Source organism: Corvus cornix, chromosome 1A, assembly GCF_000738735.6.
Source record: "Corvus cornix cornix isolate S_Up_H32 chromosome 1A, ASM73873v5, whole genome shotgun sequence".
In the NCBI taxonomy this organism is placed as follows: domain Eukaryota; kingdom Metazoa; phylum Chordata; class Aves; order Passeriformes; family Corvidae; genus Corvus; species Corvus cornix.
Window position 1 is genome coordinate 50673683 of NC_047057.1, and position 66504 is coordinate 50740186.

At 54.2% G+C, this 66504-nt stretch overlaps 5 protein-coding genes across 11 annotated transcripts; 1 reads left to right on the forward strand and 4 right to left on the reverse strand.

Moving 5' to 3' along the window:
• Nucleotides 1-10131: 10131 nt before the first annotated feature.
• LOC104696513 (pyridoxal phosphatase) lies at nt 10132-12560 on the reverse strand. Its single transcript, XM_039571576.1, has 2 exons — nt 11941-12560; nt 10132-11688 (listed from the first exon to the last, which is right to left on the reverse strand). The coding sequence occupies exons 1-2, from the start codon at nt 12518-12520 to the stop codon at nt 11363-11365; spliced, it is 906 nt and encodes a 301-aa protein (XP_039427510.1). The 5' UTR covers nt 12521-12560; the 3' UTR covers nt 10132-11362.
• Nucleotides 12561-13486: 926 nt separating this feature from the next.
• SH3BP1 (SH3 domain binding protein 1) lies at nt 13487-24355 on the reverse strand. 4 transcript variants are annotated; one of them, XM_010410560.4, is made up of 18 exons: nt 23334-24353; nt 21520-21562; nt 19974-20078; nt 19509-19585; nt 19116-19227; nt 18942-19018; nt 18429-18564; nt 17747-17815; nt 17263-17353; nt 16828-16970; nt 16619-16730; nt 16442-16523; nt 16083-16163; nt 15859-15975; nt 15309-15400; nt 15001-15130; nt 14720-14835; nt 13487-14273 (listed from the first exon to the last, which is right to left on the reverse strand). In XM_010410560.4, exons 1-18 carry the CDS (start codon nt 23393-23395, stop codon nt 13942-13944), a joined length of 1977 nt encoding a protein of 658 aa, XP_010408862.1. In that variant the 5' UTR covers nt 23396-24353; the 3' UTR covers nt 13487-13941. The 4 variants fall into 4 exon arrangements, with proteins under 4 accessions (XP_010408862.1, XP_019148190.1, XP_019148192.1 ...); XM_019292645.3 differs by lacking the exon at nt 16083-16163 and having other exon boundaries at nt 23334-24354; XM_019292647.3 differs by lacking the exons at nt 19509-19585; nt 21520-21562 and having other exon boundaries at nt 23334-24355.
• A 1093-nt stretch (nt 24356-25448) lies between these two features.
• On the reverse strand, nt 25449-35893 carry GGA1 (golgi associated, gamma adaptin ear containing, ARF binding protein 1). The gene is made up of 17 exons (XM_039571129.1): nt 35761-35893; nt 35289-35373; nt 34908-34983; nt 34195-34293; nt 32869-32992; nt 32281-32381; nt 31133-31213; nt 30598-30735; nt 30387-30468; nt 30084-30191; nt 29641-29796; nt 28825-28889; nt 28505-28686; nt 28109-28392; nt 27729-27898; nt 27381-27491; nt 25449-27208 (listed from the first exon to the last, which is right to left on the reverse strand). Exons 1-17 carry the CDS (start codon nt 35789-35791, stop codon nt 27098-27100), a joined length of 2004 nt encoding a protein of 667 aa, XP_039427063.1. The 5' UTR covers nt 35792-35893; the 3' UTR covers nt 25449-27097.
• Nucleotides 35894-48608: 12715 nt separating this feature from the next.
• Nucleotides 48609-54772, forward strand: LGALS2 (galectin 2). Of its 3 annotated transcripts, XM_010410556.4 has the most exons (5): nt 48609-48694; nt 48793-48896; nt 52986-53068; nt 53280-53439; nt 54582-54772. In XM_010410556.4, the coding sequence occupies exons 2-5, from the start codon at nt 48891-48893 to the stop codon at nt 54726-54728; spliced, it is 396 nt and encodes a 131-aa protein (XP_010408858.1). In that variant the 5' UTR covers nt 48609-48694; nt 48793-48890; the 3' UTR covers nt 54729-54772. The 3 variants fall into 3 exon arrangements, with proteins under 3 accessions (XP_010408858.1, XP_019148188.1, XP_019148189.1); XM_019292643.2 differs by lacking the exons at nt 48609-48694; nt 48793-48896 and adding an exon at nt 52434-52536; XM_019292644.3 differs by lacking the exons at nt 48609-48694; nt 48793-48896 and adding an exon at nt 52502-52593.
• Nucleotides 54773-55664: 892 nt separating this feature from the next.
• On the reverse strand, nt 55665-63856 carry CDC42EP1 (CDC42 effector protein 1). Of its 2 annotated transcripts, none has more exons than XM_039571215.1 (3): nt 63549-63856; nt 59129-60013; nt 55665-58126 (listed from the first exon to the last, which is right to left on the reverse strand). In XM_039571215.1, exons 2-3 carry the CDS (start codon nt 59571-59573, stop codon nt 57333-57335), a joined length of 1239 nt encoding a protein of 412 aa, XP_039427149.1. In that variant the 5' UTR covers nt 59574-60013; nt 63549-63856; the 3' UTR covers nt 55665-57332. The 2 variants fall into 2 exon arrangements, with proteins under 2 accessions (XP_039427149.1, XP_039427151.1); XM_039571217.1 differs by lacking the exon at nt 63549-63856 and adding an exon at nt 60966-61104.
• Between the last annotated feature and the right edge of the window lie 2648 nt (nt 63857-66504).

Below are 66504 nucleotides of genomic sequence, written 5' to 3' on the forward strand. Positions count from 1 at the left end.
CCTGCTGAGCAAGTCCGTGAGGACCTGTGCCCACGAGCAGGGATGAGCGGTGCAGGGAGAGCAGTGGCTGGGAGAAGGACCCATCACGTCTGGTGGGGCTGGGCTGCTGAGAGACAGCCATACAAGTGGACAGAATTGCTTCTCCAGCCATGAAGATTTGGGTCTGAGGAGGGTGGTCAAAAATACAATCAGCCTGTCAAAATCTACCAAGGCATTCAGTCCTCCCTAGCTGGCAACCCACCCACTTGGCACAGGCTCCCACCCCATCTTCCCTGGGGCCTGGTTCCCTCTCAGAATGGCCCAGCCAGTCTCTTAGCTTGGGTGCCACAGAGGAAACAGGGCTCTGTTTCCCCTCTCCTCCTCCTCCTCCTCCTGCGGTGCTGACGGCTGCGGTGGGATGACTGCCTGCCATGCTCAACACTCCCAGCTGGTGGGCGAGGGTACTCATGAACTTGCTTGGCAGGTAAAACCTTCCCTCTCTGGGAAGTCTCTCCCTGCATTTTATGACTGCTTACCTCTGAGCCAAGGATGCCTTTTTGGCAGCTCCAGGAGTGGGCCTGGCTGGGTGCGGAGAGCTGTTTTTCTCTGGGATTTTATTACTTGCTTCGTTTCTCAGGGTGTCTCAGTTGGCCTTCCTTCAAGCTCACCGTTGCTTCATCACTATCTACTCTTTTCCTTCCACCAGCCCTGCACAGACCCCACACAAGGCAGAGAAACCACAGGCAGCACCTGGCACCTTCCAGAAATCTCTCTGGCCAAAACACCCACTGCTGAGCCTTGCTACAAGCTCTGTGCAGACTGAGCCATTCAACATCCTTTTGATGTGTCTGGTGGGCTGGGGAGGAGATGGGGCTCGTGCAGGACCTCTGCTGCTGCTGCAATCCCATCTCCTCCTGGTCCCTGGCTCTGCTCAGAGCAGCCCTGAGGGAGAAAACCCAACCCCTCCACATACATACCCATCCCTGAGGATCACAGGGTTGCTGAGGCTTGGTCAGGCTAGCCTCAGAAATGCTGGGCTCAACTTCTTGAAAGCGTGTAATGTGAGTGAAGAGCATGATTGACCAAAGCTAATGTGCTGCTGCCGCCTGAGGAACACTCTCAAGGACTGACCCTAGATGCTGACCAGCTCCTCCTCAAGTTGCCATTCCCCCTTTGTAAAACTTGTTTTCCCACTGCAGAAAGGTTAGGCTGTGCCTAGCACATGGCTGCGTCTTAGCTCAGCTGGGGGGCTGATGGTTTTACCCCTCAGAGAGAAACTGAGATGCTGGGCTCTGCGCTGCTGTTCCCAAACAGAAGTGGGAATATGCTTGGCCATGCTGCGAGCTGACCATCCCTCTTTCAGGTGGGAGGGTAACTGTTGGCTCAGAGTAATACTGTCCATGGGGAAACTGGGCACTTTCTGAGAAAGGCAGGCTCTGGATAAATAATGTGCCAGGAGCACTCTAGGCAGGGAGTGCGAGCTGCTGGAGATTGGAGGGTCGAGTTTGCTGGGCATGTTCTCTCCCTTTTTCAGGGGAGACTCACACATGCTTCTGAAAAGTTTGCTTCCTTTGGGTTTTTTGGCCTGGGACAGGTCTGCCAGAGGCAGAATGACACCCCTATGTGTTTGCAGGGCCTCCCTCTGTGCTGAGTGTCCAAGGAAGGGTGGCACAGCCCAGCCATGCAGAGCCCCAGAACTGTGCCAGGGTACAGGTACCTGCAGTGGGCAGGGAAGGATGAATCCCAGGAGAAACCAGAAAACAGGATATGTATTACATTTCACAGCTGAGCTTATACATCTTTTTAGACTTTCTGTGGTATTTCTATAGACAGTATACTCTTTGGTCCCTCCAAGAGGCTGAAACATGAAATGCACTGCTTTGTTTCCTCCTCTCCTTTTTAAATGCGATGCTGTTCAGTCTTCTGGGTTGTGCTCGCGTGATTCCAGAAACAGCATGACATCTGCTAAAGGGAATCATCCAGCACTGTCATACCATGGATCAGATCTCAGCAGCACCAGCAGAGCTGATGGGAATGCAGGCTTAAGCATGTAGCACGAGAGACAGAGCTGGCCTGGTCAGGGGCAGAGAGGATGGTGGGTGAGCAGGCAGTGCTTTGGGATGAGAACAGGGATCCTGAGGCTTCTCAAGGCAACTCCTCCCTGGGGGATTACCATACAGCTCTGGATCCCTCCCATAATCTGCCAAAACAATTTTGACTGTACATTTTACAGAGTGCTGGCACACCAGCTGTTATCACAGAAAAACTGGGTGCCTGGATGAAAACCTGCCTCCTACCCGCGCCTTGCACAGGTGGCTTCCCTGGCTCCCACTGCTGGTGGCATTTCAACACCACTCTGGCTGCAGGTAGACCCAGTCCCTGTCCTCCTCAGTCTGCAACCAGGACAAACACCGACAGGCCCCAGCTCCCCAGCAAGCCTTTGCCCAGCTGGCAGGTTTCAGCTCTGCCTGATGAAGAGCAATGAGCTCCCTCTCTGCATTGCACCAGGGTGCCAAGCCCAGCTTCACTGCTGGCTGTGCCTGTGGGACTTCTGACCGCAGCCCTGGCTCTCCCAGGGCTGGGACTGCTGGGCAGGCCATGGTGGCAACCTCAGTGGTGTGGTGGCTGCCCTGCTCTGGCTGAGCGTCTGTGGCCTTCTTCTGTTGAAACATCACCCCTCGAAGGCAAACCTGCCAGGTACCAGTGAATGAGCTAGGATGAAGGTGAAGGCTGCCATTACATCATCAAGTTTGCATTCGTGCAGCTTCCCAGCATCCTGCAACCACAGTCCCAGGTGCTCTCCTTCCCCCTGCCTGGCCAGCCCTGCACAGCTGCAGAGGAGAAGGGGCACTGTTCTGTGCAGTTGGGCTGCTCACCCAGCCTGGATCAATAACTGCTCTCCATGTGATTCTGGAAATGGGCACTGCACACGGGTTTGGGATTGCTGTACCCCTCGGAAGGGGTTGCAGATGGCTGTGGATGTTTCTCCCATCCTGCTCCTCTAGACTTCAGGTCTGATTCATAGAGATCTAAGTACCTGAAAGTGCTGCAAAGAGGTTTACAGCAGTGCCTGAACAGGTTACATCCTTCCTCACTTGGACTTGGAAAGGCAAAAGCAATGTGCTACAGATCTGGAAAATAGAAGATGAGACCCTTGTAGTGATGCAGCTGAGGGAGCAATGAGTAAAGCAGGAAGCAGGGCATCTGGTATTCGTCAGGAGTGGATAAAGGGTAGTGCATAAGACAGTTTTTGAAGGGAGGATAATGTGCAAACTGGAAAACATACATCTATAGCAACTAAACTATAGAGCACTGGTGGAGGGCATGGCCCCCTGGAAGCATGACAGAAAATGCCTGGCACAGAAGGAGCTGATTAAGCATACACAAAAGAGAGCTGTGACTTGGATGCAGACTGCAGGGCTGTTGGCCACACTGTGTGCCATTTGCTCTCCAGGACACAGCTGTGTGCTTGCCAGCAACCAGGCTCTCCTGAGCAGAGACGCTTGCGTGACCAAGCTGCTGCCGACTGGAGCTGTGGGGTGAAATAAGAATGAGCTGTGATGAGAAACAGCTCTGGAGCAGGGAGCTGCAGCTGCAGGGTGGCTGGGTGCACCCAAGGAGGCAGTGGTAGTTAGGGCCCCTGCAGTGTCAACAATGTCTAGCAAAAGAAGCTGGCACCCAAAGTACAGCCAAAATTGTCTGTGGTTATAAATCCAGCTTTTCGGCTCTTAGGAAGGGATCTTGTTTAACAACTCAGAGGAATGCAAGACTCGAATGTGTAGAGGAACAGGATTTCACACTCTTTCCCCAACTAGCTGCCATTTATCAACCCATATTTCTATGAGTGTATGACACCCCATACCATCCTATTCTGCTCTCCAACCTTCAGCTGTTCACCCCTGCCTGGCAAGTCTCCTCTCTTGTCGTGAAAGCATCAGACAGATGTGAAAATAACTGCGGTTTTTGCAGCACCAGCTTACATTGGGTTTACAGATCTATGAAGAAACTCTGATGTGGAACCTCCCACTCCTTTCCTCCTATTGAGACAGACAGACAGACAGTAGGCTCAGGCAACAGCAAAAGTGAGGTCTTGCTGGAAAGCAATTTCAGCTGCACTTCTTTCTGATCAGTTGTATTTTTGTCTCTTACCATGCCCAGCACAGAGGCCTCTAGGTATGATCCAGCTGTGTGCTAAAGGACAGGGTAACAAGTGGTCTTGGTGGGTAGCTGGTGGCAGGGATGCACGACTCACACCCTGTTATACAAAGAACAGTCAGGCAGTGGAGTCCCCGGTAGTTGTAACAGAAAGGTAAAAGGAAAAAGAACCTTTGATGTGAATATTATGAAATGGAAGAAAAATCTGGTGTCAATTAACTCCAGCCAGCATAACAGGAACACAATACAGGAGCCTCCTATGTCTAGATTTATTTTCAGCCTGAAGAACAATAGTCCAGGGGACGGGAGGATGAGATCCCTAGACTGATGCCTAACCAGAGTTATCTAATTTTCTTGTTGCACCTGGCATAGCATCCAAGTTCAGGAGACAAGGAGCATATAAGGATGATCCTTTGCAGGTGTCTTACTCTTCTGCATTGCAGAACATTTCCAGGAAAAGAGGAGGAAATACGGGCATTAGACAAGATGCCTCCATGTTCTGAGCTTGGAGGCTTGCTGCCAGAAGCCCCAGGGTAATTAATTCACGTCCTCCTTTTCCAGGTAGTTGTATCTCTTTCTAAGTCACTACAGGAATCAGACAGGTTTTCCTGATGCTGTTTGTGTCCCATTGCTGGACATGCTGTCCTGGAAAACTTATAACACACCCAAAGGAGTAATGACAGAGATCTGAATTGCATCAGCAAGCAGTACTATGGGGTCTGCCTCAGATCCTGTGACTTAAAGGGTGTGCCAGCCAGGACCATGTGCTACTTGCAACCACCAGCCACCCCGACCCCTGGATTGACCTGAGGATGAGATATGCTCCTCTAGAAGGACTGTTCTGCTGCTGCTGGCTCATCAGCAAGTGACAAGTGACCAAGAGGAAGACTACTTCTGTAGGAAGCTCTTCTGAGAATCCTTAATACCAGGCTGCCCCAACACAAAACTGACGAGAAAGCAGCTCAAAAAACTGAACCAACAGGCAGATTTCCAGCAACATTGGCTCAAGGGCATTCAGAGCTGCTTATGGCCACACAGGAGTCAAACACAGTGTGGGATTGCTCAATGGCATAGGTCCTTTCAGCCCTTAAATTGTTGTGGGAAGGCAGCTAATGAGACTCTGATGAATTGCAAGGCAGTGAGCATCATGAAACAACCTAAACACAAGCCTACACTCTCCACTGGAGGAGTATGGCCACCCTGTCTCATGAGCTGTGTCAGTCTCCAGGTAGCCAAGATTGTGGCAGGCACATGGTCCTCTAGTTGTACTGGAGTGCTGAACAGCAGCATATTGTCATTCTTCACACATCCACCCCCAGCCTTGGCAAGTGCACAAATGGGGACTGGCACTGCTCTGTGCCACTCTCAGGCTCTGCCCAAACCCAGCTGAATCAACAGCCTCCAAGCACTAGGCCAGAGAAGGACACCAAGTCAGGAACACCTCTGTTTCATGAAGGGAACCTTGCCAGGGCCACAATCATGTTGTCCCAGCAGATGGGAAATCTCTAATCTACAGCCCACAAAGACTGTTTCCTCTGGCTGCTATGCTGTGGGGATAAACTACCTAACTTGCACGTAGGCAGCTGTAGTATGACAGTGGAGTGCACCTGGAGGAAACAGAAACATGGATCTGAGTTGTTTCCGCCTGCTTGAAATGGGTCAAGTATGGAAGCAATTCCTGCCATAAATTTTACCCAGGTACCACTTTCTGTCCAGCTTCTGTGGAAGCCAGGCTAGAGGTTCAGCAAGGGCAGAAAGGCTGGCACAGGACTTTTGAGTGACGTGATGGACAACCATGTCTATTTAAAGGACAGGTTTCTCACCCACAACGCGTGAAGAGAGCATCTCAGTGCTCAGCAATATCCTATACAGCCTGGAAACTGCTAGTTGCTGGAGCTGCACATCTAGCAGGCTAAATCACAGGGCAGAACAACCTGGATCGTCACAGGCAGCTGCCCTGTGACCTGGGAATGTTTCTGGCGTCATGTCTCCCTTGTCTCTGTGCTGGAGGCTTACAGAGCTGGCAGTGCTTTGCTGCACTGGTGTACTGAAGCTACAAAGACTAGTATAACCCTAAAAGCTGGTGGAGTCCTTAACAGTTTTTAATTGTCCTCAGCAAGTTCAGCTGTTCAGTATCTCCCAGGGAGTATAAGGAACACCAAAACAGCTTGTCTGCCAGGGGCAATGCATTATCCACACACAATTCCCTGGCAGAGTCCAACAACAGCAGCAGTTCCTAGATGTGCATAGCCACGTAATTCTTCTGGGCTGCCTGGTGAGTTTTCTGGGGTCAGAGTCCATAGAGCAAATGAGGCAGCAGTAAGAAAGGAAAAAAAAAGGATAATGATAGAGGGATGGCAAAGGGGCACCTGAAAACCCACGTTATGGTGCGGAGGGGACAATGCCTTGAGTAAAGAGTGAGGAGAGGGAAGCTGTGCTGCAGAGGAGGGACTTCTACCCACACTACTGCTGGAGAAAGAGTAAATGCTGGCTGGTTCACCAGGACAGGCAGTAACAGGCTGCTGCTCCTCACCTTCTCCTCCTCCTCCTTCTCCTCCTCCCTGCTCCAGCTGCTGCAGGACAGGGTGGCGCCAGGGCTGCCTGCCTTGGCAGAGGGGTGCTCTCACATCAGGTTGGGCAAGTATCGAGCAAGTTCCTAGGATCATGATCCTTTCTTGGCTCTGGAGGCACTTTCCCATGCAAAAAACCCTGCTCTGTCCTGCCAGTCTCAACACCTTCCAAATTCTCCCAGTTCTATTACCATGTCATGTGGCTGAACATTAACTTCCCAGCCAGGATGATCTCTAGTTCCTCATGTTAAAGGCATCTACTCACCGAGTAATAGCTTTGGGGCCATCTGTTGTCTTCCTGAAGTGTCAGTCCCTTGACCAACTTGACAACCTTCCATGATGAAATGGCTGGCTTGGTTGATGAGCGGAAAGCAGTGGACATATACCCTGACTTTACTAAGGCCTTTGGCATTGTCTCCCACAAAATTCCCCTAGAGAAGATAATGGAAGAATGGGCTGGCTGAGGAAACAGCGAAGTGGACTGGAAACTGTGTGAACAGCTGGGCCCAAGGAATGCTGATCAGTGGCATAAAGTCTAGCTGGAGGCTAGTAATTAGGGATGTCCCCCAGGGGTCAATACTGGCTCTGATTCTGTTTAGCATCTTCATTAATGAACAGTAAGATGAGGCAGAGTGTACCCTCTGCAAGTTTGCTGGTGACACAAAACTGGGAGGAGCAGCTGACACACCAGAGGGTTGTGGTCCTATCCAGAGGGACCCTGACAGGCTGGAGAAATGGGCCGGCAGGAGCCTCAAGAAGTTCAATGAGAAGTGCGAAGTCCTGCACGTGGAAAAGAATGACCCTGGGGACCGGTAAATATTGGGGACCACCCAGCTGGAAAGCAGCATGACAGAAAAGGACCTGGGTCCAGTGCTGGGTCCTGTTCTGGGCTCCCTAGTACTAGAGAGTCAGAGACATACTGGAGAAAGTCCAGGGAAGAGGCAGGAAGATGACTAAGGGACTGAAGCCTTGCCCAAAGCAGGCAATGCTCAGCAGGTTGCAGCTGACATCATCCAGCCAGCGGTTGCCACAGTAACTGCACTTATGGATGAAGGATAGGAGTTTTCTGGTGTAATGGAATGACTGCCACCTGTCTGGGTGTTGTCTCTGTTGCACGGCAGGAAAGGGCAATGCAGTGTTCTGAGGATGAGAAAATAAACACCTTTTCCTACACTACACCAAGTGGGGCTTCCCATCTGCTCCACCCTCCTATGTGCTGCCACAGCTCTACACTTCACAGCCCTGTCCTCCCTGGCAACTGCACTGCTTCCCTAAACACTCAACCCAAGAAGAAAAGCTGCGTTAGACAAGAAGAAATCAGCTGACTTAGGCAAGAACCATTGCTTTTTTTCAGTTTCAACAGCAGATATTATCTGCAGCCCTACCAGACCTATCCCAGAGGGAACCAAGGCCTGAACCCCATGAGGATCACAGACCCCTTATTGTCAGCAACTGAATGGATGTCTGACAGGCTTGAATAGAGAATTCATCACCCCCAGGGGTACTCCCAGCCTAGTTACCTAACCAGATCTGCTCACACACACATTCATTACATGCAGGATAGTAGCAGGGGGAAGCCACACAAAACTAAAGCCTGGCAGACCTGATGGACTCCTACCATGCTACTCCATCCCCGTTCAAAGCAGGAGCAGCTGCACTGACATTTACAGGACAGAAGTCACCCCTGCCTGGTGCCCTCACCTACATGATGAGCCAAGGGAAGGACAAGTAAACCTATTCCCCTTCTGCCCCAAGTCCACCTCTGCTTCACAGCAAAGCCTTCATGGAGAGACGCACCAGATGAAAAGAAGCTGCATGGTCACAAGAGATAGGGATCAGCCATCACATCTGCTGAGCTGTTTTCAGCAGCAGTCACATGGAAAAAAACCTACTCTGCAGGCTCACCATTTGGAATCCAAAGGACACAACTCCAAAGTATCTTTGGAGAGGGCCCAAACACAGGCTGGAACATTCTGAGCAGCTACCAGATTTCGTCTGTTTCCAGTGTGCCAGCCTGGGAGACCACAGACTCCAGCATCCCATCTGCTGTCTGGGAGAACCGGAAAGAACAGAGCAGACAAGCATTCACCCTGAAAGCACCCTAGAAAAAAGGGGGTATGTCCTGGGGATGTTCTCACTGTGCACCCTCTCCTCTGTACACCCACGTGCAACCAACTCAGCCCAGGAAATTTGCAGCCGTGCAGAGCATTCCCAGCTGTGGCCTTAAAGTCACAACAACACCGCCTCAAATTTCAGCCTGGTACAAGAACTGAGAGCCCTGAAAAATAAACCAGAGTCTGGGTATCTCTAGATTGGCACCCCAAGTTAGCAGACACATCAGGTCTCAATCTTGCTCTACTTAATGATGCAAGTGTTGGTCAAGTGCTCATTAAGGGACTACCAGTTCTCTGGCAGCCTAATTGGAGCTGGGACAGACAAAAGAGAGAAGCGGGCATATACAAAGGGGACTGATGAAGATGGCAGGGAGTCTTCAGAAAGCTCTTTGGATCTTCTTTTATTTTGGAAGTCTGTTTCCTAGGTTATTTTAGACAGAAAAAACAAAGAAGGAAAAGGCACTCAGCACCTGGAATTATCCTAGGGACAGTAAGTTGCATCCAGTTCTCCCACATGAGCTGACACCACACTACCTTACACAGAGCATAGTTATTGAATGTTAAATGCTGATCTCTCAAGCGGGAGATGTGAAGCTTGGTTGCCATCAACAGCAGCTAAAGGGGTCTGGCAGACAAAGGGGAGGATTGGCTCCTGTGTGAGGAATGGAGGCAAAGTACATTTGAGTCATTTGCAACTTTTCTTACCCAATCCGTTTCCTCCCTCTGGGCTGGGACTACAGACAAACCCAGGACATGGCAAGCTATAGTCCGGTGAAGGTCACGCCAGGGGTACGGTGACAGCCACCTCCCTGTCACTTAAAGCATAGCGTAGTCAAGAAGGGTAACAGCAAAACCTCGCCTCGGCAGTTCTCAGCCCCCTCCAAGCTCTATGCACATGACAGAGACAGCACCTCACCCCTACCCTAGCAGGGCCACATGGATCACTGGGGTCTACCTGGCTAGCAGAGGGCAGCACAAGAAGTCACTGTTCCCCAGCAATGCATCCCCATGCTGTGAAACGCAAAGGCAGCTGGCAAGGGTTGCATTGCTCACTGTTCCGAGTGACCTGGCTGGACCCTGTGTCCTACACCACAGCCCTGCCGGCCACCTCCACCCTCCACCCTGGTTCTGAGGCACCAGTGATGCAGCAGCAAGCAGCAGCTCAAAGACACTATCCAGCAGTATCCACTTGTCTCGTCTACCCAGCAGCACCCCCTTGAGTGAGGAAAGGTCCTGCCATGTCCTCACCTTCGAGGGTGTAAAAGTACCTAGGGCAGTTTCATCTTGATGGGACCATGAGTGAAAAAAGGAGGTCGTTTCCAGCCTATGCTCACACTTTATTATATACAGACACACAGTGAGTGTAAGAACATCAACACGGGACATGGACAGTAAGGGATGCCCAAAGGCACTGCCTTCTGTCCCCTTGGTGCAACCAGTCAGCATAATTTATACAAATAATACAATATTTGAACAATAAATAAGTTTGATAAATTAGATCAAGAAATTAAAAAAACATAGAAAGACAAAGCAGCAAGGAATGATTTTGAGGACTGTGACACATTCACAGCAGTGACAACACCATCACCATCTCACCTGCACACCAGCAGCTGGAGCACAGACCCCCATCAGCACTTTTCTCTCACTGTACTATGACAAAATCCAACTGAGAAGGGGGAACCAGGGAGAGTCATACAGTTCATTAGTGCTGTGTTGTCATGGTCTAGAAGCCCTCTCTCCTTCACAAGCCCCTTCAGAAAGGGTGCTTGAAAACAAGGTACAACTGCAGACCCACTGTGCACAGTCGCAGCTTGTCTGTTTGGCACGGAAAAAAACCCTCAAACCAGTCTCTTCTGTCCTTCAGATGGACACACTGGCACAGTTATTAACTGGGTCGGGGCAGGGGGGTAGTAGGGGAAACATCTCTAAGGAATAGGGGAGAGAAGAGATGAGGCAATGCTCTCTTTCACTTGTTGGAGGCAGAGATGCTCTCATTCATGATTCCAGAGCTCTGGCACACTCCTTCCACATGCCCTGGCACTGATAGAGACCAGGTGGGTGACAATGCCAGCCAATCCCGTGGCAAGGAGGGGGTTACCACAAGGACTAAAGGGATGCAGCTCGGAAGTCAAGAGCTACAAGTCAAAGGACAGCAGTAAAAGGCCGCCGCTGGTTATTCAAGGGAAAAATAGTACTAAAACAGCCGGTCCCTAACCCTTGCAGGGGGAGAGGCTAACAGGACACTGATTGACCTCCCCACTGCCCCCCCTAGCAGCCTCAAAGCCTCCAGCTCACTCCCAAAGATGCTGGCAGCTGGCAATGAGGGGGAGAAGGACTCTGTCCATCATGGATAGCTCTCAGCAGAAAGGAGACAACTTGAAACCTGTCCCCTCCTGCCAATCCCCTTCCCATTTTGCCCCCAAAGAAGGACGTTGGATGTGAAGAAACCAGGAATTGAGGGAATAGGGCAGTGAGAGAGAAATGGGAACAGATGGAGATCTGGGATGGGGAACCTGACCCCTCGGCCCTCACATGTACAAATTGTTACTCATCCAGGCCTGGTATCAAGTCTGCAATACTGTCCACATAGTAATTGGGCACCAGATCCTTGGCAGCGGCGCTGTCGCTGGCCATGTAGGCCTGCGCCTCTTCCAGGCGGGAAACGCCTGTCAGGGTGAGGATGGTAGCAAGGCCGCAGTTCTTGCCGAAGAGGATGTCTGTCTCCAGACGGTCTCCCACCATGAGGGTGCGGGACGGGTCGACACCGAAACGCTCCACGATGCAATCAAACATGTACGTGTTGGGCTTCCCCACCACCAGTGCCTTGCGGCCCGAAGCCGTTTCCACTGCGGCCGTGAGGCTGCCAGTCCCTGCAGGGAGGGAAGGAGGAGGAAAAGAAGTAGCCGCGGGAAGCTCAGCACCCCGGGTCCCTCCAGAGGATGGGCAAGCGGGATGCTGGCAGCACTGCTTCGGGAGCTGGCAGGGACGTGCCAGGGCATCCCTGCTCGTCCTGCCGCTCAGGGAACCGCCTCGCCCGCACCTGGGACAGCGAACCCCACCCGAGGCCACCCCCGCCACCAGCCCCTTCCCCCGGGGCGGCGCGGGACGGGGCGCGGGCTCACCGGGGGTGCGCTGGCCGTCGCTGAGCGGGTGCCAGGGGTCGGGGTCGGTGGCCACCAGCAGGCACTGCGGGTCGCGCAGGTAGCCGCAGGCCTGCGCCAGCTTGGCGAAGGTGAACTGGTCGTCGTAGCCCACCAGGACGGCGCGCACCGGCTCGCCGGGTGCCGGCTCGCCCTCGCCCGCCAGGCGCAGCCCGGCGTCGCGCACCTCGCCGCGCAGCCCCTCGCCGCCCAGCACGAAGACGCGGCCGGCCCCGCTACCGTTCCCGCCGCCGCCGCCGAGGAGGCGCTGGCGGAGGAAGAGAGCGGAGCAGAGCGCGGAGCTGAAGACGTGCTCGGCGCGCACGCCGCGGAAGCCGAGACGGCTGAAGCGCCGCTCCAGCTCGGCCACCGAGCGGCGGCTGTTATTGCTGACGAAAAGGGCGGCCTTGCCGCTGCGCCGCAGCCGCTCCAGCAGCTCGGGGGCGCCGGGCACGGCGCGTTCGCCCGCCCACAGGACGCCGTCGCAGTCGAAGAGCAGCCCCTGCGCCGGGCCCAGCACCTCCCGCAACCCCGCGCCGCTCAGCCGCCGGCAGCTCGCCATGCCGCCGCCGCCGCCGCCGCCGCCGCCGCAGCCCGCCGGCCGCCCCGCCCCGCCCCGCCGCGCAGCCAATCACCGCCCCCCGCCGCGCCCCGCCCCGCCGCGCAGCCAATCACGGCCCCCAGCCCCCCGCCGCCACCAATGGGAGACCCTGACGCTCCCCAGGGGCAGGGCGGGGCCGAGGGCCGGCCCCCGAAGCGACAGCGGCCGGGAGGGGGCGGGGACAGGGCCGGGCGCGCTGCCCATTGGCTGGGACCGCCGTGCCCGGCCACCGCCCCCCGCCGTGCCCGCGCAGCCGCAGAGCGCCCCCTGCCGGCCGGCGGGGCCTGTGGGCGGCGCGGTCGCCATTACGGGCCGGCCCCGCGTCTCCGCCGACTGTGGGCGCCCGCCGCGCTCCCGCCTCCTTTCCTCCCCGCTGCGGCCCCGGGGGCAGCACTCTCCAGCACTTCAGGCTGCCAAGTGTACCCTGCTCTCACCGGCCTGCGACTTTGACACCAGCTTCTCAAATATTGGCAAAATATCACAGAACCAGTTAGGCTGGAAAAGCCTTCTAACATCATCGAGCCCAACCTAAGACCGAACACCACCATGTCAACTAGACCATGGCAGTGCGTGCCACATCCAGTCTTTCCTTAAACAGCTCCAGGAACGGTGACTCCAGGGCAAAACCTCCCTGGGCAGCCCATTCCAATGTCTAATCACTTTCTGTGAAAAATTCCTCCTACTGTCCCACCTCAACCTCCCCTGGTGCAGCTTGTGACTATGTCCTGTTGTCACTGCCACTGGTTGCCTGGGAGAAGAGGTCAATCCCCACCTGGCTACAGCCTCCTTTCAGGGAGTTGTAGAGAGTGATCAGGTCACCCCTGAGCCTCCTTTTCTCCAGGCCAAACAACCCCAGCTCCCTCAGCCACTCCTAATAGAACATGCACTCCAAACATATATATATACACACATACATCTGTATTTATATACATATCTGTATTTATATATATATATGCATTTATATATATACTTGTATTTATATATATCCATCTGTGTGTTTCGGGGGCAATGGGTTTTAAGGCAAAATGGGGCTGGAATCATGTCTGAGCATCTGCAAATGGCCCCAGGGGGCCAAGCTGCCCGCGCTGGCCCGAAAGCTGCAGTCAGTGTCTGTGCCTGCAGTGGGGGATCTGGGCAGGGATCTGGGCCCTCACTGGTGGCTGGGCCCCGGCAGGGATGTGGCGGTGTGGGGAGGTGGAGATGGGAGAGCAAGAGAAGGCAGGCAAAACATACCCGGTGGTGTGAGCCAAGGGAACAAGGTGGGGGACCAAGAGATGCTGTCCCTCAGGCCGCCCTGGCATTTCCACAGCGCCTGCTGGATCCCAGAGAGGTGCTAGATCCCATCTCCCCGACCTGTGATTCCCCCACGCCCCTCACCCTGTTCAGTTCACTGTGGGCTCTCTTTCTGGGGCTGATGTGGCTAGGGGGCTTCCTCCTGCAGGCAGTGGCTGCCCCTCCTCTGTGGTTCCCGGCTCACAGTCCATGGCAGCTGCTGTGTCAGCCTCACCAGTGGAAGGCTTGGGGGATGGTGGGGCATCGCGGCTGAGGCGGGGTGCTGGCTGCGGAGGGAGCGGTGGTGGGACGGAGGGGGCTCGGCTGGGCACCATCCGTCGTGGCAGGGCTTTGGGGCTGGCTGCCTGGGCAGGAGCTGTGCTCCGGGGCTGTGTCACAGATGGTGGTGGCATTGTGGGTCGGGCTGGAGCCGGGCGTTTGCCTGAAAAGAAAGCTGAGGTGGGCTGGGGTTCTCTCCACTGGGGTCTCTCCAAAGGGCAGAGGGGGCTGCAGTGCCAGCCATGGGTCAGGAAGGGGGGCTGCAGACAGGTGGATGGACAAATTGCGCCTTGCCCAGCTCATGTACTGAAGAGACGAGCACATCAGCTTTTCTGGGGGCTTTTCCCTCTTGCTTTCACTAAGGGCCATGAGCTTTGACACCACTTTACTGGAGGTGTTCAACCCAACACTGGAGGACATACTGTGTCTATCCTACAGTCCCATCTTGGCTGGATCCTGGCCATGCTGCCCTGGCCAGAGGCCTTTCCCCTCATTTGGTGACAGGAACATCCCCAGTGCCCACTTTTGTGAGGAACAGCAGGATGATGACTACAGCACAGGAGGTGCCATTGGGGGGTGTAATTTCCCAAGCATCTGGGGCACCCTAACCTTTGTGGGTGGTGGTGTCAGTCATCGTTGGAGCTGGTGGCCCCACAGCTTCAGGAGATGGCCTGGGCAGTGCTGGTGACACCGGCTGGTACCTGGCCTCAGGGTCCCTGGATGTGCTGTGCAGAGAATGGGGCAGGTCAGGCTTTGGTTGGCCATGGAGGTCCTGGCCATGAGGCACCTTGCAGCTACCTGTGAGGGTACAGCCCTGGTGTGGGGCAGGATGGAGGGAGGACATGGGGAGAGCTGGGACAGCCAGAGCCTCTAGCTCCCATCAGACTTACGCCTCTCCATCCAAAAGGGTGGGGGTGCTGGTGGGAGGGGTTGCAGGGGTCGGCTCTTCCACTGGGGCAGCCTTGCAAAGTCCGGTGTTTGTGGGCGACATGAACATGCCTGAGACATTGAAATCTACCTCTGGGTGAAGAGAAGGGAGATCCTGTGAGGAAGCACTTGCCACCCAGAGCAATGACCCCACAGCAAGGAGCCAGAGCAGCCTTCTGCTTGTCTCCTCCTGGAGATGGAGAAATGTTCCTTTCCCTTCCTCTCCCCATCACCCTCTGCTGCAGCCCACCAAGTGATGCCCTGGCCCTACCTCCAGGGAAGAGAGTGTCCACGTTCTGGATGAGGGCTTCCACCACAGCCTGGATGGAGGAGACCGAGGCCAAGTCCAGTTGCATGGGGTCTCTGAGAGACAGGGGTGGGGAAGGCATCAGAAAAGGGGTTTGGGGGCATTAACCTCAAATGGGTTTTTGTGTTCATTCTGCAGGGGTCAGGGTCTGAAGGGAAGGCAGCCCAGCCAAGGGCCATGGCAGCATGGGTGATGGGCCTTTTTCCCTGTCCTGGGAACCCTGGTTTGGTGTTGGAGGCCAGTGGTGTTGGAAGCCACACATGTCACAAGTGCTTTGGGTCTCAGCCCCCTCCTCTACTACTTTGCAGAGTGGCTAAGAGGATATGAGCTCGGTGAGGGGACATGCAACTCGGGGAGCATGGGGACAAGGGACAGGACTTGAGGATGGAAGAGGTGTAGGTGCTTTAGACCAGCCTCAAGGCTGCTGGATCAGCCTTTGCCATTGGCATTTGCCTTCAGGACACCCCACCTGGGGCTAGGGAGCTGCCTCTCACCCCTTCAAATCAGATCTTACCCTGTGCTCTGCTGTGACCACAGCAGGTTTGGGCCCAGCACAATGGCAATGTTGCTGGGGGTCATTTTATTCACCTCCTGGTGTTCAGCCAGCTTGGCTAAAAACTTGATCAGATACCTGTGGGGTGAAAGGAGGGCAAGGGTTTAGTAGGTAGGGATTTGAGGAGGGAATGGCTACCCCTGGTGATTGCTTGGGGCTGAAGAAGCCCCGTTCCGACAAAACACCTCAGATTGTTGTAGCTGTCCTGGGGCAGGCGGCTGCAGGTGTCTCGCAGGCTCTGTACACGGCTATCAATGTCCTTTAAGCTGTAAGAGAGAAGGGGGAGCAGAGAGCTCGGCCTGTTCCCTGTGGCAGAGAGGGACACAGTGGGCAAGTGCTGGCTGCCCCGTGGGGGCCATAGCCCTGGAGATGGAGATGTCCTGCTTTACTGTGCTGTGAAGGCAGGCATCCATGGAGGCACTGTGTTTGTATCTCCCCAAATGAGACCAAGCACCCCTGCTCCAAGTGCCAGGAAAGATGGAGGGGGTTGACTGGGGGCTTTTTGAGATGTGCCAGGGATTTCCACCCCAGTGCCTGGACCCACCTGGCCACTTTGACCCATTCGTCATAGAGTTCGAAGGTCATCAAAGGCTGGGGCAGCTCCCGCAGGTAGGATTTCAGTGCACCTGGGAGGAGAGGGGGAGCAGTGGAGCTGATGGCAGCTGAGGGATGGCAGGCACTGCCCAATCATATCTCCCCACCCTGCCTTGCTGGCACTCACCAGCCACAGCGTGGGGGTCTGAGTAAAACTCCTCCAGGGCGTTGGAGCCGCTGGCCAAGCTGCTCTTCAGCTTCTTCAGCACTGAGGCGCCTGCTGCCAGCCGGAAGAGTCCCTGGGGGTGGGACGAAGAGGGAAGGGATGCATGTTGAGTTTGGGAGGAGTGCGTCTGTGGGGGGAAAGGTGATGAGGGGGTCTGGAGCACTCCCTACCTCCTCCTTCATGCCAGAAGCTAACAGCATCATGACACAGGCTTCGATGGGAAGTGCAATCTCCCGGCCCAAGCTCTTGAGGTGTGTCTCTAGGGACACACCATAGTACCCTGCCACTGGGGTGTCTGTAGTGAAGGAAGGCTCTGGAAGAGGAAGGAAAATGTCAAGAGGGATGGTGGACACTGGGACCATCCACCATTTGGCCATGGCAACGTCCTGCTCCAAGCCTAACTTGGCTGGCTACAGACAGAGGCAGAGGCAGGACAGGCAGCATCCCCAGCCCATGTCAAGATGCAGTCCCCAACCTACCCAACATGGGAGGCAGCAGCAGGTGTAGGGAGGGAAAATGAACCTTTTCCAGCTTTGCTGGCCACACTCGTATCCCCTGGGCTCAGCTACAGCCCTTGCCAGGCTGCATGGAGAGCCAGAGGGTACCTGTCTGTCTGTGGCTTTCCCTCAGTTCTGCCAGAGCTGAGTCCAGTGATTCCAGTGACTGCCGGTGGTACTGGGCTTGGATTTCCAATAGCTGCCAGACAGGGGACAGGCAAACAGCATTCAGTTTGGCATCAGCCCATCTTGGAGAGGTGCCCATTCCCAGGACATTGCACCCACATGAAGACAGGGCAAAGAGGGAGCTGCAAGGGGAACCTGCCTGGGGTCCATGGGACTGTGTCTGTAGTGAGGGGTAGAGGGCAAATTGGAGAGCGGTATCATCAGGACAAGCTGCTTGTTTGCACTTGGTGCTAATGGTGGCATTAACCTGCAGTGCCTGGAGCAAGGCCAGCTATAGGCATCTGCTGTTGCCTTGATCTGTCCCCTGCCCTGCTTGGGGCACTTGGTGTGGATGGGGGCAAGGCTGGGCTCAGACATGTTGCAGTTGACATTCACACACTGGGGAGAAGTGAGACAGAGGACTTACTTTGATGAAGTAGCTGGCATAGACGTCCTCTTTGGTGGAGAAGTGGTAGAGGTCAGCCATGTACTCATCCTGGGAAGGGAGACAAAAAGGAGCACTCTTCCATCCCCTCCCTTGCACCCGAGGACGAGGAGACACCTTCGTGAAGCCCTTTCATCTGCTCTGTGAATTGTCTAGACAGGCTCTCTGGGTGCAGTGGGGACTTCTCCTTGCCTCCATTGCTTATGTTTGGGTAGTGGCAGCAACCTGCCCTATGATCAAGGTCCTGGCACAAGAGGTCTCTGCACCTTCAGCTCCAGTGAGCTTACAAGCTCTGCCAAAGTGCTGGGCTTTTCAGAGAAACAGGGCAGAAGTGGAGAAAGTGGATGTGAAACTTCCCTGCCACCCATGACAGATCCTAGCTTGGCTGGTTCCCAGCCTGAGGGAGCCCCATATGCTCCCTGCTTTAGCCCCTGGAGCCTCCTCTCTGCAGCAGCTTGCACTATGAATCCTTTACTCTTTTTCTTCCCTGGGCTTGGGCCATGTCCCTATTTCTGCTTGAGGGGCCCATTTGCTTTCAGAGGGCAGGACATGCTGGCTGGCTGTAATCCATCTCAGCGTGGGGTCACCTTGGTCAAGACTGGTGGAGGGGAGCAGGTCTGCAGCCCTGCAGCTGATCCACGGGGACAGGAAGCGACCATCTCACCTTGCACTGCTCCACCTTCCTCTTCACCTCCTCCTCTTCTTCCTTCAAGATCTCCAGTTTGTTGGCAGCAGAAGATGCCCCTGGGCCAGCACCAGCTCCAGTGCTGTTACTGGAACTCTTGGCAGCTTGGTTCAGCCTTTGGGGTGGGAGAGAAGAGGCACATTTATGGTATCAGGGACGCTGGGTAGAACAGGTGCACAGACTGCTAGAGAAATCTGGCGTGGCAAGGGCTACCACTGGCAAGAGTTGGAACGAGGTGATCTCAGTGTACCAAGCAGCACTGGGGGACTTTGCTGCCTTTAGTGGCAGAACTGCCTTTCTCTCTGTGCTATGGAATCAGCATCTGAGCCCAGAGCAAGATGCACCTGCAGAGAGGAGCTAGCTGGGTGCTCCTGAAGAGATGTTGGAAATTGACTCCCCAGGGCAGTTATCCTCCTCTCTCGCCCAGCCTGTCTGGGGGCTGTAATCTGTATGTCCTGCCCCCTGCCCCTAGGGCTGCAGTGTGCCCCATACCGGCTCTTGATTGTGTTCCAGTCAGAAATCAACTTCTGGAGGGTCTTCTTGCGCTTCAGGATGATGGGGAGCTCCTCCTGGGGGAGAGAGGGCCAGAGTGAGTGGGGGAGGCCTGAGGACATAGGAAGAAGTGGTGAGATTGGAGAGCAGAGCCAGTAGGGCAGCCAGGACTACCTCACTGAGCTTGTTGAGCGGCTGCAGGACATAGTGCTCCAGGGCAATCTCAAACTCAGCCATGATTTTGGCCAGCGAGCTCTGTATGCAGCAACCCATCTCCAGAGCTTTCCTGCGTAGGACAGACATGAAATGAGTGTGTGCTAGAGCCATGCCCCTCTCTGACCCAACATCCCCACTATACCTGTACCCATGTGGGACCCTGAGCCAGCCCCTGGCCCTACTCTGCAATGGGAGGCTGAAGGTGCTGGATGTCCCCTCTCCCAGTCCAACACCAGTGTTTGCTCTGGGGACGTGGTTTGAGCCATGGGAACCCCGGAGCCAAAACAGTGTCACCACCAGGATCTGGCATCTTTTGGGGTCACCCTGGCCCTTTCTCCCACCAGTACTTACCCAAGGCTGGACTCTGTGTCCAGTTCCTTGAAGCTCTCAGCCATCGCCATGGACAGAGCCATCAAGGGCAGCTTCTTCTGCACAGAGCCAAGGATTTGAGAGAGAAGTGGTGACACCACTGTGCCTGGCCACAGTGTGATGCTCCTCACCACAGGGCACCATGGGTGCCAGAGTTCACGGGGGTTTGGGAAGGGACACAGAAAACAAGGGCTTTGGAGGGTTATTCAAAGCAAAGACACTGTCTCTCTTTCAGGAGTGTCCCAAATTAGTGACAAATGAGAGGGTTGCCCTACTCTGCTCATCCCAGGCACATGCTGGAGGCCGCTGCTGACAATGGGACCTGGGCTTGGCATAGCTTTGGGCCACCCTTCAGCAAAGCTGACAAAGCAGGGGCCTGGCATCCCCGTTGCTGGCAAGAGACAGAGCTGGGGTGAGCACAGGCTGCAGTGGGGAGATTTTACTCACCACTCGCTTGTCCATCTCGGAGCCACATTGTCCCTGCAGGCAGGCTTGGAGCCTCTTGGACACACTGTGAGCTGCTCGCTTGGCCGGCTCAATCCTCTGCTCAATCTGGGGGCAGAAAAGTGGGACTGGGGAAGCCATTTTGTCAACCATGGGCACTTCGAGGCCATTTCCCCTCTACCCAGCTCTGGGTGAGGGTGGCCTACTGTGTTGATTTTGCGCAGCCTGGTTTTTGGTAGCGGGGGGGCCACGGAGGTGGCTTCTGTGAGAAGCTGCTAAAAGCTTCCACCATGTCTGGCCGAGCCAATCCCTGATGGCTCTGAAGGTGGACATGCCACTGGCCAAGGCTGGGCCAATTAGAGATGGTGGTAACGCCTCTCTGAAAACATATTTAAGAAGAAAATCAAAACGAAGTGGGGCACAGTGTTTTTCTAGCCAGAGAAGAGGAGGAGGTGAGAACGTGTGAGGGAAACAATGTGGCGACACCGAGGTCAGTGGAGAAGGAGGGGGAGGAGGTGCTCCAGGCACCAGGGCCGAGATGCCTCTGCAGGCCGTGGTGAGGACCATGGTGAAGCAGCTGTGCCCCTGCAGCCCATGGATCCACAGGGGATGCAGAGATCCACCCGCAGCCCGTGGGGGAGGTGCTCACGCCAGAGTGGGTGGATGCCTGGAGGAGGCTGTGATCCAGTGGGAAACCCAGTGGAGAGAGGGGGCTGGAGCAGCCTGTCCTTGGAGGACTGCACCCCGTGGAAAGGGAGACCCACAGCACAGCAGTTTGGGAGGGCTGTGTGCCCGTGGGAGGGCCTCACGCTGCAGCAGGTGTGGTGTGGTTGTTGCTCGTGAGATTGGAACCATGCTGGAGAGGTTCATGGAGAACTGTCTCCTGTGGGAGGGACCCCACGGCGCAGCAGGGGAAGGACTCCTCTCTTGGAGTAGTGGAAGAAAACCTCGGGTAATGAACTCACCAAAACCCCCATGCCCTGTCCCCTACGCTGTTGGTGGGAAGAAGGGAGGGGTTGCAGGAAGAAAAAATGTTTTTAAGGGCTTATTTTACTCCTCATTATCCTCCTCTGATTTCGTTAGTAATAAATTCACTTTGTACCTCTAAGTCGAGCCTGTTTTGCCCTTGTAGTGTTTTCTCCTGGTCCTTATGTCAACTCATGACGCCTTCATTAAATTTTTCTCTCCTCTGCCCAGCTGTGGCAGGGGAGGGTGAGTGAGCGACTTTTGTGGGTGCCTGGCATTTGGCCAGTGTCAAACCACACCTGCCAGCGTCCTGCCACAGTCTGGAGCATCTGGTCCAGTGAAAAGGGAGCACAACTCCTGGTCAGGATTCATCCCTCTGTGAGCAGCTGGGAAAGCCCTTTCTGGTAGTAGGAGCCTGCCAGTCCCTTAACACCATGGTCCTGAAATCACCCTCCAGCACACGGACAGATCCCAGCCCCATGACTTGGACGTGCTGGCACGGCGAATGGCAGGCAGGAGCGGGGCAGGTTCCCACGCCCAGGCACAAGCAGACACATGCCTGCCGGCCCAGCCTGCGCCTCACCTGCACTAAGTCTTCTGACAGGAGCTCAGTTGCTTCTTGGGCTCTGCAGAGGAAGGAGAAGGAACCATCAGCAAATGTGGATGACCTCCACCCAGCTTCCTTGGGAAGGCAGGTCCTTATGCATCCTACTTGCCTCTCTTTGGGCTCCTGGGAGCAGGAGCCACAGGCTATAGCCTGGACCATCAGACACAAGGCTATGGGTAGAACAAGCCAGGGAGGACAAGAACAGCAGGAGCAGGGCAAGGGAGCCAACCTTGCTGGCTGGTGGACACCCCATCAGACAGGGTTTCCAGTTCAGTGCACCTCAGTCAAAAAGTCCAGATGTGGCCTGTGTTTTTGGAGTCAGAGTGCTTAGTGGGGCCACAACAGGAGGAGGATGTTTACTGACCCTGACTGCCACTTCTCCCCTGAAGGTGAATCCAGGGCAGTGATGTTGCAGTCTGGCACACATCTTTGCAGCCAGGGTAGTAGTCAGTAGCTGTGGGGCCACTGGTGCTGGAGCAAGGGTATCCTTGTGGTCAAGCTGAGGTCCAAGACCAACCCTCCAGAAATACCTACACAAACCCAGCTTTCTGTGGTTCTGCTCAAAACCAAATTCAAAACTCACCAGCCACCATGACCCCAAAACCTCCTTGATGCCTCCCTTAGGGGAAGCCTTGCTTCACAGCCTGCTATCCTTGCTATGCCCCAGGAACCTCACTTGATTTCCATCTGTTGCTGCTTTTTCCCCAGTTCACGTTTCTCTCTTTTCACTGCCTGCCAAAGCCAATGTGGGATGAAGATGTGGAGCTGCAGGAAACGTGGGTGGTTTGGTTGAAGGCAAGCAAGAGCTCATGAGATCATGGTCCACAGAGGAGAGGCTCTGCAGCAGGTGAAGAGATTGCTCTTGGACTCCACAAGCTGCTTGAGACTTGCCTGCCTGGCATTAAGCAAAAGGGAGGTGTATCTATCATGGAGATGAGAAATCTTGAGGGAAGTGGGATGGGAAAGGGCATCATGCTCCCCTCCAGGAAATGCAAGAAGAGCAAGAGGCCACCAGCATGTAGGAGTTGCTTCCCTGTGGTTGATTTGCTGGGCTGGCTGAAGGACCTCAGTAGTTCAGGGGACAGCTCTGTCCCACTTAGCCACCAAGTGCTGGGAACCTGCAGAGGTGGCAGTAAGAAAGGGAGTGAGGGGGCTGGGCAGGGAGGGCCCAGCCCTGTAATTTCAGTTCTGGGTTTTGCAAGGGGAGAGCTTTAGAAAGCCAAAGAGGAAAATATGGAAATGGCAGAGGTAGGATAGGGACAGGGTTTTGTGTGAAGCTGTAAGTCCTCCGTGAGTCCATCTGAGGACCCCATGTCCTCTCCTCAAAGGGCATTCCAGGCTGCTCATGCTGCTGGACTGGCTAGAGCTGTGCAGGGCACTTTGTTCCTGTGGGGCACCCCAGACTCAGCAGGGAGGGCAGGTCCCAGCCTGATCACCCTCCTGGTCATTGCACAGCAAGGAGGATGTGGCTGGCAGGTCCCTCCCCATTGCCCTACTGCCCCACATCCTGGGGAAGCCAAGCTTGGGAAAGCCCTGTTTCCATGTGAGTGCAGCACCTGTGGGCCCTGGGAGAGGTAGCTGGGCTTGAGGATCATTTACTGCTGAACAGCACCAATGCAGCCTTCCCAAAGCCCCTCAGCTTATGCTGGAGATGCTCTAAACCCTAAGGTTTTCCCCCCCTTTTCCCTTTTCCCAGGCCACCAGCACTGGCAGGTCAGTTGAGCCCCAGCGCAAGCCCTCCAGGACCCGCATCCCGCTCCCTCCGGCACAGGTAGTGGAGAAGTTCTTACCGAATGGTGATGCTGGGATGGGACAGCTGCTGCCGCATTCGATTAAACTGTCTTTTCATCATCTTGAGAGTCAGGAGGAGACCACAAGAGCTGCTCTGCTTGGCTGTACCCGCTCAGCACCCCTCGACAATGCTTGGCATTGGATGCCTGCAGCCCTTCTTCCCCTCTTCTCCCCGGAGCCACTTTGCTCCTTGCTTTTTCCGAAGGACCTGTCCCTCCTTACTGCTCTTCCTCCTTCCCTCCTTACTCCTCTTCCTCCTTCCCTCGTTCCCTCTTTTTCACTTTCCCCAGCTGGTCCACTCCCTAGTCCCTCCCTGGGGATGCCCTACCTGCTTTCTTTTCCCCTCCCTTGAACTCCCTTCTCTTGCTCCCTCTCCTTTTCTGAGCTTCCTTCCTCTTCCGTCTGCCCCTCTGCTGCAGATCAGGTAAGAACAGCTCAGGGCTCCTACTCCGTTCTGTGTTCTTGTCACCACCCCACAAGTAAAAATAACTTCAGCCCAGCCTTAAAGGGGAAATTTTATTACAGCATACACAGAACAAGGCAGGACAAGCACATGCCGCTGCCGAGCCCGAGTGAAGGGCCCACGCTCTTTCTTGCTCTGTCTCAGCTGGGGTGGTTCCCCTTCGTTCCTTTGCCCACCGCCAGCTGTGCCGCGGGGCAGCCCGTGCTGGTGCCAGCTGGCTGTGCAGTTCATACAGGGCACCGCGTGTACACCCTGCCCTACCTGGTCACCCAGCTCTGCCAACACTCCTCAGGCACCTCTCCATGCTCACGGGCACAGCTCCATCCTCCTCCCCTGCAACATAGCCCCTTGTTGTGACAAAGGCAGCAAAGCCACCCTGCAAACCGCCCTGCACCCCTCACGCTGCTTTCCTCCCCGGAACCGCCACAGAGCTGCGGCCACGGCTGCTGCCTCGGGCACGGGGGAGCTCCCTCCCCCGCTCCCCTCCGCGAGCAGAGTTCCTCTGAGCACGGGGACCGCAAACTCCCGGTTCTCAGCCTCGGGTGTTGCCTGCTCTCTGCAGAGCTGCACCAGAGCTCATCTCTCTCTCTCTTTTTTTTTTTTTTTTTGGTTGAGAAACGTCCACTTCACACCACCACGACCTTTGGTCCTGACTCTATGAGATGACAATCTCACCTTATTTTTGGCTACCTGCAGCTAGGACTTTCCACCTGCACTAAGAGAGCAGAGGTTGCTGTTGGCTGGGTTACATGGCTGGCAAAGGAAGCAGCAAACCAAGCCCAAATGAGAGGCAGTCAGCTTGTGGGCACAAGAGACAAGCAGCAAAGGCAAATGAGGTGGAAGGGCCACTCCTTCTGTGCCCTGAAGCCTGAGGAGCAAAAATTTGGGGACTGCTGGGCTGTGCTCCTTGGCAAGGGTCAAGTCTTCAGTTACTGTATAGTAAAGTGGTGCTGGCAGCTGTTTTCAAGTGGTTGTGGGGTGACAGCACCACTCCCTCCCTGCCCAAAACACCAGGCTGTTCTAAACCTGTGGCAGAGCACATCTGATCCCCCAGCATCAAGCCCTGGGTGTGCTCCTAACACGCAGTCACTTCAAGCACCTGTTGCAAAGATGCAGCAAAACCCTCCCAGATCTTCACTGGCTGCATCAAGTAGTGGCTAGGCCATTCCTTGTATGCCATATCAGTTGCTCCCAGCGACGGGCTGCTGCTCACCAGAGGAGATCCTCCTTTGTACCCCTGAAATAAAGCTGCCTCACGGATCTGCTTCCAAGGGCTGCTGCCAGCAGTGGTGATGCTGCAGTCATGTGGGAGCATGGGAGTGAGCTCAAGCCCTGCTTCCCGTGGGCTCTCAGGCAGACTCCTGCCCACTGCCCCTCCATGGGGCAGAAGGGAAGTGGGCAGCACCCAGTTCACAGCCTGGAACTGACTGCTCTCAAAAAAGGAATTGAGAACTGCTGGGGGAATTCCACCATCCCTGCTCCCTGCTCATGGGAGCAGGGAAATCATTGTGGCAAGGCCTGAGTGACTGAGGGATGAACTACAGGACTGCAGGGGCAGGATCTGAGCTGGGCAGGGCGCAGAGAAGCTCCTCAGCGGTCAGGGAAAGTGGGGAAAAATGCATTCCTTGGGTAAAAAGGCAGAGGAGCAGCATCAGGAAAGAACTCTTTATTTCCCATAAATACAGCAGATTCTTCGCGCCGGGCGTCTCATTTTAAATGTTTGTTTTTCTTCCATTTACAGAATTTTGCACTGAAAATATATACAAGTCTATTCAAGAACCAAACAAGATCTGCAAAGAAAAAACCCATACAAAACCCTGAAGAGACCAGAAAGGGAAGTAAGACACAGCAGAATCCCAGCATAAAGACCTTGCTTCCCCCTCTCCTTTACTGCTTGCTGTGCCCAGCTCCGAGACACCTCACCTTCGCTGCCCCAAGCCAGAAGTGCAAGGCACCCTGCTCACCTCCATCTCAAACATGCCTCCTTCTACCTCTGGCAAGCCAATGCAGAGCACAGCTTACCTCTGCTTTTTATGATCAGGCCCTTTCCAAACCAGCTTAGGGATGGGAAGCAGCTCCCATGGTCCTGAGTCCCATGGGGTTCGGGAGTGCTTGGGATGTGCCACCCTCAGTCTCCTCTGCGCCTGCAGATCCCAGCTCTTGTGTCACAGTGATCAGGCGGCTGGGGCGAGCCCCCTCCCCACCACAGGGAGCCAGGCCTGCCCTCAGCTGCAGCAAAGGTGCACAAGGCACAGCTGAACCCCCCCCTAAGCCCCAGTGCAGAGCTTTGTGGTGATGGGCTGGGCTCCCATCTCCCCCCGACTCCCAGCCCATCACCCACCCCTCTGCGAGAGGACACTGAAGAGCTGAGAAAACCCCCCGCCCCACCAAGCTCTCCAGCCCAGCGGGGGAAAGGAAGTCTAAGTGCTACTTCCTCTCCCCATCTGGCACGAGGCTGCCGGGAGACTCAACCCCACAGCGTGCCCCTCTCTGGCCACCGTTCCCAAAGCTCATTATGATAGATAAAGCCTGTGGGAATGGTGTAGGCTTCCCTGCTGCAGGGGTTCAGAATGCCAGCTGAAGGGGCTGGGAAGGCACAGAGCAAGCCCTTCCCAGCCCCTGAGGCCCCACCCTGGGGCCCACCTCCCACCAACAGCTCTGTAAGCAGCTAGGACAGAGATATGTGAGGATCACTCCCCCTGACCCCCCCCAAAGCAAGGGCAGCTGTCTGCTCTCTGGTGCTGGAGAGATACCTAGGCTCTGCCCAGCCTTGTTCCACATCAGCTCCAGTGTGATCCCACCAGATGGAATCACTGGGGCCCAGCTCCAAGGAGGGGGCAAGGGGGACAAGAGAGAGCACCATAGAGCACGAAGTAGCTGAAGGGCTGAGAAGTGCAGAGGGGACGGACAAGGGAAAGGATCTTCCTTTGCTAGGCCTTGCCCTGGGCTGAGGTTGCTAAAGCTCCCTGTCCTTGTTCCCCTATGCACCTAAAGCGGGAAAGCAGGGTTAGAAGAGAAGCTGGACAGACTGGGGAGGGAGTGTCATCTTCAGAAGAGCAGGGAAGGCAACTGTTCACACACATGAAGCTTTCCACTCCACTTCTAGTCTTGTGGGATGAACATCTCCTGGCATCTCTGCTCTCCTCCTTGAGGCACGCTCCCTCTGGCCCTTGCCCGGCCATCTGGAGAATAGAGTGTGAGCACCAGCCCCCACCCGCCCTCCCATTTCCTCAGGCTGCTCCAGCCCCACAGGGTTGGCTTCCTAAGGAATCTGCAGTGTCGTGCCTACAACATGTGGCCCTAGAGGTTTCCCCAGGATTCTGGTGGGGGAAACTGGTCCACATCCCCAATTTCATTGTAGGTTTGCTCTCCCATTGTGAAGGTCAGTTTGTACCGTAGCCTCACTTTCTCCTGGAGATGGGAGAAAAAGGATACGCAGTCAGAAGCAGGGTAAGAAAGGCATGAGGCACAAACCATTCATGTCTCAGATGCTGCTGAGCAGAGGGAAGAGGGACAGGGTAGTGAGGCTTTGCCTGAGCACCAAGACCAGCCTCTGCTCATGCCCCAGGGATGATGCTTTTACCTTCTGTGGGTTAGCGAGCAGCAGGACTTGAGTGATGGCACTGGGGTGGACGATGGGATTGAATGCTGGCAGCTCTGTGCCTGAGGGAGGCTGTAGCTTCACCTTCATTATCTAGGGAGAGAGTGAGAGAAGAGAGTGACCACATTCCTGAGGGTGACTTGGCAGCCAGAAGCCTTGCTCCTGTATTTGGGAAGCTTCCACTGTCTAGTCAAAGAAAAAAACATTGTGAAGGCAATTAGAACTTGCTCCCATGCCCATAGCACTCTCTCCACCCACCCTGCCTTTCCTGCAGAAGTAGAATCATGCTTTGTCACAGTCTGGGGACCTCAGCCCCATCAGCTGTCTTACCTTGGGGACGGCAGACTGAAAGACAATATTGCGGATGGGCTGCGGGGCCGTGCTAAGCATAGAAATCACCACCACAAGCACATCAGGCCTCTCGGGCAGGGCATCCTTAGCAAAGTGGAAGAGGACACGGAAGCCGTGCTGATCATACACTGTCACAGGGAGGATGCTGCCTGGGGGAAAGACGGGGACAGGCAGCAGTCAGCCAGGAGCGAATTGGCCTTACAGCACCTTTCCCCATCACCCTAACTCCATACAAGTGACACCATTCTTCTTCAGCCTCCACAAAATCCAACAAACAAGAAGCTTCTTCACATCATTCCCTTCCATGTGTGCAGGGTTTAATCCCTCCACTCCTGCCCCCCTCTTTTTCCCCGACTCACTGGGTTTGATTGACTCCAGAGGCACAGTGATGTTGGCCAGCGAGATCTCCTGGGGCAGCGCAGTGGCAGGAGGCCGTGGTGGGACTGCAGTACTTCCTGCTGGTGTGGTGGCAGCTTTTGGAAGTGTAGCAGGGGCAGGCAGCTCTGAGGTCAGGGGCAGTGTGGGGTTAGGGGAAACACTCTGGAGCACAGGCAGAGCACTGGGATTGTGGGCTGTGGTGCCAGAGCTACTCCTGTTCTGCAGATCCCTCAGGGTGAGCCGAGGGGGTGGCTGCTGCTTCTCCCTGCGGGGGGAGAGAGAGAGCAAGGAGTGCAAAAGGGCACTGAAGTGCTATCCAGCACCCCAGAAATGGAAACAATGGGGAGAGATGCAAGACTGCACTACCAAGTGCTTACCATCGCACTTGTTGAGATTCTGGAGGCAAAGACTGCTGCAGCAGTGTCTTGCCCAGGAGGTCCAGGTCATCCAGGCCACTGCTGCTAGGAGACGGTTTGGGAGAGGATGCACCAGCATCTGCTTTGACTGGTGGTGGTGCTGCTGCGATAGGGGTGATACTGAGCTCATTGCTGTCTGATGACTGTGGAAAGAGTGCACAGGAGAGCCCCCAAGCAGGGTTGCGTATCAGCACCAACCATCAGATGTAGCATGTTTCTCTAACTACTTTTGTTGCTTTTGCCACCCTCCCCATCCTCTGCCCTAGCTCTCAGCACATTACCTGGAAGCTGTTCCAGCCACTGCTGTCACCAGCCTGGACAGGATGTGGTGCTGGGTCATTCAGGCCTGCCAGGAGTAAAAGCAAACATGAAGCAGTAAGAGCATTAAATGCGGCCTGAATAAGACACAGAAGCAGCAGGGCAGAACCGCCAATGTGGTCTCCATCTCTGGCCCCCATCCTTGCATGGGGGAGAGGCAGGAGGGTGATAGTGGTTTTATTCTGTCCAGATATCCTCATTTATAGTTTAGTTCTCACTGCAGTTAGCAGAAAAATGAATACTACTGACCTGACCAATCTGACTGACCACGTTGTCTACTTGATGCTGTGGTACTCAAAAGCACTTGTCTTAGGAAACAGACACTTTGTTGTGCAAAGAAGGACTCTAGAGCCTTTCTAGGATTGGCACCTCCCATGACTTCATGTGAGCAGTTCTGGAAGTCCCATGCATCTGTTGTCAGCTCGTGACTTCAACAGCAAGCAGTAAATATGGGGGTGACCCACCCTTGTGATCCCATCTGGGGATGTCCATTGCATCACTCTTGATTTACCTGCCAGGTCAGTTTTCCCAGAGCAAATCAGTGGGCACGTGCCTACAGGCTCTCTCTGACTAGCCAGAAAAACACCATGGGGCTGAAGTTCAGAACCACAGCAGGGTCTTTCCCTCCTTCTCCCTCACACTAAATGAAGGACAACTCTTTGCCTTTATTATTCAATTCTACCAGAGGTCTCTCTTATTCATGTTCCTGCCAAAGAAGAACCATCTATGCAGACTATGCAGAGTCAAAGAATAAGGAGCTTTTGCTCTGGATTTCTCACCTAAAGACATGAGTTCATCATCTAGCAAGGAGACAGAGACAGCTTGGTCAGGCACAGGGACTGCTGAGCCACCTGAAAGGGTGGGCAAGGCTGGGTAGGAAGGGCATGTTGCTGGAAGCTCCAGGCCAGACAGATCTAGAAGCGCTGAGGTGCTGCCTGCAAAAAAAAAGCTGAGAGTCAGAAACATTATCCAGGGTTACGCAGTGTGCTGAGGCTGGTTCTCAGCCTTCCTCACACCCCCCTGCTCTCCCTTCCAGTTCCCTTTCTTCATGCACCAGGCACATCCACAAGCCATTTCCTTATCTCACCAGCCCCACTCTAAGCTCCCGCAGATTTCCCCTTTCCACTTCTCTTGGTCTTCTCTTACACTGCAGGAAACCAGCAATAGGGTCCCTCTGCTTGACCCTCCTCAAGTCTTGTCCCCGTTCCTCAAGTCTGCTCACCTCGAAGGGGACCAGCCACCGTCTCCCCATTGATCTCTTCTCCCCGTACAAGCTGCTTGTAGAGATTGATCACCTGGGTCAGATTGTCATTGGCTTGCAGAATCTCCGCTGAAAGTAAGAGTGAAAATAGTGAAGAGAGTAACTTTTATACCCCAACTCTGTCTATCTCTTCAAAGCAAGGCCCAAGTTGCTGCAAACAAAAGCACTGCAGAGAGCGTTTTCACCATTCTGCAGACTGCACCAGGGTATATTGACACCTCCAGGGCAGTCTCAGCAGGAATGAGAAAGGCCAGATATGTTTACCTAGAGCTTCATCATTGTCTTCTGTGTCACTGGCGAGCCGGAAAAGCATGGGCCTCATGCGCTCACAGCGCTGATACAGCTCCTGGGGGAGAGGAGAAAGAGTGATGAGGTGAGCATCAGCTGGGTGTGCAAAACAGGCAGGAGGATGAGGGGATAAAGGCCACCCATCTCTGCTAAGTCCAGGGAGGATTCTGGGATTGCCTTTCCTCACCTTCATTAGGTCCTCATTGCTTTCTGTTGTCTCCCCCTTGCTGTAGTTTGTCACCATCTCTGTCAGCAGCTTCACGTTGTTGTTCACCTCCTCAATGGCATTCACCCTCTTGGAGATCTTCTCCATGCGCTTCTGGTCCTGGAGGGGAAGCACATGGGGAAGGATGTCCTAACTTGGAGAGGAGGAAGGCTGGGCCAGCCAACCACCCTGGACTAAAGCACACTGCCCTCAAAATAGCTCCCACTCCAGCGGAAAACTCCAGGCCATTTCTGGGCAGGAACATGCCCAACAGGGATGGAATTGCTGTAGATCTAGTGCTGCAGCAGGGCTTGGGCCACAAAATGCACCCGGGGCCATTCCTCCTAGTAGCCAGGGGATGGCAGAACTTGCACAAGGACTCTTTCACAGCTGCTGCAGCCAAAGTTTGGGCAGAAGCTTCATATGTCCGCACGAGGTTGCAGAGCCAGTCCTCCTTTGGTGCTAACCATTGCCACCCAGACCATGACCCCCCAGCTCCCCTTTTCCCCAGCCACACCTCCTGAACCATCTCCTTGATGAGCTTGTTGGCAGCCCGGAGATCCTCAGGATGGGAACTTTTCAGGAGGCGAGCCAGCGTCTGCAAAAGAGAAGGTACTTTTGAGCCCAAGCTGAAGGATGGCAGCTGGAGTCACTCTTGCAACACTAGAGCCAAGAGTTCCTCCCATCCCAAAGCTGTATCTGGCAGAGGCAGTGAACAATTCCAACCCTTTAGAAAGCTGAGCCACAGGAGCTTGTGGGCTATCACACACCAGGGAGAGAAGTACAACCGGCTGTCCTATTCCTGTTGTGGTTCTGGTTATGCAAGCTAGGTCTTTCCGTGAAGATCCCTGCATTCAAAACCTGCTCCTGCCTGCCCATTACCCACCATGGAGAGTCTGGAGTGCAGCAGCACTGAGACAGGAAGAAAGCCTGGTTTATGCAAGAATTGCTGTGGCATTGTAATGGACTCCTGGAACATCTTCACATGCCTCTTTCTGGGTATAGTTGGTGAAGAGGGAGAGCTCCCACTTTCTCTCCCTCTCCATAGTCAGTGAACAGTCCCATTGCCCACCTACAAATCCTCATTTGCAGACTCTGACCCATGGAGGCCCTTGCAGCAAACTGGCATCACACTCCTGCTGCAGAACTAGACCCAGAGGAGCCCAATACTTGCTGAAATGTATCAGCACTGATAACACAGAGGTTTGCCTGAGTGGTGACATAGTTCTGATGGAAAGACAACACAGGATGGGTCCAGGTGGCTATAAATGGTTGGGCAATAAGCAGATTGCAGTGCTGGGGGTGGGGAAGAGATAACAACAGCAGCATCTGGGGCTGGGATTTAAACCTCATGGCCAGATAACTCAGAAGTCTAGAGAGCTCACAGCAGCAAACCTCCCAGAACCTGCTTGGGCCAATGTCAGTGCCTCACCCTTTGGACCATCCTACAGCTAAGTGCTCCAAAGGTCAAACAGACCCACATGCCCCACACTTGTGGATGTTTCCTTTGTCATGATTTTGGAACAGGCCCTCATCATTCCTGTGATGCATTTAATGAAGGAGAGCAAGGGACCTTGACTTTCTGAATCTCCACATCAGGGGGACATAAGATACTGGAGCAGGAAGATGATGCCTACTGTCCCTCTCCTTGCACAAAGCCCTTACCTTGGATTTTTCTTCATCATCAAAGATGATGTTCTTGGGTCGAGGAGGAGGCGGTGGAAAAGGAGCATCATCGGGAAGTTTTGGGTCACACTTCACAATCCCTGCAGTAGAAACCAAAGGAGAGATCAGGAGGACTCACCCACTTGGGGATGGCACTGCCACCCATGTCTTTTTTCCCCTAATGGCCCACCAAATCCAGCTGGGACTGAGGGTACGTGGGTTATCCTGTTGCCCAAGAGCCTGGACTGTGTTTCCATTCGCCATAAATATCCCCTCTTAGAAAATTCCAGCATGTACTGCCAAAGCATTCACAGCCCTTCAGCCCCAGACCTTTCCAGTGCCCCATCTCCCATGAGAGCAAGCAGATGTGCCCTCCAACCCAGCAACTCATCACCAGCAACTCCCTCTGCTCAGCCAGGAGCCCCAAGGCACCTGCTCCTTCTCCTGACCCTGGTGCTGAGTCAGACTGATGGATGTCCTGGGTCTGGGCAGAGGGAAGGGAGAGCTTGTTTCAGATTCTGCCCAGACAAAAAATGCGAGAGGGCAAACCATCTGTCCACTTTCCCCTGCCAGACCACTGCCTCTCACCTTGCTTCTTCAGCATCTGGTAGGCTTCTGAGATCTTCACCTCATGAGGCAGCCCTAATGTCCAGCTGTACATCAGCTCCAGGATCTTTGACTTCACTTTTTCTGATGTCCGGCTGCCAAGATACTAGAGGAAAAGAAAAGAGGTGCCTTGAAGCTGATCTGAGCTGTTTCAAGTCCAGCCTATTCCTCTCCTCACCCTCCCAGAAGAAGTGAGACCGTTCCCAATGGCACAAGGAGGAAAGAGGAAGCAAGCAGGAAAGCTCACGAGGGCCTTGCAACACATCCTATGCTGTGCCTGGTTTCCACCACAGGAAAAACAAGAGCTGTGAGAAATGCTGCAGCAGCGGGTCTCAGGCAGGTCTCCTGTCACCTTGTGAAGGCAAGGGTCCTGCAAAAAGAAGCTGCTCAGCAAGGCAGCCCTTTAGGAATGGGGGGACAGCAGGGCTGAGAGAGGGATGTGGGTAATGGTCTCTGAGGCACTGAGGGTGAGCCCCAGGGCACTGAGCAAGGTGAGCCCCAGATGACCAGCACCCAGCAGGTGCCATGCAATCATCTTTCAGCCTTCTCACACGGGTCTGCTGGTGGTAGAAATAGTGCATGTGCCACCAGAGGCAAGTGGCTTAAGGCAGAGGACATACTCTAGGGTGCCAAGCAGGAGCACTTTAGAATGCTGGTGTCACTGTCCCTGGCCATTCATCATCACAGATCACAAGCTGTGACTGGCAGACAAAGCTTTTCCTTAGTCATATTTAGCCTGTGTTCCCTTAACTCTACACGTGCTGGTGTTCACTGCCTTGACTGAGCAGGGGAGCCCACACACCTTGTTCTGCAGCAGGAACAGCAGCATCAGCAAAGGAGCAGGTAATGACTCGGTCCTTCAGATGGACTCACCAGAACACCAGTGACCAAGCCCGGGCTTGCCCTCCAAGAGTGTCTCAATCAGGTTGGGACACCCCAGAAAGACATGGTCATGTCAAAGCTGGGGGAGGTTCCTGAGCACATGCAGCACAGACAGAGCCCAACAGGGATGCAGGGAAGGTGACTCCAGGCACACACATGAGCTCAGCAGTCTCACAAGTGCTGGCTGCACCATGTCCAGCTGGCCCTCAACTTCCTACAACAAGAATCAGCCTGGAACAGCGGGGTGAAAACTCACCTTCCCACCAGAAAACTCACTGGGAAACAAGGACTAGATCTCCTACTAACACTGTCCTGTTTCCCCCCATCCCAGTGGGTGTCTGACCTGTCTGCTCAGCCACCACTTTTTCCCAAAGCCCTCCTGCCACCAGGCACCAGTCCCTTCCAGCACAATGCCGTGAGACCCACCTTAGGGGACACCACCTTGATGAGCTCATTGAGGAAGCGGAACTTGCCCACCTCATCGTGGAAGCGTTTGCCACAGCTCTTCATGCAGGACTCCAGCACCTGGGGAGAGGGGTCAGGTGAGTCCCAGCATGGGGTCAGCAGCAGAATCAGGAGCCAGCTCCCTCCTGCTCCCCCCTCACCGGGTACAGAGCCTGTGGCTATTGTCACAGCAGCGCAGAGGGACGTCCCCTTTTCCCTCCCAGGTGGTCAAGCACCCGCCCACAGGGAAGCAAGAGTCTCGTCTTTGGGGCCAGTTTTTGCAGAGGTGGCTCAACAGCCCATACAAAGCGATACCCTTAGAGAGGTCACAAACAGCAGGGTCTCAAAGTGTGGATCCACAACACGATTAAGAAACATGGAATCCTTTAGGCTGGAAAATACCATCAAGATCATAGAGTCCAACCATTAACCCAGCACTGCCAAGGCCACCACAACAAAAGCCAAAAAGCTTCCTATCAACTTCAACAGGCTACGATCCTTCTAGGAACAAAACCTTTCCAAGTAACCTCTCCTGACTTGTGGAACCACCTTCAGTCCCTCTCCCACCCAAGGGCCCAGGTGCTCCAGGGCTCTCTCAGAGGGAGTTCGAAGTTTCCCATGCTTCTCCAGTCAAGCTGGAGCATCTCCACGCCCTGCCCCTCCATCTAGTTCTACCAGCCTGCAGATGCCCTTACCGTGAGGGCCTGGATAGCTTCCCATTCCTGTGGAGACTGGATCTTGTGGGCAAGAAGTCGGGTGGCAAGTGGAGGACTGGAAGGAGCGAGGGGAAAAGAAAAGCTTGCCGGTTATTGACAAAAAGCCTGGCACCTGTATTTCTGTCTGGGAATCCAGAGTTGAAAAGCATGTTGCAAGTTGAAGATGCTGATAAGGCACCAAGACACCTCAAAACCCTGAGGGAACCTTCCATTAGTGGACCATGACCCCCCACCTACCCCCACCTTGAGGGCCTTCATGCCTATTCAGCTCCTGGGACAATTCCATTGGATCTTACTAGGTGGGAAATCATTACCAGGCCTGTGACCTGGAGAAGCCTGGGGAAAGGACAAAGCACTTACCCCTCTAGCTCCTTATTGAGCTGTTCACAGAACGCATTGATACCATCCCAATCCAAGTCCTTGTTCAGGGGGTTTGTGGCTTTGTCTGCGGGCAAGAGGAGGGGACGGTGAGGAAAAAAAAAAAAACCAGCAGACTCCCACCCTGTGGAGGGACAAGGGTGATCCCACTCCCTCCCTGCCAACTGCAGCGGGTGCAGTAGATGGGGACGGCGTGGGAGGAAAAACATACTCGTGTCCACTCGCCCCTTCCCACAGCAGCCCTGTGCACAAACTCTCGCCCTCTCCTCCCTGCTGGCCCACCGTACCCCTGCCTCTGGCTCGGCCCTGGGGTCTCGCCCGCAGACCCCAGGTGAGCCAGCAGCCACGGCCCCCGCGTGCGACCCCCAGCCCCTCCCTCACGCCCCTGCGCCCCCCCACGCCCGCGCCCTCCCCGCCCCATCGGGAAGGGAGCGGTGGTCGCAGCCGCACTCACTGATGCGCGCCTCCAGCGTCTCGGGCTCCATGTCGGAGGCCCGCGGCTCCTCACCGGGGCAGCGCCGCTCCGCCGCCGCCCTCCCGCCGGGCCCGGCGCGGCCGCGCCATGGAGAGTCCCGATCCCTGTGGACACAGAGACCCGGAAGTCGGCCCGTGCAGAGCGCCGCTCCGCCGCCAGCGCGCCCCCTGCTGGAGCACAGCCCCGCTCCACCATGGGCTCACCGCGCAGGGGCAAGGAAAGGCGTTGGATGCGGAAGGAAGCGGAAGGCCCTCCCGGAGAAGGACACGGAGGGCAAGCGAGAGAGGGGCGGGGCAGAGCGCCGGAAAGCAGCGGCCGCGCGGAAACCGGCCGAGCCGGCCCCCTCCCGGAAGAACCGGTGTACTGGCAGGCGAAGCCACTTCCGGTGCGGAGAACGGGCACTTCCGGCGGGCGGCGAGCGCCGTGTCCTTTAAAAGGACACGGGCCCGGCGGGTGTGGCGCATGCGCGCTGCGCGCCCGCCTGGGCCGGGGAGTTGAGCCGGGGTCGGGTGCCGGCCAGTAATAAAAATAAATATAAATATGAATGGCAGCAAGTGCGGTCCCCTGCACTGATCTTTAAATAGCAGCTGATCTTCTGGCAGCACCCCGCCTGGCCCTTGTGCCCTGCTGAGCAGCGTGTGGGGCGGGCTGGGGGGGGTGGTTGGTGAATGGAAATGGCCGGAGCGTTGCAGGAAAACCAACTCCGTTTGTGCCCGCTTTCCGTGCGGCTCTGCCAGTCTAGACCAGCGCAGCTGTGACACCTAATACCGCCTGTTTTCTCCGTGCCCCAGGGGTCCTGGCAGGAGCTGCACGGCTTCTCCCCGCCTCGCTGCTTTCGTAGCTCGCTTTCGTGCTTTTCAGATCCCGAGCGAGCTCGGGGAGCTTTGGGGAGTGCAGGCTGTCTGAGGGGTGCCCGGTGAGGGTGTCAGCGGCAGGGGCTGGGGCTGGCCCTGCAGAGCCTCGGCGATAAGAGCATAGTGTAGCCTGTTCGGCGTTCCGGCCTCTGATGTGGAGACAGGCGTCTGAGCCCAGCGGTCCCGTGCTGGGTTACTCATTTACAGTGCTAATCCCATGGCTGACGGGGGGAACTGCCCTGTTGTCGCACCTAATGGCTTTTCCTTATGGATAGCCATTGTTTTGGTGAGGGCTTTTTGGTCATTAAAAAGCACTTTGGGGCGCCTGAATGTAGTTCTTTTTTTAACTGTTACTGCCTTGCATCACAAAGCCCTCTTTAAGTGCCTTTCATAGAAAATTGCAACATCCTTCCCTTTGCTGTGTTCAGGCACGTTTTACACAGGTTATTTTAATCTTATGAGTCAGCCCTGCATGTCACTATTCCTTTGATTTTTCTGAGAATCCTGAAGTCATCCCTAGGAGCCCTCCAGGTCATGTACGATCTGCATAGAAGGCACGCATCGCTCCATCCCCCACAGCGATGCCTCTGAATGAGAGGTTTTGCAGGCTGGTGTTTTACACAGCCCCCTTTTGCTCAGGTTTCGGTCTGTCTGAGTCTCGGGCTTGTTTGTTTTCCTGTCTTTGGCAACACCCAGTTGTTAACAAGCCCAGGATGAATGGAGGAAAGCTGCACCTCTTTTCGGCTGGTTGCAAACAATGGCGAGTGAACTCGTGCATAAAAGTCCTGTCAGCGGCGACCTTGCTTTTATTTCTCACAGATTTAGGAGTCTCTGTCCCCTTTGGTACATCTGCTTTCCATATAACAAGGACCCTAAGTGCAGCCAATGGAAAAAGATCGGAATCTGAATTTTTGCTCCCTGTAAGAGCGGCTAGATGATGTGTGAGGAACAACCTTTTTCCCCTCGATTTATTTTTACCGACAGCTGGGATTTTAAGCTAGGTTTGGACGGAGTGAGGCTCCAAGTTGTAATTAACACCGCTCCGGAGGGAAAGTACTGGAGCTATAATTAGCTTGTAGCCCATTGTGGAGGGAAGTGATGGCCAGAGGCCTGGATGAGCACAGCTCATGGGGGCAGAGTATGGCCCTGGTTTTGGCAGAGGGGTGCAGTCCTAAGTTTGGCAGAGGGATGACTGTGCCGGCTTTGACAGAGGGGTGCAGTCTTGGGTTTGGTGCAGTCCTGGGTTGTCAGGCCCTGCAGCAGCCGCCCGCAGAGGGCACCAGCAGGCACGGCAGCGCCTGCCAGGGCAGCTTGGGCTCAGCAAGCGCTCCTGCTGCTTGTGCACTCGAGGTGAATCCCAAGCAGGCCAAGTCCCACTCCATTGGGAAGGAAAGGCGGCCTCACAGGAGTAGCCGGTGCGCCTGGGAGAGGGGTTTTCCACCCACCAGGTCGTCTTCTGCCGGGCAGAACCACGCAGTCACCCCCTCTGTCCCAGTGTTTGTTTGGTTTCTCTGCCGTGTGTGTTTATGTGAACCCTGCGATGTTTTTCAGATGTGCTTGTGTGCGCTTCCTGCTGGGTCGTCAGCTCTGGCCCGTGACATGAGCTTCCCTTTCCCCATCATATTCCTCTTTCTTTGGCAAGGTGTTCTGCTGGAGACCTTTCACTTTCCTGAAGCTTGGTGCTATGGTCTTTTGTTTTTTTGGTTTTTTTTTTTCGTTTTCCTGCTCTGGCTGACTCCAGCAGCCAGTTCCTGGGGGGTTGGCTCATTTTTAACTCTGCTACTTTCTCTTGGAAAAGAGAAGCTGGCAGCACCTCTCCTGACATCACCTCGGACCATGCACCTTGTTACACAATCCTCTGGATTTGCCATTCCCTGACCTTGGCTAATCTCCTTCCTTTTGCAATACTTTTAAGCACCTTTCCCAGCAGAGGGCTGCAATTACAGAGGCAAGTATAGAGTTGCATACTTCTCTAGGAGGGAGAGCAGGTTTGAGCTCCTTTAATCTAATAGGAAATGTCTCCTTCCCTTTCATATGCAGCACTTTCTTGTTGTATGCAATCATCCACCAGGATTGCTCCCTTCCATTTCTTTCAGCAGTTTCCCTTTCAGCTGTAGGAAGACCTGTCCCCGGTGATCAAAGGCATCCTTCTACAGCTACAGGAGCAGAATGAGGAAACAGGATGCTGGATAAGGGATCAGAAAACCTGCCGGCTACATGACTGCAATTAAGCATGTCTTGAAGCAAGACTCAGGAAAATACTCAGCTATGCTCACTGCCTCAGTTTCCCTGGTTGTTAGCATGGGGGTATAATTTCATTTTCTTCCTTTGGGGAATTGCCTTGACCTCTGTATACCAATTTTCCTTTCCACATTGGTTCTGTCATTAGAGCAACTGGCTCAGCGAGACAAGTGAAAGAAGCAAATACCAGAGTTAGAGGTGAGCTGTGCAGCTCCGTTTCCTTGTGTTCAAGCCCTCCTTCCAAACTCAAGGGGTGTCTTGATCCCTTTACTGAACAGGCAGCAGTGCCCTTCTGGACAGTGTGAGGAGTCAAAGTGTCTCCCTGCTCCCTGGGGAAGGCTCAAATGGGTTTGCTGTTGCTGATAGCTTCTTTCCAAGAAAGTGCAGGGCATTTGCGGTGTGCTCTGAGGACATGGGAATGCTCTTGCTGCTGAGGAACAGTATCTGCAGCAGGCAAAGATGAAATAAAACTGATGGGACGGAGCCCTTGTTGTAGCCGTGGCTCGGGGGCTGGTAGGTTTTGTAGCTGGTAAGCTGGAACCTGAACAGGAAGACCTGCCAGGTTAGAGAGAGCTGCTTGAATTTACGGGGCTGAAGTGAGCACTGAGGGCCCTGAGCCCGCAAGGGGGAGTCTCGATGGAGTCATTCACAGCAGCACTGATGAGATCAGCTCCAGACTGGAACAGATCCATGACCGATACCGTGCACTCGGTGCTCGGGAGTCAGCAGAGGCACTGGAAAAGGTGACCAGATTCACCCATTCTTGCTTTACCCCTTGCTTGCAGTGTTGTAGCTGGCAGATGGAAGCAGCATCACTAGAGAGCGCAAGTACTGGGGGAAAAAAGTAGTTTGAGAGCCTGGATTTTGCTGAGATACAGTTTGGCTCTAAAGAACAGCAGGAGGGAGAAGGAGAAAAACCCTTTTGCAAAGGCATTTTTCACGGGCACCCAAGCGTGATCTGAGCAGAAATCGTCAACCTGAAGCAAATCGGGGAGCCCAGCTGCAGCAAATCCCCAAGCCTGGATGATGAGCGCATCCCCGCATTGCGACGACAAGGAAGTGTGACTTAGTGAAGCGTTTGCTGGGGATGTTTAATGTGGCAGCCGCCCGGGGATCTCAGAGATGCAGTCGTGTGCAGCCTCTCTCCTCCAACGCGGCTCAGGGAGGAGGCATTCCCGCTGCACAGTGCCCCAGTGCCGAATGCACGTGTACTCGGCTCTGCGGCTGGCTCAAGCGTGGCACCATGAGCTGGAATAGATGGGTTTTGGCCCACGATTGAAAATCCCCCATTGCCAGCAATCCTGTTTTGGCTGCAGCTGCCTCAGGTTCCCTAGGAAACTCCAGTGCTGGCTTAAGTCCGGGCTGTGAAACAGCGGGAGGAGGCAGTCCGGCAGTGCTCTCCCTCCAGCCTGGCTGCTCAGTGTCTGCCACTTGGCACTACAGCCAGCTTCTGCTCCGCTGCTGGGGATGCTGAGGAGCAGCAGGGCAGAGCGATCCCAGTGCTGGGGCACGGTGGACGTGGAGCTAGGGATAAAAGGAAAACCGTGACCCAAGAGGAGGAGGAGAAGGGAGACGCTGAGTCTGCATACGCAGATTTCCCGAGGGTGGACCTGGCTTTTCATAGGCTCCTTTCTAGTCCCTCTGGCTTCATCTGTCTTAGTAAGTGCAACAGGAGCAGGGCTGAGCCTGAGCACTGCCTCAGGATGATGGCTCGTGCCGTGCAGTTGTTAGCAACCCCCCTGCCTTGGTTTTGAGCAGTGCCACAGCACCCAGGCATGGCTGGGGGACAGAGTGGGCTGGGAACTGTTCCCAACAGAGCCTTGTTGCCATGCTTTTAACCCCACAGATGGGAGCTGTGTTCTGCTCCTTGCTTTCGGGGCCAAGAGGAAAACAGCTACACCCTGTAAGCCCAGGTCCCTCAGAAGGCAGACTTTTGAAATGCAGTCACCTGCAGCCTGTATATTTATCCCGTAATTTTCCAGCGTTTCCCTCTTCAAAGATGGGGAACGTCATGCAACAGGTCGTGGGTGAGTGCGTGGGATGGGAGTGTGTGTGCCAGACTGAAACTGGGAAATGCTCTGTCTGCTGGGTATGGCTGAACTGTGGGTTGTGACTCAGTGTCCAATACCTCATGCTGTGCATCACTGGCTGCATTTGACCTTCTGCCATGTAGGGTGGGTGACATACTAGGAGAAAACGTTGCCTAAGCAAATGAGGTCAGTGTGGGGGCCCGCTCCTGGATGCAGGGATCAGACAGGCCTGGGCACACAAACACGTTGAGTTTGCCCCCCTGGCTCTCCTGCCTGAGGTTGGCAAAATGAGGAGCCCATGGAGCACATGCTTCTGCAAGGACTTCTCATGCACACACATCTGTGTCCTATTTCCCCTGCCATCCCCAGCTACATCACATTGGGAACTCAGTCAGGGAGCAGAACGGGCAGAACTCATGTATCCCCCATTTAATATGCTGCTGACAGATGTGTCCCCCAGTCAAAAGAAGGATCAGGTGCATTTGACCAGCTTCTGCCTTGTCTCCACTTGGAGGGGCTGTGTTCAAGCAACTTGCTGTTCCCCTCAGCTCCAGAGGTTTTTTGAAGGCAGTGCTCACCTTCCTGGATCATGCTGCAATGGTGTTGCACTTTTGCTGTCCCTGATTTGCAGCCTAAGTCCCCTCATCTTGGAGGGGTGAGATGCTCCTAGCAGAGGCTGTTCCTCTTTCCACAGAGGCTGCTCCTCCTCAAACAGAGCAGCTTTGCATCTAGAATAGCCAGCTTCCCAGCAGCAGTGCTCTGGCTGAATTTCAGGAGGAGGATGCGTGCTGGGATTTGATAGGGTTAAAAGCTGGGGTGTCACAGCATGGTTCAAGAGCGGGCTATGAGACTTCTTCCCTCTGGCTGCTGTTCTTCTCCTGCTGGTGTCCAGAGCTAGTGCGAGGCACTCTTCAGCTCATCCTGAGCCAGGTCTCAGGGAAGCTGTGTCTCTGACAGAGCTGTTCAGGAAAGATTCCCACCCCTTTCCTAATGAGGCCGAATGAATAATAGAGATGTTCCTCAGGGATGGTGTTGTAAGCAGTGCTACGTGCATGTTCAGGACCAGAAAGCAGGTCCCCACTAGCTTTTCCCTGCTGTTGTGCGGCAGATGTGGATGTGTGTCCCATCTTGACAGAGGAGATAAGCTATCTGCGAGCAGATGGGAACTTGCCTGGCAGTCGCAGCCACCTGTTGTCCTCACATTGTGCTTATCAGATCTCCTAGCTTGGGAGGTCTGTTTGAGTCTGTTTGTTGGCAACGCTTTTGAGGCTATTCAGCCTGGGATATGATAAGATTAGTCCGGGGTGAGTCGCATTGAAGGCATTTAGTTTCAAATACTTTTTTCCCCTCTCTGGAGCAAGCATCCTCTGTCCAGGAATCTGACTGCAATTAAAGCCTGGTGTTTGTTTTGCTGCTGGGGGCTCTCTGGGAGGGGAGCAGCACAAAGAAACCTGGGGGCAGCTAGAGAGACGCAGCTAGGTTCTGGCCCCTGCGTGTTGCCAGTGGTGAGGAAAAAAAGAACAGCAGGAAAAGGCACAAACTGGAAGGAAGGGAAAGAGAGCCAGAGAGAACAAAGAGCTTGGCATGACTGCTGGGAATGCAAAATAAACATCCACTGTCCTCAAGCGAAGGCTTATGTACTGCTGGCTGCATGGGTCAGAAACAAGAGTGGAGGCTCATGGGCACAGTCCAGAGAAGGGACAGGATGCCTATATGGGACAGGGTGTCCCTTAGTGCCCAGTGTAGTCCTGGAAAGGGAGACTAGGTGTCCCATCAGTGTGAAGCACCCGCTGCCCTGCTCCCTGTAGTACCTTGTGCAGATGAAATATCTCGGGGCAGTGCCGTGGCCCAGCTCTTCCCCGTGTCTCACTCTGAAGGTCTGTGGGTTCAGGTCTTTCTGGTGCCCTTCCCTCTGGAAAGTGGGAGGAGAGGGATACGGAGAGTTGTTTGTGTGGGCCTGATCTTTTCTTAGCTCTCCTTCAGATGCCTGCAGTTCCCTCTTTAGATGCCCATTTCCTGCACCGAATCAGTCATTTGGGGATTTGGACTCCCTTTTTTTTGGCAGCTTTTCTTTCCCATTTTCATCTGGTTTGGTTTTTACTGTTTCATTTTGCAGTGCCATCAAAGGGAGTTTGTTCAAGCTGATTTTGCAGCAACAGATAGTTTTGACTTGACAACCCCTTCCTCTGCAGACCTCAGTCACAGCCTTGGATCCAGGGTAGGTTGCCCCTTCAGATGCTCTCAAAGCTGATGTGTGGTAAGGTGGCTTGCTGCTTCCTAGTGGATGAAGGATCCTTGGCTTTACTGACGTGAGCATGGGAGAACAGACCTTTTTTTCGCTCCCCTTCTTTCCAGCCTATGAGCTGTTAATTCTTGTGGCTTTTCAAAACTTGCTATTTCTCTCTTAGCATTTCTTTCTCTCTTTATTTTTTCCAGTAGATGAGCCACCCTTGGCATTGTGCCTTGTGCGTGTGACTCAGATGGATTCTGCTTGTCTGAAAGATTCCTGCAAGTCCTCAGAGTTGTCCAACCTGCCTGGGCTCAGCACTGGAACCCGTGAGAAACACGCTGAAAGCGAGTCCTGCAGCATCTTTGTCCCTGTGCAGGATGGAGACTAGGCAGTCACTCTCACTTCACGCCCTTGCTGTGCTGTGGGATTGAATCCAGGATGACTGCTCAGAGCTCTGTGGAGGGAGGTCCCCAACGACCTTTTGTGGATGGTGCAATGCTGCATTTCTTTTTTGCTTATTCTAGTTCGAGCCAGCTGGTCTCATGCTGTCTCCGTTGTGGGAAATGGTCCCCTTGAAGTCAGCGAAGCTGGGCTTGGGGCATCTTGGAAGTCCCATGGCTTCCACTGCAGGAAGGCTTCTGTTCTTTGAATGCCTCTGGTTTTCAGGCTTAATTGGACCCACCCAAGGGCTGATATTTTCCAGAGGCACTGAATGCCTCAGTACCTCCTGCTGATAGTAGATGGTGTGAGGAGAGATTGGCATCTTTGCTACTCCAGCTGTATCAGCTAGGGGAGCACAGCTTCCTTTTAGCTTTTTGCACAGGTTTGCCAAGTGATGTGATTTGATTTTGTGGCCATGGAAACTTTAAGATGAGAATCCAAACAGGAGGAGTTGGTTTTGGATGTGAACTTGGGTGCCTGTGCCTCAATTTCCTCATGTGCAAGATGAGGGAGCCACCAACTTCCTTGCTCAATGGTAAGATAAAACTGTTGGAGATGTTAATCTTTTGATGGAAGATGCAAGTGGGCCATAAGACCTCATGAAGCTGATCCTTTGTGGAGGGCTCTTTGGAAGATCCTTTTCCCATTAAGCTAATAATATCTCATCCAGAAGATGTAGGTAAAGCTGGGCAATCCCAAAAGTCCCAGAGAGGGGGAAGCTGTGAGCCTTCTATACATCTTCTCTTTTCCAGTAGGGAAGCTTTCAACACAAGTGAATTTTTATCTCCAGGCGTGTTTTTTGAAAGCCTTTCCCACAACCCGCATTCCTGGCATGCACCCATGAGTGAAAGAATTAGAGAAATGAAGTCTGGAAATGGAACTGGGTGGCATGTCATCAGTCCTCTGGCCTCCCTTCTCTGCCCTCTGCCAGTTGTGTTCATTCTCCTGCCCCTCAGCCAAGCTGGGGACATAGAAGACGTGACTCATCTGCTGCTTGGGTTGATAAAACATCCCCTTATGAGCCAGCTTCCTTGCAAATGAACCACCCTTCTCCCCTTCCCTGCGCACAACTCGGACCACACAAAAATGTTTCCACAGACTTCAGAGCTGCCTGAGAGAGACATCCCCTGCAAAGGTTCAAGGATATAACTTGGAAACCATCCATCAGAGCACATTTGAGCTCCCCATGGAGATGGGAGATGCCAGTCACTGTGGCACCATCACCTTTCTCATAAAGGAGGGAGACAGATGGAGTCTGAGGCTGTACTTGTTCCCTGTGCCCTTGATCTGCTCCACTGCTTGATGCAGATTCCCCCTTTCACTGCTGCCCCTAGCCCTGAAGAAAGGGGTGGGTTTTCCCCCACATTTTAGTTCTTCAGCTATCTTTGTCCTTCCTACTCCTTTCCCCCCACATCCTAAGGAAGAGAAATTGCACCCTACAGCTAAAGAGGGGTGATTTTTGTGGACACCCTACTGGATGCTGATGGCCTCTAATGTCTTCCCTCAGGTTCAGATCATGGATGCTACTTCCATGCCTCCCACAGATGCTCTGGATGATGCACTGTGAGGGAGCTGAGGTGGGAGGGGTGACTGGAGATTAGCCTCCCATCCTTTTTCCCTTCCTATTTTACTTGGTCTGAATGTGGAGACGTCAGTGCTTTCTCCAGAGGAGCCATCCCTCTCTGGGTAACATCTTAGGCAGGAGCTTAGTGCTCCTGGGCACTATTTTCCTTGTGCTCATCCTTGCTTTGGCTTCTCCTGCATCTCCTGGACAATCCTCTCCTGTACACACCCTTCAGATTCACAGACCTGCTCACCCAGTCTCTTGCTTACCTCAGTGTTTGGCTGAGGTAAGTACACTTTGTTCTTTCGGTCCTCCTCCGTTAGGAAGCTGGCTGGCTTTCAGAGCTCAGGGATCGGTTGGGTGTCGGTGGCAGCACTGTCTGCTGAGAGCCCAACCAACAACTCTTGGCTAAAGGGGAAGCCAGTCCTATTCAGGAATTTCTGTACTGCCAGGTGTAGGACTGAGCATCTCCATTAGGAGGTGGTGGAAGCTTCTTCTCAGTCGTATCCTGAGCCCTGGCCTCTGAAAATCCACCCCACAGCCCTCTAAGGCAGGGGTCATTCCCCTCTAAGCTTAATGAAGGGAGGAAACCAAAGCAGAAACAGGGCTTAATCACAACTGCCGTGAGGAACCGCAACCAGGGCCCAGATGAGGTCAGAGAACATGGTTTAAATCAGGTCACTGCTTGAGATTTATTGTGTGGAGTTTTTCTTTTTTCTTTACTCCCGCACTGAAATCTTTCCCCAGAGGCTATTCAAGGAAATAAATAGCCAGTGGAAAGGGACAATAGCTTGCTGTGGAGTACAAATTATATGAAGCAGTAGGAAATAATAGCAGAGTAAGTAGCTGCTACTCTGAGAAAGAATGCATGGTTGGTCTCTCCAGCTCCCTTTGCCTTGAGCAGACACTGATGCCTGGTCCAAGGCACAGGCTCCCTGGTGCCTGGAGTGCAATATGAGACAGGCACCTTATCCCCTCTGCACGTCGTCCTCCAGTGCCACTTCTTTGGTGCCTAGTTAGCACCAAGCCTTCCATGAGGGTGCTAAAAGGATCTCTCCCCTCTTCTGGCAGAGCCTGGTTTGATGTGGGGACAGTGGCACGTGCATCCATGCACCCAGCATGGCTGCCTTGCCTGCCTCTATCTTCCTCATGCCTTCTGGATTGAGCATTTTCTCTGGTGGTGACCCATGTCAGTCCTGCGGGGGACTGTTCATAGCTCATGTTGTCTAGAAAGAATGTGTTGGCTACCCTCTCCTCTGAGCCTCTTGTGGCCTTTCCTCAGAATACTGTTGAGAGAGATGGTGGAGACCATTCTGGCCTGCTGGTGTGGATTTTGGGGGCTGCCTCTGCCACAAGGCCCTGAGAATCTTCAAACCGCTGAGTCTACCTTGGCTGGGAAGTGGGGAAATCTGTGGTTTTCCTCAGGGCTTCACACCTAGCTGGCTTATCTCCTGCCCAAGTAAGAAAACAAAATAAATACTGCTGCCAGCAATGATGCTGCTGATGATCTTGGCAGCCTGCTGCAGAGGGTGGCATTCAGTCTGTTCTCAACAGCTGTGTGGGTGCCCTGTGGTAGAGGTGGCAGCTCTAGGCCATGGTGCATGAGGTGCTGCTGTCTGGAGGCACCCCAAGGCTCCTGAGATCCCATTGGTGCTCCTGGTGGCCTGAGGTCTCCTCAGGACTAGCAGGAAGGCTGGGAAAGATTGTTGACCCCAAAATCTACCATGTGGGACCTCTGCAAATGGAACTGCTGCATTTTATGGGGTGAAAGCACTCTTCAGAGGACGTGCCCTGCCATCCTTCTGGCTGAAAGCCAACATGCTTGCATTAGGCTCTTCCCTCCTTAAAATATCTTTGGGGTATTTTTGTTTTCTCCATGCAAAATTGCAGGCCTGCCTGCTCCCTGTTGGAAGCTTGCCCTGCCCTTGGGTTGCATGTGGCCCCCACCCTCACACCAAGTGACTACTTGTTGGGTCTTTGCTGTCCCTCTGGGAATGCAGCAAATGCTCCTCTGGTGACAGTGATGTGAACATGGGTGTCCCATACCAGTACAAGCCAACTGCCCTCCAGCCAGGGTAAACATCTCTGTGGCCCTGGAGGGACACTCCCAGTCAGGTACCCTAGTATAGGATCATCTCTCTGGGGGGTGGAGGGTTCCTTTGCACCAGTGGCTGCCAGCTTCCACAGCTATTGTTTATGTTTTCCTTACTGCACAGATCCTCCACCTCTTTTGCAGATGCTCTTTAGCCGGATTTCCTCTTTCTTTGGGATTTACATTCCCATGCTATCATTGTTTCCCCAGGCTTTCTGCTTTGCAGTGTCAGCAGGGAAGTATCAACCTGCCCCTGTCACCCTCCTTTCATCATCCCAATCACCACCTCCAACTGCAGTGGAGAATTTTGGCTCTTCTGGGGTCCCTAAAGTCTCATCCCCTTCCTATGTGGGGAGCACATACCCCTGTGTGAGGGAGGCCATCTGCACAGGGCTGGTGTCTGACCAGCTCTGCAGACAAAGGAAGTCGCCAGTGCTGGCAGAGTTGCTGTCTGGTTTCCCGCTATTGTTCCCAGTGGCAAATAAAAGGGGGGTGAACGCCCCTGCTGAGCATTGTAGGAGGGGGTAAATGTTATTTCGATAAAATCTCATGGCCCCCGTCTGAGCAGCTCATGCCTCTTTCCTGTTCGTCTCCCTCTCTGCATGTTCTCGCATCCATCTGTGGTAGTTGTGGCTCTGCACTCAACTCTCTGCACGGGTAGCTTTACTCATCCCTCAAACAGAATCACAGAAGGGGTCAGGTTGGAAGGGCCCACAGGGGGTCATCTGGCCCAACCTCTCTGCTCTAGCAGGGTCATCCCAGAGCACATGGCACAGGATTGCATCCAGATGGTTCTGGAATATCTCCAGTGAGGGAGACTCCACAACCTCTCTGGGCAGTCTGTTCCAATGTGTGGTCACCTGCACCTCCTCATGTTCAGGTGGAGCTTCCTGTGTATCAACTTCTGCCCACTGCCTCTTGTCCTATTGCTTGGCATCAGCGAGAAGAGCCTGGCTCCATCCTTCCGACACCCTCCCTTCAGATACTGATAGACATTGGAGAGGTCCCCTATCAGTCGTGTCTTTTCAAGGCCCAGCTCCCTCAGCCCTTCCTCATGACAGAGATTCTCCAGTCCCTTCATCATCTCTGTAGCCCTCTGCTGGACCTGCTCCAGGAGCTCCACGTCTCCCTTGTACTGCTGAGGAGTCCAGAACTGGTCACAGTAAGAGACATGCTGCTCTCCCTCCCAGGCAGCTCTAAGGAAAGGGTTAGTAATTTGCAGCATATGTCTTAAGCAAGGGCTTGGTGGTGAACTTGTGTGCCTATGCACAAACCATGAAGAAAGCAAGGTTTCAGTTTTGGCTTTGCAGTTCAGATAAAAATTCAACGGCAGTGTGTTAGATAAGAAGTAAACTACTGTGCAAGTGCAGGAAATGGGGTTACAAATAGGACACTTGGTTTTTGAGGAACTTGTCTCACACAACCCTCAGAAGAGACCTCCGGTGACCATCGAATTAAGATGTGAGTATGTGCGATGGTGGAACCACATCTACTCATGCCTCATGTGCTAATGAGGAATTGAAAGTCACTTCTACCTCTGCTTTTTACCCACATAACAGACTGCGTAACAATTACTCAGGCAAAAAGTGAAACTGGGTAAGACGCTACCATCAAGAAGCCCAAGGCACAGAAGGACCAAGAGGACGCTGCTGGAACCATGGAGGTGACTCCCTTTTACTTGCCCTATCTCTCTTCTTCTCCCCCTCTCTTTTTCTCGCTCCCTCTTTTCCATAGAAGATTAATTTTGTAAAATAAAGCCAGCATTGTTGAACTGGCATTTAGTCTCCTTTGCACCTTAATTTGGGCAGAGGACTTCAACAGCGAATCCCAACATTTTAATTGGCATCACCGTTCTCTGACCCAAAGTGCTGTTTAATGGTTCCAAACTTTTACTGTTCTTCCCTCCTGGTGGGAGATTGACCCTCTAAGGGAGATTGACCAAACTTTTACTGTAACTTTTACTGTCCCTCTGTGGGTGACTGCTTTCTCCTGCCTGGTGTGACCAGGTTGTCTCCCTCTGAGGGAGACCGAAGGAAAAATGGTTACCAAGGGTGACCAGTGCAAGGCTAAAGTTTTCCTCTCTCCTGGAGAAGTTTGGTAGTCGTCTCTCTCCTCCAGGGTTTGGAATGGGCACAAATTAATTGTGATAATTTACAGGCAATAGCTGACCACATTAGTAGTTTGCAGGCCAAACGAAAAATGGGATGAGGAAAAGGTAAGTTGCCCATTAAAGGTAAGAAAGTAAGTTATTTGTGCAGTTTTTGGAGCTTGTGTATCTTGCTTGCAAAGGGAAGTCAAAAGCTTCCTGCCACCCGAAAGTGTTGCAGATGTAGAATTTATGACTTTGAAGTCAGAAAATGTGGTTCTTAGAACAGCATTGTCTTTTGAGAAAGAGAGACAGGAGAAATTGTAAAAACTAGTAGATATTATTTTAAATAAAAATGAACAATTACAAAAACTACTGTCTGCAGCTGAAAGATGAGAAAAACAGATGCAGAAAAATCTAAGTAAATTACTTGATAAAATCACACATGAATCATCCTCTAATTCAGTCCAGCACATCTATAGGGTGGTATATTGTGAGGATCCTGAAACATGGGATGGGGACATTTGGTACAATGATGATAGTTTAGAGGAAGACTCTGACCCTTCCCCAATGGCAGTAAAAGTTCAGCCTTTAATTGAAACAGAAACTGCTGGTGAGAGGGGGTGGAGAAACCCACGCTTCTGTTTCCCACAGAGAAAGACACATTGCTGGAAGAACATTCTAGATGTTCAGGGGAAATGAAACTGAATACAAGTTTCCCTTACGGGCAGAGATCAGATTGTGCTGAGTGAGGAAGAGGCAGAGAGATTCTGGGGACAAAGAGTATTTTTAATTATTACCCCAGGTAACCGTAACTACTCATTAACCACCTGAGCTGCCTACTGGGCTGGGGGCATAGACCCACAGGACACAGGAAAGCCTACTACTGTTTAAAACTACAGGATTCTCAGATCTGGCAGCCTCTGTGCAAAAGGCAGCATGCATTTAAACAATGTATGAAAGACATCAGTTAAGGCGATTCCTAACAGTAGCTCCTATCAATCCAGCCAGATTAAGTCCTCCCCTTCACGGCCTTCCAGACAGGCTGAAAATGTTTGTATCTAATGCCCCAGATCACACACAAATGGATGGCACTGCAGCAGTGGCACAACCACCTAGAGACCAAATTCACATACCTACCTGCTATGAATTTGCCCAGGAAATAGGAAATGATGGGTGCCATATGGGATGGGTTGGAGCAACTTCTGGGAAGCCACCTGAACCCCCCTGGTGAGTCTGTCAAATTTATACCAGCACAGCAAAGCCAAAATCTAAACCAAGACTTGATTAGATTAACAATACCCACTGCTGCAGGTGTTGATAGGGTGGTGACAGAATTAAAGTTTTCTGTGTTACGCTTGGGAAGTGAAAGATGGTTCTGGAAAATGCCATCCAATTAGTATCAGATGGATAATGCCCTCCTAATAACCCACTGTGCACTGGTTAGACAGAGACTGAGCAATTCCATGTTATGGTTTTCCCAGGTTATAGGTATCCTGTGTGCTAGAAACTGTGCCTAGAGCTAAGGATTCTCCTATCCCAACTTTGAGCATTTTAGCTTTTGTGTGTACTTTGTTTTGGGGATGTAGTATCTGTAAGTTTTGTTTACAAATTTAACCAAGTAATGAAGGTTAACAAGTATGGCATTTATAAACTGTGTTGGAAAGATATGCCTTGGTTTAATATGTTTATACTTAATGAAAATAAGCAATTACTGCTTGTTTGCTATTGCCTGAATCTGTAGAAGACCCTCTTCTCATGGGTATATTTACTAAGACTGTGGAATACCCAGGATAGCCTCCAGACAGTAAATCCTTACTCCCCAGGTAAAAAGTGAGTTATTGTGCAATTTAGCCAGCCATTCAGTTTTGCTCTGATATTTGAGAAGGGGACCCTGGGCTCTGTATTATCCCTGGGATGGCTGCAGGGGAGCAGTGTGATGTGAAGGTGTGTACAGGTGTGCCGTGGACACAGCAGCGTGGTGGGAAGGAGACTCAATACCAGAAAACAGCACCCCCAGCACTGGTTCCTGCTGGTTCCATGCTCAGCCCAGGGAGGTTTCACCAACAGTTTCAGTGTCCTCCACAGCAAACAAATTTCCCAAGCCTGTAGGACTTTATGAGCTCTTGCTTGTGGGAAACACCTCCAGGGAAGGAGTGCTTATCAGCACTTACTTCTCCTTTCTTCTGGATGTTTTAGGGAAGGGCAGAAGCTGTCTCCCAGCTGTCTGTGCAGCAGCTGCCCTCAGGTGCTCTCTGCAGGGCCTGGGAGGGGGACTAAGGGATTACTGGTCTCCTGAGCCTTGACCTCCTCCTCCTTCTCCCTTTTCCACTTTTGGAGTCTTACAGATCAGGGACACTGTCTACTGACTTACTTGTAGCTCTTGCCTGGGAAGAAGACAGCAAGGGTGATACTCCCCTGTGAGGACAACATTCCCATGTCTCATGTTCCCATTCCCTAAAGGTTAGGGTGGATGGGACTATTGAACTGATGTGTGTGGCTCCTCAAGCTAAAAGGCTTGGGTCTAGATGGAGCTTGGATGGGAGGTTGCAGAGAGCTCCCACATAGTGGTATTGCAATCCACACAGCTGGGGCTGAACCTAGAGCCACAAGAAGGGAAGGAGCTTGGATGTCACTATGTCACTCCTGCAAAGGACACTTCATAGCTCATGCCATCTAGAGGGGATGTGTTGGTTGTCCTCTCCTCCAAGCCCCTTTGAGCCCTTCCTTGCAGCACGGTGGTGAAGGATGGTGGAGACCATTTTGGTGTGCTGGTGTGGATTTTGGAGCTGCCTCTTGCCAGAAAAGGAAGGAGCTGGAATGTTCTTTTGGCTGAGCTGTTACACACAGGAAAGAAGTGAAAGTGGTGGTCACACCTCCTTGGTCAGCTGGGAAGATATTTGTCCTATGTCTTGTCTAAAGTAGCACCCCTAAGGGCTGTGTGTGATAGTCCTTCTACTGGGAGCCCACCGAGGAGGCTGGGACTTGCTGATACTCCCTGGAATCCCTAGTGAGAAGTGTACATATGGAAGCTTTTTTCTTGGATCAAAGCCTTCTGGCTTAATAGCAGCTGTTGGAGCTTTGCAGAGGCAGGGGTCATGTTAATGTGTAAGCCACAGGGAAGTTTAGGGCTCTACAGTCCTATATGCAAAGCGTTTCTGAGCTAAACTGCTGGTGTCTCCCTGCCTGGTTGCTCTGCCCTCTGAGGAAGATACCTGTAAGGGCTGCTGCTCCTGTCCTTTGTCACCCAGGGTCCTCAGCTCAGCGAGGCTGAGTAAGAGACCAGCAAGTCATAGCTACTCTCACCACTTTCATTTCTTGGGCAGCATCAGCTTTCCACCAAACCCTGGGCAGTGCCCCTCTGCTTTAACCCTCTTTGTATCTCTGCTGTCTTTTCCTTCTGCTGAGGAAGAGCCTGTTTTCACTTCTTCTTTCTCTGATGTCTCTTCTCTCTTGCGGGCTTCACTCAGCCCACTCTTCTCTCCCTGAATGAGAAGTTTGTGCAAGACCTGCAGCATGGAGGGTTTTGGTCATGAGAGGAGCACCATCTGAGAGCAATAGATGTTCTCCTGGGTGGGATGCCTCCAAGCAGCACCCTCTCACTTGCGGTGGCAAGGCAGGAGGAATGGCTGAAGGAGCCCCACAGATTATTTTTCTCTGCCTTAGGGAAATATGGAAATCTTAAACCTGGATATGAAGCCTGGGAACACCCTGAAGGTGAAGGGCAAAATATCTCCTGATACTGTTGGGTAAGTACAAAGAAACCACGTTGGCTTGCCAGGGTTGAAGGTGGGCTGTAGAGGGAGGTGGTTTTCCAAGGTTGCCAGATACAAAATAGCACATTGTTATGTCACCTGCAACACTGATGAAGGAATTAGGTGCAGAGATGTGTGCCGGATCTCAAACCTTCCAAGACCCTCTCCTGTCCATGCATATGACTTTCCTCATGCTCATTTACAGCTTCAGCATCAATCTTGGCTGCAGCTCAAGAGATCTGGCATTTCATTTCAATCCCCGCTTCAATGAGTCTGTCATCGTCTGTAACTCCAAGTGCTCTAATGCCTGGCAGACAGAGCATCGTGACAGCCACCTCCCTTTCTTCAGGGGCTGCACTGTCAAGGTGAGGGGTCTGTGCCAGCCTGGGGTATGTGTGGTGTTTGTAGGGGCATGGGGTATGTGGGGAATGTGTGGTGAGGGGAAGCCCCTGGTTAGCAGATTCCCATACCACAGTTTTCCCAGTCCCACCCAATACCTCCTGCTCCCTCACAATGGCCCCTCATGCTCTGGGTTTTTGGTCCCGATTGCCATTTTCACTCCTTCTTCAAAACCACAATGCTGTTTCTGGGAATTTTATGTGAGTCCTGTCTGTCTCATGCTTTGTAAGTGCTTCCTGGCCCCCTCTACCTGCCCAGCAGGTGAGTGTACCTGGGGCTTATATGAAAGTAAAGGGAGTCTCCAAGAAGCAGGATCTTGCTGCTATCTACCTTATTTCTCTCCCTCCCTCCCTATGTAAACACAGGCTTTAAGGCAACCCAGAGTTTGGAGCAATGTCCAAAAGCCTCTCCCCCTCAACTCTTCTGTCCTCATTACTCCTGGATCCACGCTGCCAATCTGTCCTTTCTCTCTTCCTGCTAGGGCTGCTGTTCTCGTTGCTGCCCCACCCCATCTGATGTCCCAAATCATTAACAGGGCTGCATTTAGGAGTAGTCCAGTTCCTATAGCTGTGGAGAGGAAGCTTGTTTCCTCAGACAGAACTGGCTCTTGGGGAAGGGGTGGTGAGGTGATGGCTCTGGGGAACATTGCCTTTAGTTTGCAATGACCAGTGATGCATTCTTGTCATCTGCTTGTGCATGTTTATCAGCAAAGCTCCTTTTTCTGAGTCCTGGTGAGCTGCTGAGGGCATTGGGGGTCAGGTTTATTCTGCCCTGTTCAGAGCAGAACGGTGGTGTACACATTCCATATGCTGTATAAAGACATGTAAAGACATACTTGGATTTAGCTGCTTGAGTTTACAATCAGAGTAGCTGAAACAGCCTCAGGAGAGATCCTGTCCCCAATCATAGTCTGTATTCCTCCTTAGACCCTTGACATCAACTGGTCATTTTCCGAATCACCCTCACCTCAAACCCCAGCACCTTGCTTAAGGTTGTAGTGGACATGTTTGACCCTTGCATGTAACAGTCAGGCCTTTTGCCTCGATGCTGACCTCTGAATACCCTCCTTTCCCCCAATTCCTGCCATTCTTCCTCTTTTTTCACCCAGTTCTTAATTGAAATGCTGTCAGACAAATTCCGTGTGAAACTGCCGGATGGCCATGAAGTGCACTTCCCCAACCGCCACGGCTACCGCAAAATCACCTTCATGAGCATCGTGGGAGGCTTCAAGATGATCTCCTTCAAGCTGAGCTGATGGGCACCACTTCCTAGATCCAATAAAAACCCTAGCCAGTGGAAGACTGCTTGTTCCAGCTGTTTTGTCTTCTGCAACAACTCTGTGGCTCTGTGCAAGGCACTGAAAAGCCCAAGGTTCTCCCACCAATAGGAAAGAAGCCATTGTTGGATAATGCCACATACTTTCCAAGTCAAAACAGGCCGTGGGGTTGAAGGGATAGTAGGTAGGCCAAAGCAGGCTGTGGGTGGGGTTCAGGGTGGGGACACTATGACTGATTGGTTGTGTAATCTTTTCACAATGCTCTATTTCTTCCCGCACCCAAGCTTTTGGGAAGGAGGGATGGAGAAATGGGACGGAAGGCATAAATGTGAATGAAGTGGCATTTGATGTGGCACTTGGTGCTACGAAAGTGCATAATTAAAAGGTAGCATGGGGATGATAGCACAGGTGGGCCCCCAGCCAGCATTCCTGCCACAGATAAGGGATTGTCTCCAACTTTCCCTTTTACCTCACCTCACTTATCTGCTGGCACATTCCAGTCAGGTTAGCCATTACTCTGACATTTCCACAGCAGAGGATCCTACTCAGCAAAAATGAGGCAGGGGAGGCAGTGGGATTTGGGCTGAGTTATGTGGCTCAGTACCTCCTTGCACAGGACTACAGGCAAATGGTCCTGATTATTACATGCTGCTGCTCTAATTGAGAAGTATCTCGCTAGCCTGAAGTGAGACTGATGTGTGACAGGAAACATTGGGACACTTCAGGCTGGGTGGGAGGAGAGCAGAGTAGAAGAGCATCTTACAGAGAGCCTGGTCCAAGGCAAGGTGGCGGTGTCCTTGCCCTCCCTCTCCACTTCCTCGCTGCCCAGGATGGAGAGACTGGCGGCTGGGGCTCCAGCAGACATAGCAAGGAAGACAATAAGGTCACAGCAGCCAAGGGGATGCACCAGAGAAGTTAGTATCAAAACTGTTTTAATAAGGACAATAATAAGTGCATGGGGTACAGAAGGGAGGCAGAAAGGATAATTCCACAGATACGGGTCTTTGGTCTTGTGTTATGGTCTGGGAAGCAGAGGCCAGAGGGGAGCTCGTCCTGAGAGCCCAGGTCCTCACTCTGGAAGGTGCGAGGGAGGATAAGGCTGATCCTGCTGGGTGCCAGTGGCCAGACCTGGGGACTTTTTGAAGCTGGTGCCTGCCCTGGCTTGCTGCTGGTGGCTGGCATGAAGCAGCCTCTTGGGGAGGCTGGGGAACATGGGCTCGCCCTTAACCTTGGTGGCCTGGCTGCAAGTGGCACTTCCATGTGCAGTACATGCACACCCCGGAGCTCTTTATCATGCTCTGAAGGGCTTCCTGGCAAAAGCAGCCGGGTGGTGGGTGAGCTGCGTGGGAGCAGAGCCTTGCAGCCATGGCCCAGCATCTCCCCCCACTGCACACCCCCTCCTGTTCCAGAGAACAAGGGGGGTCCTGTGAGGGTCCCTCCGGTGACCTCAGCCCCCGAGCATGCCGGCTCCACACCATGGCACAAAGGCGCTTCTATGAGGGCCAGTTTGCACGCGGGGCAGCGTGGGGGGCAGCTCATTCCAGGGCGGCTGTGTCACCCAGGGCCACTCGGCGAGGGACGTTAGCCATGGTCCACGTTACCCTTGGGAAGGGGTGCGCTGGAAAGAGGGATGTGTGTGGGGAACAGGGAGGGGGGCGAGGATGGAGACACAAACTGTGCCACCACCACAAGGATGGTGGCACAAACCAAGGGGCTGCAGAGGAGTCTCCTTGTTCTGAGGCAGGGGGAAAAGAAGGGATTTTTAGGGCCTGAACTGCAGAATTTGGTGACCTGACAACCTGCCTTTGCCACCAGTCAGCCAAGAAGTTTCTCTCCCCTCAATTGCTGAGAAGAGTCCGGGTCAGGAAAGAAGCTGTCCTAAGTGATGCCCAGCAGCAGGAGGCAAGTGGAAAGGTTCCTGATTATCTCTGTGCATGCTCTCACCTGAATACCAAGCACACAGCTTTTGGTGGGGCAGGGGAAAAGAGAAAGCTCAGCTCTGTGGGGTTTGTCTGCCCCTTAGGACCCCAGCTGACCTCCCCCTGTTGATAGATGTGCTATACTGAAGGGTCTTCCACCAGCTGGAGCTGGGGAGACCCCATCCCCTAGGTGCCAGAGCTGTTGGTGGAAATATCTCTGGAAAGTCACAGTGCCATTGCAGAGGATGGTTGGGGACGTCACTGGAAGGATGGAGTACATCCCCAGACATCCTGGTGGAGCCAAGCTGAGGGTTGAGAGAGAGGTTGCTGGGGAGAATGGGACGGGGTAGGAAGGATTTGGGGTTCCTTTGGCACACGGGAATGTTCCTTTATGTCTAATGGCCGTGAGGCTGGAGAGGGCTGCTATGCCTGGCTCTGTGGTGCTCACTGGCCCTCTGCAGCAGCCTGGCCCAGCCCCAGGGAGCCCCCCAGGAGATGGGCTCTCCTCCTGCCCTCCCCAGCCTGCCCAGTGCCCTCACCTGACGAGGAGGTCACCCACTGGATCTGCTGATGACACTGGCACCAGCAGGTGGGGCACAGGGAGGAGGGCAAAGACCCCGGCACCAGTGTCTGTGGTGGGGCCTGTGATGGGAGGCATGGCCGTTCACACCTTGACTTCATCGTCCTCTTCCTCCTCGTCATCAGCATACTCGAAGGAATTGCTGCGGCCCCCTCGGGCACCACTGTGGCTTTCCTGCAGGCTGGAGAGCTTGGTCTCCTCCTCCTCTCCTTGGTTCCAGCTGGCCTCGGGTGACCGGCTCTCCCTTGTCACTTGTGACCCCCACAAGCTGCTGCTGGGGCTCTCCCACAGGATCTGTGTCCGGGCCTGCGGGGGACCCTCACCCTTCTCCGAGCTCCGTGGGGTGCTGGTCCCCACCATAGTGGCGGCCAGGACCTGCGTTGCTCGGTCAAATTCTCCAGCCTCAATGGTGCAGTCGTTCCAGCGCCCCTGCCACGGGGACCCTCTGGGTGCTGCCCCTGGCCCCGAAGCCCAGAGAGAGTTCGCTGCAGCGCCTTCAATGGCATGTGCCTCTCCGTTGGCATGGACCGACAGACCCGGCAGTGAGCTGGCCCCCGACAGGTTGCTCTGCCTGGAGTGGTCCCAGAAGCTGGATGCTGCCTTGTCCTCTTCGTGGGATGCACCCACTGCTGGAGGGACTCTGTCCTTTGTCCCCTCATCACACAGGAGGTGTGGGCCATCCTCCCCCACCTCATTCCCATTGGCTTCAGAGAAGCTCATCACCTGGAGGAGCTCGCTCATCAGGGAGGGCCCCAGGTCTAGGCGGAAGGACAGCAGGGAGTCGGAGCGATCCAGCTCATCTTCCCCGGCAAAGGTGCTCTCTTGGGCCTTTTCCAAGCGAGGGACACGAGGAATGGTACAAAATCCAGACTCCAGCCCTGTGAGGCAGAAGGTATGGCTGGTGAGGCAAGGGAGGAAGCCTGACTTACTTCTGCAGGGGGTAAGGGACACGGCTGCCAAAGTGGCTCAGGTCATGCTCCTGTCAGTGGCACTGGCCTTTAAAGGACAGGTCCGTGTCTCTGTGGACATCTCCAAAGCCTAAAATTACAGCCAGGTGAGCTCTGGGCTTGGTAAGATGGCAATGAGGGCTGAGCCAGGCAGGTGAGACCAGGAGATGGCAGCATTGCCTCAGCCTGCCTTTCCCTCTGAGCCCGGCCACCTCCCCCGGCTGCTGCAGGCCCCCCAGATCCAACCCCCACCCTGAGACCTGCTCCAGACCTCCCTCCCTGGGGAAAAGCTGAGCCACAGCCCAGTGCTGTGAGGCTGGAGAGGAGCCACACAGATGTCCTGTCCTTCCTACAACCCTTCCCCAAAGGGCACCCTGGCTGGCAGGGAGGGATGTGGACATGATGGAGAAGGGTGGATGGAACCCCTAAGGAGCAGCACATGGAGATGTAGAGGTTGGCACAGCTAAGGGCAGGGTTGGAATATCTGTGTGGAGGTGGAGAAGGTTGTGCTGTGGGTCTTCTTGACCTCATAACCTTGGAGAGGGAATTGCTCCACTGTCCCTGCACCTTCTTGGCCTCCTCAGGGAGGCTGCTCAAGGGAAAAGTGTAGGGCTGGGGGTAGATGGGGAGCACTCCCTTACAACTACACAGGCTGCCAGCTATGTGGGGCTACGGGAGAGGGGGAGAAATGGAGAAACCATCCCTGCCCTGCTTTGAGACGTTCCAGGGGCAGGAGCAAGGACCATGGTTCAGAGCAAGGTTAGAATTATCTGCTCGCAGGGATCGTCAAGACTGGGCAGTCTTAAATATCCCATCTCTCCTGAGAACTTAAAGTCCCTCACTGAGGAGGAAACTGAGGCCTGGAGCAATGGAGAAGGGCTTCAGAGGATGCTCAGTACCTGGGCACCAGCCTCTGCCCCGCGCTTCACTCACCGTAGGCCTGGTGTGTTTTGGAGAAGCTGTTGGAGGCACTTTTGAAGGAGAACTTGCTGGTCAAGCCCCGGCCACTGCTGGCACCATCATACATCCCCTCGTTGAGCTGCGGCAGTGAGACGGCGTTCTTGATGATGGGCGAGATGGCTGGGGGCGCGGGGGAGGCCCCCGCCTGGCCCCCACTGCCCCGTCTCTTCAGCGGTGTCCGGCGGACGTGCCGCAGCGTCCGGGCAAAGAAGCTGTTGGGTTTGGCCGTGTCAGCCCCGCCGTGGTTGCTAAGGAAAGAGGTGTCCCCAAAGACGTCCCCGCCGCGCCCCACATGCATGGTGTGCCGGAAATCGCCCAGCGGCGGGCTGATCATGTCCGGCGTCAGCTCCGACTTCAGCCGCCGCTTGCCATGGGAGCCTGACACCCAGCTGAGCACCGGCAGCTTCCCCAGGCTCATGTTGCACCCTTCAGCCTGCCTTTGAAAAAGCGCCAAAATCAGCCCTCAGCAGGCTTCCAGCACTGGGGTGGTCTGTCACATCCCCAGCCTCCCCACTGCTCCTGCTCCCATGCTCTCGGGGTAACAGTTCGTGTCACTTTGGCGTTCGGCAGGTTTCCCGCTTCCCTGCGCTACGTCACGCTCATGAAATCACCCTCAGAGGGTACATCCTCAGTGGTGAGGACAGCGGTGGCACGGAGATGTCCCCAGGGGGAGTCTGGGTCACCCCCCCGTTCTGCAGAGGTCACTGGAAGCTGTGTCTGGTCGTGGACTTAGAGGTTAATCCACTGTCTGCTGCTGCCGCTGGGTGAGTGGGAGCCAGTCACGGATGGGGCAGCAGGCAACGACGAGAGCTTCGGGTGGAATGGCAGGGCAAAAGCATTGATCCCCTTGCTGGCCACCTAAACAAGGCAAGAGGAGCAGTGAAGCCCTTGGACAGGATTTTCCCAACCCCATTGGCTGTATCTATGGAACTGCCTGGGGAGGATAAAGGCAGTGCACAAGGCACTGGGGAGGTTGCTACTGGCTGCCCCCTCACCTGGCCCTTCTCCTGGGGAGGAAGAAAAAGGCTTTCCTCCAAAAACATGTGCTCTCCCTCACCTTGCTGATCTAACTCACTATGCCTCAGTTTCCCATCTGCAAAGCAGCTTTGCCAGACCCATGCCACAACACAGGCTGAGGATTTCCCTCCAAGGCAGAACCTCCTCCCAGAGCAATGCCCTGCCTGGCTGCCCCAGCTCCTGGGGCGAGAAACCTCTCCCTCCTTTTTGCTATTCAGATGAACCCTTGAGGAGAGGGTGAGGCCTGGGGCCCATGTGCTTCTCGGGGAGGAGTGGTGGGAAGCAAAAATGCGATATTTGTATATTGCTTTGTTTGTCCTTCGCTGGCTGGATCCCTGGGTGCTGGGCAGACATGCTGGAGAAGCAGGGAGTCAGCAGCATGGGGAGGACACCTGCTTTGCAGACAGGGGAAACTGAGGCACAGCAAGGGAGGTGATTGCCTGAGGTTGGAGGAGAAGGTGGGGTGGGTCCCTGCACTCAGGTGGGTCCCAGAGGCTCAGCAGGAAGCAGCAGCTGGGTGCGCTATGGAAGGGCGATGACCTCCCTTGTCAGTGGGGAGGAGTCTCAGATCAGCAGATCCCCCGCTGGTGTGCATAGCAAGCAGGAGAGGGTGAGTTGGGGAAAGGAGAGGACTCAGATGTGGGGCATCTCAGAGTGTCAGTGGCCTGGGTAGCCCTCCCTGTCCAGTTCTGGCTGGATAGTTCTGTGGCTGGGGGGTCAGGACAGAGCTGGGTCCCTCCAGCAGGGCTGGCTGTGGAGGACAGCATGCCAAGAGGGGATGCAGGAGCCTCACCTCTCTCAATCTCCGTGTGCTGGGACCCCCACTGCTGCATGGCTCCCCCTGCCACGTTTCCTGCCTCTCTCTCCTGCTTGTCCATGCATCACCTTGGAGCAGCCAGGCAGTGCCAGGAGGGCAAAGGCTCTGACGAAGGGGAGTCCTGGACACGAAATTGCTTTCCTGGCCGGCTAGATGTGTTTTTGCTTTGCCCTGGCCTTGTTTGCTCACCCGGGGCCCCTCTTATCTCCCAGGGGTTAATGACTGGGGAAGGGAAAACAAACCTCCCCCAGCAGCGCCCAGCACCATTGGCTGCCTCCCCGGGGTGGCAGTGGCCTCCTGGGGTGGCAGCAGGGACAGGATGGTGGCAGGTTGGGTTCCTGCTGGCCCCCAGCTCCCCAGCTCATGCAGCTCATGTCTTCCTCCTGTCCACAGAGGCCAGGCAGTGCTGCCTCACAGCCAGGACAAACCAGGCATGTGGCAGATTTGGGGTGAGGGGAAAACTGGGGGGCTATTTCCTTTCTCTGGCAGAAGCCCACACATAGCCATTGGGTCAGGGCTCTCCTGGAGAGCAAAGGAAGCTGCTAGGGTGGTCCCTGCAGCACAGCTGGGGTCTTGGACTATAGGGGGAGAGATGCAACCATATTTTTGAGCTGTCCCCGGGATGTCCCAGGAAAGCATGTGACCCTGGGAGAGGGGACTAGGTGAGCTACAGCCCTCAAGTTTTCCCTTTCCTCTGCACATTGGAGCCCCTGAGAAACCCAAAGTGAGGCTCTGGGATTGTGCCCTTTAGCATGTGCTGCACCAGGCAGGGCTACTCTCAGGAGTGGACCCTCCTACCCCACCCCAGGTCCCCTGCACAACACAGCTGCCCTGAAGACCCCTATGGGGGACATCACACCTTGGGGTGGGGTGAGGAGGCAAGGAAAAGGGGGGATATGGGAGGAGAGCATCCCCTTGTTCCCTATCTGGAGAACTATTGAGTGAGGGAGTGGGGTGGAGGAAAGTGTTTGCCCTTCCTTGTCTCTTGGTCACCACAGGGAAGCAAGCCAGCACCTCCTGGCCCCTGGCTCTCCTTGCCTGCTGGCAGGCAGCAGGTACTGGGAGAGGAGGGAGGGAGAGAGGGAGGGGGGAGGGAGAGAGGGAGGGAGGGAGGGAATGAAGCAGCTGGTGCCCAACCCTACCTGGATGGCAGGTTTCTGGCAGGCCTGTTGAGCTTTTCCTCCTTCCAATCTCCCCCTTTCTCTTCTTTCCTTCTGCCCCTGGTGTGACTCCCTGCCCCTTGGAGCCCTCCCCTTCACCCAACCAGATTCCTCCATGCCAGGGAAACTCATGATTCTGTGGGCAAAGGGTGACCTTTGTGCTGTCCTTTCCTCCACTGGGCAAAGGGACCCCTCTGCCTGGCCATCTCTCTGTCCGGGTGCCACCGCTTCTCTCTGGCAGCCCTCCGTGTTTGCCAATTCCTGGCACAGCAAGCCCACAGCCCATCACAACCTCCCCTTCCCTGGCATACTCTCTCTGGTTCCCTCCATGCCTCCTCTGGGAAGCCCCCTGCCTTCAAAGACCCACCGCCAGCACCTCCTCCTCCTCCTCCTCTTCCCAGCCTGGCTTCCCCCATATCCCCCCCGAGTTCAGCTGGTTACCACTGGTTTTCCACTAGCTGGGAACGGGCAGAGCTGTTCTGCTTGCTGGGAAGAGCGGAAACCAGAAAGGGGGGGAAAATAATCCAGATGTCTAGTTGGATAGAGCTGCTGAAAGCAGCCTCTTCCCTCCCCCAAAGGGGACATACTCCAAAAGAGGGTGAGAAATTTGGGGTGGTCTCAACAGCAGGAAGAGCGGGTGGAAATGGCTGTGGGTGGCCAGGAAGGCTTTCCCAGCCTTCCTGAGTGATGAAAAACCTCCCTTTCCCCGAAGGAAAGGAGGCAAAAGTTCCCCTATTGGGTGACTGCTTTGGGATGAGGAAAGCCAGCAGGGACAGGCTTTTGGGGGGGAAGGGGAAAGGGGCTTGGCTGGCTGGGTTGGGCCTCTTTCAGCTTTCCTGGAGCAGTGCCGGGCAGTAGGCAGACGCCTAAATCTGACTCCTGTGCTGCTGGCTGCTATATATATACATAGTGATATCTCTGTAGAACAAGGGTATTTTTCCAAGCAGACACGCTGGGATGTAGAGGGAGGCCGGAGCTATGGAGGTGGGCAGTTTCCAGCCATCCCTTCCCTGCCCACTTACGAAAAAGTGCTCCCTTTCTTCCTCCATACCCTCAAAATCGAGGTGCCAAGAGCCTGTGGGGCTTTGAGGGGTAGCCAGAGGCAGGGTTTGGGAGACACGCATCCCGCTGCCTTCCCCCATCCGCGGGACCCTCTTCTCACTCCCTTTCCTTCCTGCCTCTCCCTCCTGTCCTGTGTCCCCTCTCCTCACTCCCAGTTTCCTGTTGCATTCCTGCTTTCTGCTCCCTTTCTTTTTTACCATCCTTCCCGTCTCTATCGCCTTGCCACCCCTCCTGCTTCTCCCCTCTCCAAACACCCTCTCCACCCTTTTCCTGCTGGTCCCAACACCCCCCCGTCCCCAGCTCTACAAACCCATGAATCAAAACTTTCAGGATTTACCTCTTTCGAACCAGGGTTATTATTTTTTCCCCGTCCTCCAGACGAAAAGTTGCGAGACACTCTCCGCAGGCCCCTGTAGCTTGCTCCAAGGGTTACTGGTGCTGTGCTCCGGAATGGAGTGGGGGAGAAGGGGCAGGCATGCCCCCCTCCTTTTCCCACGGCTGTCCCCCCAAGGCTGGCTCTCCCAGGCTGACGCCCTGATGCCACGGGAGAGAGGGAGCGAAGCCGGCGGGGAGGGGACGTGGGAAGGAGGAGGGCGGGCTGCAGCACTGCTGAGCCAATCCTCGACTCGGCAAGGAGACCAGAGAAAATGAGATTTATTCCAACTATCCAGGACAGAAAACTTCAGGAACTTCTCTGCCGCTCCCCTCCTCCTCCCCGCTTCCCCAGTGCCATTTCCCGTCTGCCGGCATTGGCTGCCTCCCGCTCCCGGGTGCCTGCTTCAATGGGTTTGGGGGAAGGGGGAAGGCCAGGTTGCTGTCTAACCTGGTTAGAGGAGCCTGGCTTTGAACCCTGCGTGTGTGTGACGCCCCGGGTATCACACAGGGTCCCCGATGCCATACTGGATAGGAAGCTCTCAGTGCCGTGGTGTAGCACTGCCAGTCTGGACGGGGGGCTGGGGGTGGGTGGTCATACCAGGAGCTGTGGGTAGCATTGGGTTGGGCATTAGCAGGATGACAGCCTCCCTGGAGGCCATGTGGGCCAGGCTGGCGTTTGTTACAGGGTCAGGACAAGTGTTACGGCACCAGGACAAGCGTCATACCAGCGGCAGTGTGTCAGACCAGGGTGAGGGGGTGGCAGCGGATAAATGCAAGGAGGTGCTCTTTGGTGGCACCAACGAGAGTTTCTGCTCACACATGGGACACCACATCCCTCTGGCATCATGTGTTATCCCTTGGTGGTCACAGGATAGAAGACCCTATCAGTGCTGATGAGGGGCAACCTGCTGGTGGGTGTGGCATCACCAGTGCCACTGGTGACCCTCATGGCCTTCAGGCTCTGCTCAGTGGCTCTGCTGGGGACCACTTGGCCAGGCACAAGCACCTCTTCAGCGCCCTGTTGATGAGAAGGGAGGTGTCTCTGCTGGTGAAGGCGAGACAAGACTTGTTGGGGTTAAGTAGGGCTTGGCTGAAGGGATGACAAGATGTCTGCAGAGGAGATGTCAAAATGGAGCCTGGCCGTTCACTGAGCTCGCATGGCTCATGCTGGGTGCCTGGGCAGGAGCACCTTATTGCTCAGGGGTTTGCTAAGCAGTAGTAGCAGGGTTTGGCACTGTTGTCTGGCTTCTCTTCTGCGAAATGGAGGTTGGGGTTTCTGTGGAAGTTTTCTCCATTAGGAATTAAGATCGTAAGGACTGTGCATGTTGGTGGTACTTTAAGTGGGTCTGTGTCTTGGAGGAAGATGGAAGCTTAGCTCTGATGGGGGATGAGCTCTGCCATCAGCAAGGAAAGGAGGAGAAATAGTGACATGCATCCTCCCAGCCTGCCAGAGGTATGGTAGGCATTCCTTCCCCTAGGTCCTGCTCAGCGGAAGCTAGTGGAGGTGGTGGGAGAGGCAGGAAAAGACCCTTTCTTTGAGTCTCCTTCCTCTGCATGGCCTGCCAGGGCATTTCTCCCCACCCTGCTGGAGGGGCTCCCCCTCACCCCCAGCCCCATGCCCGGCAGCAGAGGCTGCATCAGGAAGCAGAGCCTGGGCGACGGCAGCCGCCTCCACTGGGGAATGCAGAACAAATCTTTTCCAGATGGGATGGGGGCCACGTTCCTCTTCTTGCAGGGCGGCTGGCTCTCCACTACCTCCTCCTCCTCACTCCTACTCCAAGCATCTCTGTGCTCTGGGCCAGGATGGGCTTCATTTCCAGGAAAGCATCTGGAAATACCTTCTCTTCAGCACCCTTCCCCAAACCTGTGATCTTGCAGTCATGCCAGCCAAATTCTGACTTTGGTACTTCCAGGTCTAGCACTGTAGTGCTTTGGAGACCTCCAGGGTCAGGGTATGTGCCAGCTCCAGGTCTCAGTACTCATCCTGGCCTCTGGCTGCTGGGTTAGACCCCCTTCTTTCATATACAACAGCCTGGAAAATCAATCCATACAATCCTGCTTCTCAGCCTATTTATCCACCTCAGCTGATAAATGAGAGGTGGTTGGGAGGCTGGACAGTGCTGCAGAGTCACGGTACCACCCATGGATGCCCTGGGCAGGAGCTTATGCCTGGACCCCTCCCAGCCCAGCTCATTTACCTCCAGTCACCCCAACCTTTCATCCCAGCTGTAACCCTAAGCCCCAGGCAGCAGTACCAGTCTCACCATTACAGAGAGACCGGCCACTGGGCTTATCATGGAGCAGACAAGTGGCTCGGCAGCTTTTCCAGATGAGGATTTGCTTTGACTACCACAACATCAAAGACGGGGCTGTGCAAATTGCAACTCCTCATCTTCCCGGCACTCATCCCTCCAACATGGGGTTGACTGAGTGTGATGGGGAGGAGAGAGGAATGGAGGGATGTGGGGGGGGGCTGAGGTCTCTGCCCCACACTTCCTAGTGCTCAGTCCTTCATCCTATCTCACTTTGCAGAGCCTTCTGCTCGCAGACCCAGTGCCTGAAGGAGGCTGATACAGGACTCCCCCCCAGGAAAGAAAAAACCCTCTACTCCCTTTCACCAGTGCCTGGGGGAAGCCAAGGGGAGGTGATGAAGGCATCCTAGCCTGTGGATAGGGGGCTCACCCCTGGGTTTATATTCCTTGCCATTTCTGCTTGCTGCTTTCCCACCCGCCCTCCTTCCCTGGGAAATTTCCAGGGATGGAGTTCCAAGAGCACAGCAGTGCTGGAAACTTCCTGGAGAAGCAGGGCAGGCAGGAGGCTCGGTGGGAAGGGGTTGCCTTGCTCAGTGTACAAGAAGCAGATATCCTGTTGCTGCCCAAGGTCTCCAGCTCATATTTCCTCATTAACTGAAAGTGCTG

What these genes read in the sequence shown, in the direction of transcription:
- LOC104696513 (XM_039571576.1), bottom strand. Translation starts at nt 12,520, where the DNA reads ATGGCGAGCTGCCGGCGGCTGAGCGGCGCGGGGTTGCGGGAGGTGCTG. An exon ending in CGACGGCCAGCGCACCCCCG is followed by an intron (nt 11,689 to 11,940) that starts GTGAGCCCGCGC and finishes CCCTCCCTGCAG; the next exon opens with GGACTGGCAGCCTCACGGCC.
- GGA1 (XM_039571129.1), bottom strand. Translation starts at nt 35,791, where the DNA reads ATGGAGCCCGAGACGCTGGAGGCGCGCATCA. An exon ending in ATGATGAAGAAAAATCCAAG is followed by an intron (nt 31,214 to 32,280) that starts GTAAGGGCTTTG and finishes TCTCTTTTGCAG; the next exon opens with ACGCTGGCTCGCCTCCTGAA. An exon ending in GCAATGAGGACCTAATGAAG is followed by an intron (nt 30,469 to 30,597) that starts GTGAGGAAAGGC and finishes CCTCTCCCCCAG; the next exon opens with GAGCTGTATCAGCGCTGTGA.
- LGALS2 (XM_019292643.2), top strand. Translation starts at nt 52,465, where the DNA reads ATGCAAAGCGTTTCTGAGCTAAACTGCTGGTGTCTCCCTGCCTGGTTG. An exon ending in GCCCTCTGAGGAAGATACCT is followed by an intron (nt 52,537 to 52,985) that starts GTAAGGGCTGCT and finishes TCTCTGCCTTAG; the next exon opens with GGAAATATGGAAATCTTAAA. An exon ending in ATATCTCCTGATACTGTTGG is followed by an intron (nt 53,069 to 53,279) that starts GTAAGTACAAAG and finishes GCTCATTTACAG; the next exon opens with CTTCAGCATCAATCTTGGCT.
- SH3BP1 (XM_010410560.4), bottom strand. Translation starts at nt 23,395, where the DNA reads ATGATGAAAAGACAGTTTAATCGAATGCGGCAGCAGCTGTCCCATCCC. An exon ending in CCGAGATGGACAAGCGAGTG is followed by an intron (nt 19,586 to 19,973) that starts GTGAGTAAAATC and finishes GGCTCTGTGCAG; the next exon opens with AAGAAGCTGCCCTTGATGGC. An exon ending in GACAGCTACAACAATCTGAG is followed by an intron (nt 15,976 to 16,082) that starts GTGTTTTGTCGG and finishes TTCACCCCACAG; the next exon opens with GTATCTGATCAAGTTTTTAG.
- CDC42EP1 (XM_039571215.1), bottom strand. Translation starts at nt 59,573, where the DNA reads ATGAGCCTGGGGAAGCTGCCGGTGCTCAGCTGGGTGTCAGGCTCCCAT. An exon ending in CAAAACACACCAGGCCTACG is followed by an intron (nt 58,127 to 59,128) that starts GTGAGTGAAGCG and finishes TCTGCCTCACAG; the next exon opens with GGCTGGAGTCTGGATTTTGT.